The sequence below is a fragment of the Sorex araneus genome, chromosome 2 (genome assembly GCF_027595985.1).
Source record: "Sorex araneus isolate mSorAra2 chromosome 2, mSorAra2.pri, whole genome shotgun sequence".
NCBI lineage: Eukaryota > Metazoa > Chordata > Mammalia > Eulipotyphla > Soricidae > Sorex > Sorex araneus.
In genome coordinates this window covers 177,184,866-177,256,954 of record NC_073303.1, presented here as the reverse complement: position 1 = coordinate 177,256,954, position 72,089 = coordinate 177,184,866, and positions in this window count along the sequence as shown.

The window sequence follows — 72,089 nt, the reverse complement described above, 5'->3', positions numbered from 1 at the left end:
CTCTCTTCATAAAAAATTTTAATTAAGATCTGTTTTTTATTTATAAGGATGTACTCATACCAAGAAGTTAACTAATTGCCAGGAAAACTCTATTTACCTAAGACTATTTATATCTATCAGGGGGTTTGCATCACACCTAAGAGTGCTTAGAAGGTATTCCTACTTCTGTTCTCAGGGGTCACTCCTGGGAGTGCTGAGGGTACTATATGCAGTGCCAGAAACTGAATTAGGACTGACCATATGCAAAGCAAGTAGCTCAAACCCTGTACTATCTTTCTGGTCCTGTGAGACAAATGCTTATCTGCATATCAAGACAATTCCTATTTATATATCCTGTCATTGCATTTTGAAACATGACTCTTCTATCCAGAATACACAAACATCTTTTCTTTTGTTTAGTCTTAGATAGTATATAACATTCAATCATTTGGCATCCTTCTGGAGATTCATTTCTTTGTGAAGCTCTTATGCAAATCCATATAATTAAAACATTGTCTGGCTAATCTGTCTTTTTTATTACAGTTAATTCATAACCTTCCTCAATTTACCCCTCAATTTTCAATTATCAATGTTTATAATAGTATTATCAATAATACACATATTATTAATCAGTAATTTTTAATATTTCCCTTACCTAATAGTGCAAATGAGAAATATTTCAGATTGGTGAGACAGATATAAAAATCAGCATTTTAAATTCTATTTTGTATAACACTTTGGGGCTGGAGTGATAACCAGTGGGTAGGACATTTGCCTTGCATGCAGCCGACCTGGGTTCGATTTCTCCGCCCCTCTCTTCATAAGAGCCCAGCATGCTATCAAGAGTTTCTTGCCCACACAGTAGAGCCTGGCAAGCTACCTGTGGCATATTTGATATGCCAAAAACAGTAACAACAAGTCTCACAATGGAGATGACACTGGTGCCCGCTCAAGCAAATCGATGAGCAATGGGATGACAGTGACAGTGACAGTGATAACACTTTGGGAGGTGGAGTGGGGAAGTTGGATGTCACAGCAGATAGTCTCAGGGCTAATCCCAGCTCTGATAAACATTAGAGAGATGAAACACTACTATGACATTCATCTCCTCTCTTTATTTAGTTCTTGTCACTGAACATCGCAATTTTCTCACAAGCAGATTATCAAATTCAGACTCAGCAATTTTATAGCTTTGTAACTGAGAAATGGATGGTACTTTTCCTCTAATATCTAAAATTGAAGCAATGCTTACAGTGTTGATATCTTTCATGAAAAGATTATGAAAGCAGAAATTATTTCTACAAGTATACTAATTCTCAAAGTAACAATAACTAAATTTTTGAGATAATATACTAAAATATTGAATTCCATTGTATATGACTTTCCCATTGCCTCAGCAACTATCAACAAGTCTTGCAAATGCGGAAACATAATTATATCTTCCTCTTGTACTTGGCTATTCCTGAGTCAGCTGCTTTTGTGATGCAGTCATCTTTTTTCACAACCTAAACATACATGTGCAATTCCCCCTTGAAGAAAAATAGTGTTTGTTGAGAAGACGAAATATGCCCTCTGTCAGTGCAATTTTAGCCATCCACTTCTCATCCAAGGAAGGCTCCACTAGGACAGAGTTTCACACTTGAAGAACCTGTTTTTACCTCTTCCCTCAGTTTGACAAGTCATGAACGAAGCCTTCCTTTGCATAGTCACCTATTTTTCCCATGGAAAAGATATTAATGTTGAGTCCATACAATTTCATCCCTAGCCCAGAGTTCATAGCTCAACTACAATTTTTAATAAAAAATATTTACCAGTGTCTTTTATCACAGAAGCTTCTTCTGAAAGAAGCTCCTTTGTAGCGAGGTACTTCCAGTGGATCATGTAGGAAATGAACACAATTTCTGGATGAGCAATGTACTTTACAACTACTGTGGACAGTCATTCTCATAACATTGTCTTTACACACTAAGACATATATGTCCCAATCTAAGTCCTAAACTTTAAAATATAAAGAGCTGGTACCCGTTTGAGCAAATTGATGGACAACGGGGTGATAGTGTTATAGTGCGTTGATTTTAATATTGGAGCTTTGTTGTTCAATCTACTTTAATTATGAAACAATATCAACAATGGGTTGCTTTGTTCTACATTAAAATAAATTTAAATTTTTTTAAAAAATGATTACATGAAGTTAGAAAATTTACTTAGTGATTGCCAATTGTTCAGTGACATATTCCCATTTCCACAATTTCTACATTTTTCTATTTATATTTTTTTTTAACTCATCTTACATGATAATGAACTAAAATTGGGGTTAAGTTCATTCCCCAGAAATACTCACTGGCCTGGGGATCTCTCCTGAAAATACCTGCTGGCTTGGAAGACCTGGCAGTGCTCGAGCACAAAGCAGTGTCTACTTGGGCCCTGTGGTTTCAAAGGGTTATTTGGTTTATATCTTATAACTCAGGGGCCATTCAGTGACAGGAATTGGACTCAGAATTGGATAGCAAGGTTTATGCTTCAGACCTTTGAGCTTTCTCATGAAACTCAAGAATTTACATTTTTTAAAATGGCTATATCTTATAAGCAATAAATTAAAGAAAGTATCTAAATTTAATTTTATAACAAGTTCACAATGAATAGAGACGAAGTCACATCATAGTCATTTACAATTGGGTTCAAAGAAGTTAAATTAATCTATTAGCGAACAAGAGTAATGTGCAAACAAATGTATATTAATGCACTTGTCAGCATATTATCTTCTATTTAGAACTAAGGTGTAATCAAAAGAAAGGTTACCTTAAACATGGTGGGACATTCATTTTTATAAACAAAATTATTTCAAATTCATTGCAAGAGCCAAAAGATACAGTATAGTACAAAAGTATGGAAAGTATGGGCATAGATGCATATGAATGATAATCCTTTCATAAATATATTAGGAATGGGAAGTGGTTTATACTAATATTACTACGGGGGGATAGAAATACTTTTTAATCTTAGGGCACCACTATTAAAGTATATTCATATATTCAAAATTTATTAAAGCACCTGTGAAAATGATATCAATAATCCACTGGTTTAATTTTACTCTATTCATATATAAGGTTGAATACCAAATATTATTAATAACTCTGGTGATATGATTTTATAAAACATTAGCTTTGACTATTGCTGGGCTTCTTCTCAGAGAAGCTGCTGACCAGAGATTGCTCAAAACAGTTTCAGTGAATATTGTGAGTTAGTACATTCATTAGATATGAGTTCAAGCTCATGCTACTTCAAACCTTCTGACCTATCTGCCTTTTCAGATACATCTGGCTCTAACTCAGTTAAATCCTGAAAAGCACAATGCACACTGGGAAAGACAGAGAATAACTAAACCTCAGCATATCAGAAACAAAACAAAACTTCATTGAATAAAAGTGGGTGTAGATGTTTGCATAAGAATATCACTGTATCACTGTCATCCCATTTCTCATCTGTTTGCTCGAGAGGGCACCAGTAATGTCTCCATTGTGAGACTTGTTACTGTTTTTGGCATATTGGGTACGCCACGGGTAGCTTGCGTATCTTGCCACAGCTCTGCCATGCAGGATACTCTCAGTAGCTTGCTGGGTTCTCTGAGAGGGATGGAGGAATCAAACAAACCCAAGTCAGCCGCGTGAAAGGCAAATGCCCTACCCTCTGTGCTATCATAAGAATAATATAAGAATAAGCAATTCTCTCACACTTAGTCTTAGGAGTGAGGTATGAAAGTTTTGGAACTAAAAAGAGCCATTAGAGCAAATTTAAGGCTCTTGAAAGGAATGAGGGAAGTCAATCCAAAATATATCTTCCTGATACAAGAACTGATTTGATCTAAAGATATTTGAGTTACTGGAATTCCCTTTTTTGGTAAAAGCAGAGAATCCCCAAAGAACTGAGTCATCAGAAATCCCCTCTCCCAGATCAACTGCAATGATCTTTTACTTAAGACTTACCCACACTCAGATAAAAAATATTATCTTTCCACATACTGTCCTTAGGGCCCAATTAAATTTCCAAAAAGTCTTTGTTTTTCCTTTAAGTACCATTCTTTTCATCCCTTCTTTTGATTTACTTATAATATAGATTCCAAATCCAAAAAAATATCTTGAGTTGCTCATCATTTATTTCTCCAAGTACACAAAATAATGAACTCCCATTCCCTCTTCTCTTACTAATCTCTCTTCAGTTGTCTAATTTACAGATCTTATGCACAAAACATGTTATGGAGGGGAAAAGGAGAAAAATATATCCTTTGTAAGACTTTCTATATAGTATCCCCCACCTTGTCTTTGAATTTATTGTCCATGGTTTCCATTCGGTTGCACAAAACTAAAGGTGTCTAAAATAATAAATTCAATAAGATATTTTGAAGGACAGTGAGAAAAACAACACTTAGGTTTTTCTAACATATGTTTTTATAATTTTTAGTTTTAACATTTGCCATTACTGTTACTCTTAATTCACTTGTAAATGAAATGTTATTCTAGATATACATCTATAGGAAAAATATAGTGTATATAAAGGATTTGGTGCTATCTGCAGTTTAAAAGTGCTAGAACATACCCACAGAGATAAGGGGGTAAGAAACAATTTTTAAATGCACCATACATTATCCTTAAATTTGTCCTTCAAAGATACATATTTTACAAAATCACTTTTAGTATTTTAGGGCTGGAGCGATAGCATAGCAGTAGGGCGTTCGCCTTGCACGCAGCCAACCTGGATTCGATAATTCCGCCCCTCTCTGCCCACATGGCAGAGCCTGACAAGCTACCCATGGCATGTTCAACATGCCAAAAACAGTAACAAACAAGTCTCACAATGGAGACGTTACTGGTACCCGCTCGAGCAGAAACAATGAGCAATGGGATGACACTGACAGACTTTTAATGTCTTACTTTTTTATGACTTGTTACTTAAAAACATACTCTTCATTTATGTGTTCTTCATGGAACCATGCATGGAAACATGAAGCCCATGTGTCTCATCAGTGGCTCACACTGAATTATAGTTCATTAACAAATTTCCACATCCACAAGTAGCAGGTAGCAATGCGTGAAATGACTATGCTTCCCTGCACTAAAAAGTTCTGTTTTGCTATTATAAGTACTGGAATTACTTTTTTTCTCTGAAAGAATCAGATCAAATGTTTCAAGTACTAGGAAGTTATTTCAGAGGTCCGAGGCACATGCCTTGCATGGGTCAAGTATCAAGTTCTTTCCCCAGCCCTGAATAAATCCCCAGAATTCCCAGGCATAGTCATGGAGCCCCAGAACCATGCTCACTCTGGCTCAGGCGGTCTTCAGCCTGGCTGACCCCAGCATCACAGCCTCACCAGGCCCTGGCATCTGATGTAGCCAACCTGACTGATATGTCGGAAAAGGAAAGGCCCCAGAGCTCACTGAAAACTGCTCGGAGCCCTCAAAAGTACGAAATTAATTAAAGAAAAGAAAGAGATATAAACACTGTAGCACTGTCGTGTTGTTCACCGATTTGCTCGAGCGGGCACCAGTAATGTCTCCGTTGTGAGACTTGTTGTTACTGTTTTTGGCATATCAGATATGAATACGCCACGGGTAGCTTGCCAGGCTCTGCCATGCAGGTGGGATACTCTCGGTAGCTTGCCAGGCTCTCTGAGAGGGATGGAGGAATCGAATCCGGGTAGGCAGCATGCAAGGTAAATGCCCTACATGTTTTGCTATCGCTCCAGTCCATAAATACTGTACAAGTTAAAAAAGCATCTCTTTAATAAAACTACACAGGTATAATCTCCATTTTTTTTCCTGTTACCTGGGTAAATTATTTTACCTCTTAGCCACTTTCATTTAAAAAATAAAGCTTATGTTGTATCTGCATGTTCCACATAAAGTTTTGTCAAAATTAAGCAGCGAAGGATGGAAAGTTTATCAACCATTGCTAAGTCAGTTATACTAAATGTAACTTTGCACAGAAGCTAACTGTATTGTAGTCACAATTCTGTATTGTAGACCCACTCAGTTTAGCTCCAGTGACAAATGTGAAAAGGACAGAGAGCCAAGATCATGGGTAGCTAGTGCCCTCTTGGGATCAAAGAAAAGAATCAAATGGTTTTCTTTTTGAAAATTTTTTTGAAAAGAATATATAGGAAAGGAAGAAATATGAAATAGTAGGAACACTAATCCCACATAAGTTATATATTATGGACTCCATTGGGAGTGTAGAATGCTTTAGGGACCAGCAAGCCAGTGGATTAAGCAGAAATTTCTTTTTCTGGTCAAAGAAAATAAATTATCTGAATTGGGACTGAATGTGGTTCTTACTGGAGTGAGGAAAATCAATTTGATTTTCACTAAGGAAAGAAAACAAAATTTACAACCATTAAAAAGAGTGAAAAATCCAAAAGTGGCATAAGAAAATCAAGAATTTTTAAATAGTTCATAATTCAACTTCCTTTACATCGTTCAATGCAGCAGAATCTATGACCAACATGACATGTCTGTTGGATATTAATTCTAAATATTTTAGGCTTCATCAGTGAGTTGCCCCTTTTCCTCCCCCCAGAGAAACTTACAGTGCTCTTATGAGCACCCGTATCCTTCTGAGTTTATGTTTAACCTTTCCTTTGTGCCTTACCTCTCATTGTTAACCTCTGCTTTCCCCAGGTCAGTCTTGGTTACTTACAAAGTGAAACCTTCTGGTAGTGAATCTCAGAGAGCCCGGCAAGCTACCAAGAGTATCTCGCCCACACGGCAGAGCCTGGCAAGCTACCCCTGGCATATTCGATATGCCAAAAACAGGAACAACAAGTCTCACAATGGAGACGTTACTGGTGCCCGCTCGAGCAAATCAATGAACAGCGGCATGACAGTGACAGTGCTACAGTGTTATTTGCTTTCTTATTTCCCATATAATCTTTTTCTATTTTACCACAAAACCATTGTTTTTGCTTAAACACAAAAAGGCCATTGATGCTAAGCTCCTAATATATGGGAGTTCATTGACTCTGAAATATATACACTCTTGGGAATTCATCATAATTACTTGACTCAGGCTTTGGTTGCTGTAGTTCCTAACACCCCCAGAAGGAGGTCCTGCCGTGGGACTTGGATGGGCTCATGGTGTGCAGCAAAGGTATTCTGGTATTGAAATGGGACAGTCTAGAAGAGATAAAAACACAGTCTTGATGCAAGCCATTATAGCTTAAGAGAGAGCATCTCTAGGGGGATGAAAAGCTAAATAGGCCTGAAGAACTAGTCTGAGATTTACTGTAAAAGCCTGACTTGCCCTTGGTGTCCATATAATTAAATTTTGGAATCGATATGTCTTACTGTGTTTATTCAAACAACTGCAAGTATTTATGAGAAGTGAACTTAATTGTTTAACACGTATTAGCAGCAAGGGAAAGGGAAAAGCAATATAGATATCCCTAGAAGACAGAGCATCTCCTTGAGATAATCCCCACAAAAGAATGACCACTTTTGAAAAGTTTTACCTCTGTCAGTGATCAACAACACCTACATGTAGTCCTACACCTCCATGTCCCTCAGATGCTCTGTAGGTATGATAACAGCTCTGCAATAAATAGGACATTTTGAGCACTTATTTCCGGGTCCCTGTTTCTTTGTTCCTCTGCTGAAGAGGCCTGAGAAGGTGGTTCCAGGTCACCAAATATGTTGCACGCTTGAACTCACGCACATCTGCCTTTTTCTCTCTCTTTCTCTTCTCTTTCTCTCCTTTCCTCCCTCCCCCTCTCTGTTTTCCTTCCTTCCTTCCTTCCTTCCTTCCTTTCTTCCTTCCTTCCTTCCTTCCTTCCTTCCTTCCTTCCTTCCTTCCTTCCTTCCTTCCTTCCTTCCTTCCTTCCTTCCTTCCTTCCTCCCTTCCTCCCTTCCTCCCTTCCTCCCTTCCTCCCTCCCTCTCTCCCTTCCTTCCTTCCTTCCTTCCTTCCTTCCTTCCTTCCTTCCTTCCTTCCTTCCTTCCTTCCTTCCTTCCTTCCTTCCTTCCTTCCTTCCTTCCTTCATTCCTTCCTTCCTTACTCACTCAGTTACTGTCTCTGTCTCCACCCTTCCCTCACATACACACACATCACTCCTCCATCTTTCTAATTAACTGTCCCCTTCCTTTTGTATTCACTCATTGTTTAATGTTAGAAGCATATACATGATTGATGATGCTACTACGAAAAACCTTTTGTTTATGATCTGATGAGAAATTTCTGTTTATTAATGCTTTTCTGTGAGATGCAGGTGATTTTGTTGTCACTGCATAGTTTTATTTAATCAGATCTCAGTAGACTGTGAGGTAAAATATTTGAAGAAAAACCTTTATTTTCATATGTTGCTGTTTCAAATGGTGTCCACAATTTAAATTATGCTGCTGCCAATTGCTTTTTTATTTTTCCCTATAGGAACTGACTGCTGTCTAATAGAATTATGCAATATTTATACAAGGCAAAGGAGAACAGTGATTTAGTGTATTTACATTGTAATTGTAAGAATGTAACATGACAGACTAAAGTTATTTTTAAAAAAAAATTCTTTTCTTTACTATGGCAATGGCCTAAAGACAGACAGAATATGATAGAAAGCTGAGAAATAAAGAACATATATATTATCAAATTACTTTCAACACGAGCTCCAAGAATACACAATAGGAAAGGAAAAGTCATTTCAAAAAACAATGCTAGAAAAATGTCCACATATAAAAAGAATGAAATTGGCTCTTACACTGTAAAAAAATTGATTCAAAATGGTTTAAAGTTTTAAATATAAGATCTAAAGTTGTAAAACTTAAAACACATAAGTAAAACTTCTTGACATTAACTTTGGCAATTAATGTTTGTATCTGGATATGACACCAGATACAGAAGAAAGCAGAACAACAAAAAAAAATAGACAAACAGTACTGTATCAGATACTGGGGTAGTGAAATGGAGCACCAGGTGAATTTAGTTGGTCAGTTTAAATATTACCAACTAAAAATAGATCCAATCAGAACACATAATGCCATGGTTAGGGAATAAAAGTTGATAAAGGGAAGCCTTCGGAGTCTATCTGTCTCTGTCTCTGTCTCTCTCATCCTCTCTGTCTCTCTCATGCTCTCTCTCTCTCCATCTCTCCCTCCCTCCCTACGTCCCTCTATCTCTCTGTTTCTCCATTCTCTCTGTCTCTCTCTGTCTCTGTCTCCCTCTCTCTCTGTCTCTGTCTCTGTCTCCCCCGCTCTCTCTCCTCTCTTTTTCCCCCTCCTCAGCCATCCCATTTTGTTCCTCTTGACATGTTTCACTTCACACTCTCACGTGTTCCCAGATGGATTCCAGGATCAGGCTGGCTTGCACCCAGAGAGCTGGCCATGTGTAGGTGGTTCTAAGAGACCCAGACAGGGACACAATACAGCCAGGGCTTAGAGACTCAGGAAAGTTCAGGTTCAGGCAGGATTCAGTTGCCCAAGTACTGACAAGGTGCTGTGCACAGGAGTTTCCTGTTGAGCATGTGGCGATGGCCAGAGACAAGGAAAGCTGGGACCACAGGATCTGCCGGGGCACATATGAGAAGCCCAGAGGTAGGTACAGAGAACATGGACCTCACCCACAAACACAAGGGCATAGTCAGAGATTAAGGAAAGGTAAATTATCGGGGAAGCCCAAGAGAGGCCCAGCAACAACATTTTAGAAGTCACACCCTAGACCAGGCACCATGAGACAGAACATGTGACACCCTACATGGGTAAAGAAGAGACCCGGGCATTTGGGGAGGGATCCAGGCCCGTCTATTTAAACTGTACAATAAACTCTATCTTCTTCACCCTCCCAGATTTGTACGCAAATCTTTCCTACAATTCTCAGGAACCCACCAGTGCAAGATAATCCACTTTGGGGCCTGGAACAATAACACAGCGGGTAGGGCGTTTGCCTTGCACATGGCCAACCCGGATTCGATTCCCAGCATCCCATGTGGTCCCCCCAAGCACCGCCAGAAGTGATTTCTGAGTGCAGAGTCAGGAGTAACCTCTGAACATTGTTGGGTGTGACCCAAAAAAAATCCATCTTGTCCTAATATATCAAATTAAAGAGAACAGTGTGACATCCAATCAATGTGAAAAGGCAACCTTACAAATATTTGTAAGTCTTACAGCATATACATATATAGAGCATATATCGTCTTACATTAAGTGATTAATATGCTAAATATATAAGAAACTTACAGGACTTTTTAATAGCAAGCAATAAAAACCTCTTTTACCAAATAGCAAAAGAATTAAATGACATTTTTTTCAGAAGATCTATTTGGAGCCTGGAGTGATAGTACAATCGGTAAGATTCTTGCCTTGTACAAGGTCAACTCAGGTTTTATCTCCTGCACCCCATCACTGTATCACTGTATCACTGTCATCCCGTTGTTGATTTACTCGAGTGGGCACCAGTAATTTCTCTATTCCTCTCAGCCCTGAGATTTTAGCACCTTCTCCTTACTCATCTTTCCCAACAATTGGAGGCTCTTTCAGGGTCAGGGGAATGAGACCTATCGTTACTGTTTTTGGCATATCGAATACACAATGGGTAGCTTGCCAGGCTCTGTTCGTGTGGGCAGGATACTCTCGGTAGCTTTCCAGGCTCTCTGAGAGTTATGTATATGTCTGTTACTATATTTGAAACATGAATATGCCATGGGGAGTTTGCTGGCTCTCCCACACAGGCAATAAACTCTTGGTAGCTTGTCAGGTTCTCCAAGAGGGAGAACTAGGTTATTAGATGGGATCTTGGTTTTATAGTCTCTGGATGTTGGCTGTTCATGGAATTACATGGTGCCGGGGACAGTTTCTGGGTGTGACTTACTCGTTACTGGAAAATGGGGGGGATCTGGGTGGAAGAGGCCCAGTCCCAATCTGAGCAGTCTTGAAGATCTCGGCCCCTGCACCCCATATGTTCCTTCAGTCCCTGCCAGGTTGATCCTTGAGCTAAGAGCCAGAAAATCATTGAATGTGGCCCAAAAAGCTAAGGGGAGAGGTGGTTGGAAGAAATCAAATTCAACGGGCAGGTGCATTATGAAAAGATGCTCATATAGGAAAGCAAAAATATGTCACCCTAAAATATGTCTTTGAATTGTGCTGAATTTTCCAGGAGGAACCCTGAAGATAAAGATTACCTTTCAAAAATATATTTACATGTAGACATCTTCCTTCAGATTATTGAGCATCTAATCACAGAAGAAGGCAGGACTTAATCAGCATACCTATATTATTGGGCCTCTCTGCATACCCATATTTTATGGCCTTCTCTTTCTTCTTTCCAAAGATTTCCTTGTTAGGTAAACTATGAAAGAAGACAACATAGTGAGTTAATCAGTTGTTTCTCTCTCTCTCTCTCTCTCTCTCTCTCTCTCTCTCTCTCTCTCTCTCTCTCTCTCTCTCTCTCCCCCGAGTATACTGAAATGTAAACATGTTATTTATAAGTTCCTCCTAACTTTTTATTCTCATCAATCTGTTACCTACACAGTTGAAATTGCTCTCTCTGATGAAGTGAGAGTGGGAAAAGATGCAGGAGTTTATTTCATAACCCAGCATTCAACATTACCAATCTTCAGACAAATGTAAGTCAAAAATTTTTTGAGATTTTTAATTTTATTTTATTGAATCATCATGAAATAGTTACAAGCTTTCATGTTTGAGTTACAGTCACAAGATGATCAAACACTCATCCCTTCACCAGTGCACATTCCCCACCACCAATATCCCGAGTATACACCCCCATCCCCACCCTCCCCCTGCCTCCATGGCAGACAATTTCCCCCATGCTCTCTCTCTACTTTGGGGCACTATGGTTTTCAACACAGACAATTGGAGGCTATAACTTTTGGTCCTTTGTCTACTTTCAGCACACATCTCCCACTTGAACTGATCCCTCCAACCATCATTTTTTTAGTTATCCCTTCTTTATTCCAGTAAGTAAAATATTAATATGATATTTTGCACATAATAAGATGGTTCTGGTATAAAAAAATACCATACTTGTACAAAAGATAACAAGTATTGGTGTGGTAGTGGTGAATATGAAATCTTATTCATGTTGATAGGGCTTTGATGGGATTCAGTAACTATGGAAAACATTATGAAGTGTCCTCCAAAAATATTAAAACAGAACAGCCTATCCTAAAACAATCTTAACCAAAATAATTTAGGTCTCTATCTCAAATGGATACAACTTCTGTGCTTATTAAATGTTAAGTAAATTTTCTAAGATAATGAAAATATGATAAATGTCCCTTGTAATATGAATAAATGAAAGAAATGTGGTATATGCATACAACAAATTTTATTAAGCTTTAAAATAAAGAAAAACCTGACATATGTGACAACATAGAAAAATCTGGCACACATTTTGTTAAATTAAGTAAACCAGTCACAGCGGGACAACTATTGCATCATTGCTCTTATATGTGGTATTTTAAACAGTCAGACCCATAGAAACAGATGGAAGATTGGTAGTTTTCAGGATCTAGGGAGTGAAAAAAGAAAAGTTTAATGGGAATAAAACTATGATTATAAAAGATGAGTATATCCTAAAGATTTACTGTACAACATAGTGTCTATGGTTAGTGATTTAGTGACATATAAAGTGATTAAGAGAGTAAATTATGTGATGGAGTACATTACATAATTCTAACCACCACAAAGAACAAAAAGGAAAACAAAGACATAAGAGGAAATTAGAGGTAAAAGATATGTTTACCTCTTGTTTATGGTAATGGTTTCAAGGGCATATGCAAATCTCTAAACTCATCAAGTTATAAACTTTAATATGTCAGGATTCTCTTGTATATCAATGATATCTCAATAACACCATTCAAAGGATTTTTAATTAAAAAATTTTGAAGATGCTTTAGAATTATCTGCTTTGTAGAAGAAACTCTTGGTGTTTTAATTCTTCTAATGATCTCCTGGGGCTTGTCTGCTGCCACCTCAAAATGTGTTACATTGGCATGTGGATTATTTTGGGCACAAGGCATCAAGACTCAAGAAATTCAGAAAATGCTTTTATCTCTCTTTCCCTAAAATGAGTTAGTTAGGAGGTCTATACTAAGGTAAAAAAAAATTGTTTTTAATTTCAAAGACATTTCTGTGTGTCAAGGCAAACATTTAATTGCTTAATATTAGCTCATCTTCCCCATCCTGTAAATTGCATTTCTCCCCTTGTAAAATCTCAAGAGCATCTTAACCCATTTTCTTAGCTCAGGGCAGCATCTATTACCTGACTTTGAATCTCTTATCTTTGGGTTCCAGTGTATACTGTTGGGTAAACAATCCCTGATGGAACAAACACAGCAAAAATGCCAGGTCCCTCTAGGTTTTTCAACTGAGTGAGATCTCAAATTGCATCATACTGTTTATGTAAAGAACGAATTTAGGCCCAAGAACCATCTCTAAGTGCCATGTAAGGTCATCTACCAGTCTTGCTCCAGAGACTCATAAATAAATCGTGAAAGATATCAACTAGACACAAAAATCTCTCAGACACCCCAGTTAAATTTTTAACTGGAGTTGGAGTGATAGTACAGTGGGTAGGGCATTTACTTTGCACGTGGCCAACTCAGGTTCGATTCCCAGAATCCCATATGGTCCCCCGAGCAATACCAGAAGTAATTCCGGAGTGCAAAAGCCAGGAGTAACCCCTTAGCATCGCTGGGTGTGACACCCCTTTCCCCCGCAAAAAAAAAAAAAAAAAAAAACTGAGCTGGACTGCCCAGTTAAAAATTCTGGATTTTCTGAAGCACATGACCCCAACATCATCAAACTTGTCAATACTGACAATACAGTATTAGCACACCAGATTGGATGAGAAGTAACATAGTAGCCAAGGAATCTTAACTAACAGAAACATTAACACAGAAGCTTTACTAGTAAAAACATCTTGTAATCCTTCAGACAAGGACGTAATGTCCGCATGATGAAATACAACAATTTTCACTAATTTTCTTCTAATAAAATATATTTTTAATTATCCTGATACCTGTTTTCTGGCAACAAACAATATAGAATAAGTTATTATGAGCGTGCTATGGGGGCAGGGTTGAGGGATGGTTTGGAAAATAGAGACAATGATGGAAAAAGGGTGCCAGTGGTGGTAGGATTCATCATCATCATCATCATCATCATCATCATCATCATCATCATCATCATCATCATTATCCCGTTGATTGTGGAATTTCTCAAGCAGTCTCAGTAACGTCTCCATTCATCCTAGCCCTAAGATTTTAGGATCCTCTCTTTACTCATCCTTCCCAACAATGCCTCATTGGAGGCTCCCTCAGGGTCAGGGGAATGAGACCTAGAATGCTAGGTGGTAGGATTAGAGTTGGAATATCGAATGCCTGTAACAAATTGTCATGAACAACTTTGTAAACCACAGTTTTTAAATAAAATGTGTGTTGGGGAGAATTAAAATAAAAAAAGAAAGTTTATATGACAACTAAATTTTGAAGAGAGGTGATAGAGGACACGGGGCATGGGGAGGGCAAAGAGTAGGGATTTTCACAGTAATGTGAAAGGATGGTTTGATCTTTAGACTGAAAATAGATACGTTAAGTTTGGTTTTCTTTGTTTCTTTGGGATCCACCCAGCATCATTCAGGCATTGCTCCTACTCTGCACTCAGGTATCACTCCTGGCAGCCTCTCGGGACCATATAGAGTAGCAGGGATCAAACCTGGGTCAGCCACATGCAAGGCAACTGTGCTACTTACTGTATTATCTCTCTGGTCCAAGGTGAACTTCCTGATAAAGATAATATGTTCTCTAGAAATTTGACTACTGGATGACACCTCCCAAACTACCTTCTTCTAGGTATGACGTGGGCAGCAGTAATTTAACTAGGAAAAAAACAGAGGATTGAGATGGTACAAGAGTTTCTTCTGGGGCCTTTATAATCTACGTGCTTGAGGCCACAGAGAGGTTTCAAACGGAGGGAACATATACTTAGCAAGCTGCAGCCTGGACTCATCAAGGCAACACATGGTTCCTCAGACACCTTCAGGAATAATTCTTGGGCACCAAGCCAGGTGCAACCCTTGAACGACTACTAGCTGTGACCCCTCAAAACTTCAAAATTTTTTAAATAATAAAATTCTTAATAATATTAAAAACAGAACAATATTTTAAGAATATTAATAATATACAGGAAGTATAGGGGAAATATATACTTAAACAAACATATACATATGAATAACATGCCAATTGCATTTAAAAATTGAAATCAACCCTTAACTAAAAATAAAACGTGTAACATTATAGCTAAACTATATCCCTTAAGATTCTGCACACTAATCATTGAATAGGAGCATGGTTTTAGAAGTGGGGAAGTATGTCAAGCAAACTTTAACAGCACTGGACATGTTTCTCTGCATTTTGCACAATGATAAACTGCATATTTCTATAAAGACCTGTTTAAGATTACTTCTTTTGAATTATATAATTTTCTAAATCAAGCAGAAATACAACTGTGTAATCTTTTTGTTTAAGAATATAGCAAATCAAGGTCTAGAGACTTGAGCCTGTAGCCCATATTGACAAGACACTCATTATCTAGATATATAATTCACAGAGGAACAAAATGTACCTCAAGGAAGTGACCAGAGGCTGGAGGCTTATACATCACCTTAAGCAAAACAAAGAGATACTGTTTTGGTTTCTTTGTTTATTTGTTTAGGGTCACAGATGATAGCTTACTCTGACTCTGTGCTACAAGATAATGAATAGCAGGCCTTGGGTGACCATATGGGATGCTGGAGTTCATATGGATAAGAGCAAATGAAACTCCCTGCCCACTATACTATTGTTCAGACTCGGGATTTGGTCATCTGTATGAAAGAATCTCTGCAGAGATTCTCTTGTCCGCATGCCTGGCTGTCTTCCCCGGGGTCCCTCGGAGGGGTGGGATCCAGCTATCTCTCCCTGCCCCAAACAGAGCTCTCTTAGCCAAAGACCTCCGAAGCCTAGCCACAGCCATGCTCAAGGCCCCTCTCCACACGTTCGGATGAGCCTCATGCATGAAGGTACTGTCAGAGGTGTGTGGGACCCGGGACTGAGATCTCCAAGCCTGCTCGGTTCAAGACTGGGCTTTTTCCGCCCAGATTTCCCATTTTCCAGTAGCTAGGCAGTCACACCCAGGGACTGCCCCCCGGCACCATGTAATGCCACCAACGGCCAACATCCAGAGACTTAAAACCAAGCTCCTGGAAGCACGAGACATCTTATACCCTACTTCTCCCTCTCAGAGAACCTGGAAAACTACCAAGAATTTCCAGCCCACATGGGAGAGCCTCGCAAACTCCCTATGGTGCATTCATATGCCAAAACCAGTAACAAGCTGGGTCTCATTGCCCTGACCCTGAAAGAGCCTCCAATGTGGCATCATTGGGAAGGATGAGTAAAGAGAGGCTTCTAAAATCTCAGGGCTAGGACAAATGGAGACGTTACCGAGACTACTCGAGAAATTTGACGATCAACGAGATGATGATGATGATGATGATGATGATGAAAGAATCAGGTTTGAGATTCTTTAGGAATCAGGAAAAGGGGAGCAGAAAAATCTGTCTCATGAGTGAAAGTTGTCCAGTTATGCAGATACAAATATCTCAAATGAAGAGTCTGAGAGAGGAAATAATATAATGGGCAGACACTAGCCTTACAGGAAGTCTACTTTAGTCTGACGTGAGCATCACCAGGAGTCATTCCTAACTGCAGAGACAGGAATAAGCCCTGAGCACTAGTGGGTGTGGCCTCAAAGCAACTAACTAAACAAATAAAAATCTGAGATGAAAAATATTATCTGATAAGAGCCTCTTCTTGGTAAATAGGCATCTTTACAAATTGAATATATTTTTTTTATGAATTTACATAAGGTTTGCAAAGTGGAAAACTTATCCTTCATTTTCAGGCAATTAAATATTATAAGGTTTTTTTTTAACATTTGCTGGTTTTCAATTGTCAATATAATCTCCATACACAGTCACTCTCACTGTCATCCTGTTGCTCATTGATTTGCTCGAGCGGGCACCAGTAATGTTTTCATTGTGAGAGAGATCTATCTCTCTCTCCATGTGAGACTTGTTGTTACTGTTTCTGGCATATCCAATACACCACAGGTAGCTTGCCAGGCTCTGCCATGTGGGCGAGATACTCTAGGTAGATTACTGGGCTTTCCGAGAAGGATGGAGGAATCGAACCTGGGTCAGTCTCAGCCAAAGCAAACACCCTAGTTCGGAGGCTAAACACTCTACCCAAATGTCACGTTTGTAATCTCCTTTAATGTTTCAAGCCAGAAAATGGAATTTCCCATCGGAAATCTGGAAACAACAGGAGTGCCCCAAAACAGATGACTGGTTAGAGAAACTATGGTAAATCTACACAATGGAATACTACAGAGTTGTTAAGAAAAATGAAGTTAAGTTAAGAAAAATGAAGTTAAGAAATTCAATTATAAATGAATAAACCTAAAGTAAAGTATAAGGTCACTAGAGTACAAAGTGAAAGGAAGATGACATTATAATTTTATTCCTTTTTGGCCTCCCAAAAAGGAATTGGGGGCCAACTTCTAGTGCTATCCCATTTCCCAGGAGAGCAGGTCAGTGTTAGTGTCCAAGTCTCTGATGTCTGGGGGCTACACTCTGTTTCTTCTACATTCAGCAAGATGGTATATAATTGCTAAAAGCAAACTGTGATTATTTCTACTTGTTATTGCGAGAGGATGCACCCAAAATACTACAAAGTCAATAGAGAAATTTTTTTCTCATTTTTTTTCTCTATTGTTCGCAATGTCTGTTCTCATAAGATCCCCCTTATTGCTGGCTATTCTTTCTCTTCCTCCCATCACTCTACCAAGGAACGACCATGTCTGAGTGTCTCTGAGTCGATGAAGGCTAGATACTATCTGGAAGAAGATTACTTAGCTCGTTCTGAATTCTTAGTTCTTTCATGAGTTTAATTTTTTTTTCTCTTTTTTTCTCTTTTTTTCCTTTTTTTCTTTTTTTTCTTTCTTTTTTCTTTTTTTTTCTTTTTTTCTCTTTTTTTCTTTTTTTTCCTTTTCTTTTTTTCTCTTTTTTCTCTTTTTTTCTTCTCTCTCTTTTTTTTTCTACGAGTTTAATTTTTTTTAAAGTGAACCAGACTGTCTGGATTCAATACCTGGGACCACAAAACAATAAATCAAAGTATACACTAACACCCTGCAGCTTCTGGTGATTTAAAAAAACAATCGTGATATAAAAAAAATAAGTCTTTTAAGTGATAGATCAAGCAGACAATTAGGACGGCATATTCCATCACTCATCAAGCTCAGTGATAGATAGCCTGCATATAAGCATGTATTTCAGGGACATGTTTTAGCTAGGTGAGGGAAGGGAGGCCATCAGAGCCCTGGGTCTGAGATCTAAGGGATTCAGCCCAATGGATCATTCTTCTGCCTTTTCTCTTCAGGAAATCAGACTGTTCTTTCTTAAGCAAGCATTCGTGAAGAGATTGTGAAAGCAGGATATAACTGGAAATAGGCCTGAGGGAGAGGCTTCTGGGTTGGATATGTTTGACAGCAAAAACTAGACCAAATCAACTGGTCCCAAGGCAGCTCCTACGCTGTGACCTTCAGGTGGCATTTCTCTCATTTTAATGTGAAAGAAATCAGAGTCAGAGGTAGTGACTTACCATACTAGTGAATTTGTTTCCAGACTTAAGAGGCGGGGGGGGGGGGGGGAGTGAGGCTAGGCGGGGTGTGTGTGAAGGATGACTCACACTATAGGCAATGATCAGCTTAAAAATATGACCCCCTACAAGCCAGGGGTGAGCCGCAATCTCTCCATGTGTACTTCCTTGCCGACCACCTATAGTGAGAATAAAGGATCTTTGTGTGCATTGATAATTCTATGTGCATTTCTTTCCCAATTTCTTCTTGAGAAGGAAATAGGCATCACCCACCAAATGTTCCATTCTGGATTCATGTTCATTACATAAAAGTTGAATGTCAAATTTTAATACATAAGCCATAGTGGCATTCTCACTCTTGTTTAAATAGGGTGTATTGCCAGTAGGGCTCCTCACCTCTCCCTCACCTATCACCACTCCCATTTGAAAGCCTTTCATGTCCAAAGTTGAAGAGACCACACATAATCTTTCCACACTACAACAATAAGAGTCAGAAAAATTCAAACTCTCCTATTTGACTCCAGATTGCACAATTCCATGAACTTCTTGTAACTTATGGACCTTTGTAAGAGTACTTCAAATGCCTAATCCCTTTTTTATACAACTACGCAAACAAGACAACCTCAGAAATATCCCACCATTCAATATTTCTCTATTTATAATTACAGGGTGTTCTGTTTAATTTAGTTAGTTTGTTTTTGGTTTGGGGGTATTCTTTTAGTGCAGTTATGTGTCCTTTGCTTGGCATTAGCATGTGAATTCCACTAACATAGTACTCATAATATTCCTTTTATTTTTAACTCCCAAATGTATAGTTAATCTGTATCCAACAGATAATGACAGCTCAAAGACTAAAAAGTGAACCTTTAAAATAGGAGCTTGTATTTTTTTTATTTTGGTACAGGTTGTCATAAAAATGTAAAGACTTTCAGAGATGAATAAAGGGCATCCTAAAACTAGAAGGAAGCTGTCCAAAAGGAAATTATAAACACAGTTCTTATAATTCTAGGGCTCTTGAATCTTTGTGAATTATGTTCACACATCCCATTCCATCTTTTCCTGGAGGACTTGGTACTCAACTAAATTCCTTCTTGCTTGCTTATTTTTTCCATTATTTACTTTTATTGTATCTCCAATGTGTGTTAGTTACCTTCCATTGGATTTCAGGCAGTCCACTTCATATATAGATATGGTGGACCTGAGATTTTTAATAGTTAATTGATAAGTTTATTTTAATTCTATAGTTATTTCATAAGTTAACAAATGATATCATGCTAAAATGCCTGTAGGAAATTTTCAAAAATAAAGTTTTCTTGATATATAATAACTGATATAATCATGTGAGGACGACTATTTTCATTATCTCATAAAATTTTAACCAAAAATAAATAGCATGCACTGCACAGATACATGTTTACAGTTTTAAGAAATTAATAAAAAGGTAGGTAGAAAAAGGCTAAAGAGGTAGAATGCCATAGTTCAGAGCATAAGATGCTGGTGGTGTTGCACTGAAACTAATTCTCTGTAGTTCCAAGTGAGTTGTTGAATACTTAAGAGTTTAATGAGTTGATTGTAAAACTGCCACTGACACTGGTTAATTGAAATCTACTTTAATGAAATATCTGAACTACAGATATTGTTAAGCGTTACATACTTCTAAGAAAACCTGTTTATAATATTTGGGATTACTTGAGAAGTAATCTCATCTAAGTTAGGTATTATGGGCAAAACTGAATCACTAATCGTGGAAAATACATTTACGCCACCAGGACCTCAATTTCCTAACTGAAACGTGGGTGTGGAGACAACAATGGTATAACTGTTAGTGGGAAAATATCAAAATGAAATTTTCTATTTTAATTTCTTTGAGATCTTATACTGGCATGCATATTTCTGCAAGGTTATAAATTCATTTAGAATATCTCTATCTTCATGAAGGATAATAAAGTTTTTCTTACTGATTGATAACCTCTTACTTGTTGATCACATTTATAATAAGAGTGTTTCAGTTTGAGCAACATTTTAAGGAGTTAATTATTTTTTCTTACTATGAAATCACAGTCAGGACCAATTTGTTTACACAGGAATGTCTTGAATTGTCACTATGACATTTTTATTTTATTAATTTTATTTTAAATTGAATCACCGTGGTATACACAGTTACAAAGTTGGTAATGATTGGGTTTCAGTCACACAATGTTCCAACACCTGTCCCTTTCACTGTGAAAATTTAAAAGCTGGCATGCCATCTAATTGGATAAAAACATCTCCTTTAAAAGTTTAGTGGTACATAACATATTAACTACTTACTAAGCTCCAATAAATGTACTACTACATTTTAAATTAAAATAATATGAAAGAAAATATGAGTTCTATCTTCATGAAGATTTGGTATGTGTAATCATGCTACATGTTATATATTTATAACTGGAAAATCTCCTTATTGGTCTTAGTTTGTCACTACATATTACAACTTGCAAATAAATCCTGGAGTCATTAGCTTTGAACAAATATCTCAGAACTGGAAAGAAAAATAACTGTTATGCTTGAAAAATCTTATCTTGAAAACTGCATTATAGTATATTCCCATAACTATAAATGCAAATCAATATGAAGGCATTTTTATTGTAAAGATTGATAAAAATGTTGAATGTTTTCTTCTATCTCTATTTAAGTAAATACACTAAGCCATTTCAATATATTCATTTAGTCACTTCTCAGTCTAGGTGGACAGGGTCTACATTAAGACTCTTACTGACCTTAAAATTTTAAGATTTTAAATTATGTAACAGAGCAAATATTTATCAGTGTTTGTCATTTTAGCTAGGGTTTATTTTAAGAGAGTGACTGAGAAGTTTGATGGGAGGTTGACTTTGAAAAAATATTTACAAGTAAATGTCTCTCTGTAGGAGTATCTCCCTCACTATGCAGAGAAGACCTACACCCCCTACCTTTCTCTGGACACTGCATATTTTAAATCTGTTTGTCTTTGTTCCTTGGGCTTTTCCTGATAACCTCTGATATGAACCTTCCTTTTTCTATTCCCCAGTTTTTATTTCAGATAGATTTTATAACCAACCTCTAAAGTCATATGGTTGAATTATTAAATCCTGCTCAGTGTCTTCCAGGTATACAGAAGTTATGTCTGTGGTTATTATGGTTATTATCCTTTTAAAATAAGTTTTTCTCTTAACAGTCTGTTTGATGCTTATTTGACTTTTTTTCCCAGCCTTTGAAAAATGCAGACAAGTTTGAGATGATTTCCTTTGCACTCTGACAATTACAAACTGGCAGATCATCAGACTAAAGAATATCAATTTATGAGAAAATTGGAGCTGATATAATTGGTATTTCAGAGTAAATCATGCAGTGTGTCAAATGAATTAAGAGCAAATAATTTCTTTCATATATTTTTTTTTCTGAAACCAATCAAAACTCTCAAAATCCCAGCAGCAAGATATTTATACCCTAAGGGAAAAATCTAAATTCGTGATGGTTAGTTGTTCTAATTAATTATGAAATTTATCTTAATTTACAGGCAAAGACACCCGCTAAGCCAATGCCAATAAATGGTCTTATAATATGAACATATCCCATATTCAGTGAATTTATAAACTTTCTAAAAAATAAAACTGCCTTCTTAATCTTTAAGTAGTTATTTTAATTGAATAACAATTTTGGAAGTGGTGGAGAGCACAGAATCTAGAGTCAGTTCATCAGGTTTAAATCTCTTTCTAGATGTGTAGTCTTAGGGAATGTAACTGATCTGTTTTGTCTCTTAGATTTTTACCTATAGAAAGAGGATTAAAATACCAACACCCAAAGCACAAATATATATGAGCTCATTTATGCAAAAAACTTAATATGTAGAATGTTATTAGTGATACTATTACTATAATAATATGTTGGACTGGAGCAATAGCACAGCAGGTTGGGAGTTTGCCTTGTACTCAGCCGACCCAGGTTCGATTCCTTCGTCCCTCTCGGAGAGCCCGGCAAGCTACCAATAGTATCTCGCCCACATGGCAGAGCCTGGCAAGCTACCATGGTGTATTAGATATGCCAAAAACAGTAACAAGTCTCACAATGGGGACATTACTGGTGCCCACTCGAGCAAATCGATAAGCAATGAGATGACAGTGATGATCATGATAATAAGATATTATCTCGTTGATACTCTCTTCTGTACTTGCCCAAGCTATTCACCATCCCCACTTACCGAAAGCACACATATCTAACACTTCATTTTTCCTGGCTTTATTTTATTGGTTGAATTCAAAGGATTTACTTGGTATATACAGAATATATGCCTGCCTAACATTCTACTGATAATTTGTATATATGACATAATTTAAGCTCCACACTTACGCAGTTTATAAATTATAAATTTGTATATGCAAGCACATTAATGTTTCCGTTCTACAAAATACATAAGCAGGCTCAAAGCTTGCTCCTAATCACAGTGTAATGTATTTAAAGCTGAAATTTGAACCCAAATATTATCATTCAAAAAAATATTGCTCATAGCTAATCATAACTAAGCACTGATAAGAAAATTAGAACAATGGTAATTAACAATATGTCAAGTAAAGTACAGTAAAATTAGAGAATGTCCATCCTTACATGGGCAAGGATGAACAGGAGTAAAAAGAAATATTCCTCTGATTCCTGAGTTCTTAGCTGAAACTCCTATAATGAAAAAAAGAGCAGAAGCAGATTAATATGGGAATAAAAAAATAAGTAACATCTTAAGATGACAGAGAATTTAGGCCTAAACCATCATAATAAAGGGAAGAGGAGTATAGATACATTAGGGGAAAGTAGATGTACACTAGCAAAATGTCTAACACTCAGAAGTATAAGAGGTGTGATAGGTGCAATGAATAGGTAAGAACAGGTGGGATTTTGTGGCAAAGCTTGCTGGTTTCTAGCCACTGGTCCTATAATAAGAATCTATCATTCTCTTTGAAAATTCCGTGAAGAATGTTGTTTTAAAGACAATTAAGGGGTGTTTTGAATGTCTTCCTTTTTAACTCTTTATTCCCATTTGATTGATGTACCTGATTTCCAAACTGGAGTGATAGCACAGGGGGTAGGGCATTTGCCTTGCACATGGCTGACCCGAGTTCAATTCTTCCACCCCTCTCAGAGAGCCCGGCAAGCTATGAAGAGTATCCCGCCTGCAGGGCAGACTCTGGCAAGCTACCCGTGGCATATTTGATATGCCAAAAATAGTAACAACAAGTCTCACCATGGAGATGTTACTTGTGCCCACTTGAGCAAATCGATGGACAACGAGATGACAGTGCTACAGTGCTACCTGATTTCCAATTCTATTAAATATACTTTGGATTCATGCATTGTTTCAGCATTGCACCCGCCACCATAGTGCCTGCCTCCCTCCACCAGTGTCTCAGCCACGTGTCTCATGTCCCAAACCCAGCCAAGATCAGTTCTGCGGTACCAGGGACAACCAGAGTGATGCTTCCAGTGCTTGAAGAGGTCCAGAGTACACTCAAGAATACTCATGGTGCCAGATATCAACCCTAAATCAGGGACAATCAAGATCTATGGCTTACCCTTGTCCCTGGCACCTAAGCTTTTATATTCTTTATGCAGTTTTGTTTATTTATTTAAGAAAGATCTTATTAATGATACAAAACAGTTTTTTTTCTTTACTGCAGCTACACTGGTTTTACAGTTTGCATCCTCTTGTGTACACAAGGGTTTGTCTTTTTCAATATCCATAGCTATTTCTTCTAAATTGACCTCCCAACAGTAGCGAACATATGCTTCATTTACTTTCCTTCCCAATAGTGCCTACTTCTAGGCACTAACAGAAAATGATGTTAGGGGAAGAATGAGAAATAATTTATATTTTTGACTTGCATCTCTTTTAATACAGTGTTAATGAATATTATGTTCAGACTTCATAGAATGCTATGAGGGCAAAAAAAGAATCTTCAATAATTTATGAAGGATATTTTAATTTATTCTTCCTCCCATCACCACAACACTTATACACCAGGGACTGCCTCAATAAGAAAAGAATAGTTCTTTGTATTATCTTGCCTTTACTTATAAAAGAGCAATGCATTAAAGCCCTGTTTTTAAATGGGGGCCTATGTACAGAAAGGTAAATACAGAAGAGTAGTCATTTGAAGCTGTGACTTGTTTTTGTGCAGTGGGAAGATGGTTGTCAGGAAGCAGATGGTCCTGCAGCTCAGAAAGAAATTACAGCATTAGATTGGAACTCGATGCACCTGTAGACTTCTATGCATGGTTTAGAAATCGTAGGATAACAAAAGTAAGTATGGCATTATCTGTAACAACCCCCTTTGCAAAATACATAAATCTTTATCCTCCATGTTAGAAAATATCTAGATTATATTATATCTAGGGAAAAGATTCTGTTTAATTTTGCTCAATACTGTCCATAAAGTTAGTGATTTTTTTTGGAGGTGGTGACGTGTGTGTGTGTGTGTGTGTGTGTGTGTGTGTGTGTTACCAGGTAAACAGAAAACTTTTAAAAAGAATCTATGGGGGGAGAAAAGGACTCTCCAAGGTCATGACTAGAATGACAGTATAGCAGATAAGGTGCTTATTTTGTTTTCAGATAATATGACTTTGATCCCCAGTGCCCAGAATGGTCCCATGAGCCCCGTCAGGAATGATCCCTTAGTACAGAACCAGGAGTAGGACCTGAGTACAACTGGGTGTGGACTCGACGCAAAACAAAGAAACTGCACAGGGTCAGAGAGATAGAATAGTGATTAAACACTGCCTTGCATGCAGCTGATTGTAATTTGATTCCTGAAATCACAACTGATTCCCCAAGCACAGAGCCAGGTATAGCCCCTCAGCAAGGTTGAGTCTGATATCACAACAGAAAATATTCAGAAGACCACACAAAACTAGCTTGCATTGAATGGAATGAATTAACATGGTTGGAATTTAAAGTGCTATATTTTATCCTGAATTTTATTACTTAAAAAGTATTACCTCTGCAAAGTGCTATTTCATATATTTCATATATTCCAGGATTAATAACTTAGGGTTTGACTTATTGCAATGGTTATTTTACCCAGAGGTTTTTAAGTGGTGGAAACAATTAAATCTAGAGTAAAAGATCTTGTGCATTTTTAAAAACTAACAGGACTGATATGGATACTTATAACAGGAGATTTTGGAGTCAGGATACTGTTTTTGAGGTAGATATACCTATGCAGGTCTAGGTGTCAGGGCAGCTAACTTTGAAATGATAATTTTCAAATTATTTAACTATCTCCCTTGTATGAGAAAGCAGTTTCACTTCATGTGCAGTTACTTCCACCTCTTACACTGTAATCCGATTAAACCACTTCTAATTCTTTAGGAAAGCATTATGTGACTGCATATTCTAAAGAAATAGTGGTAAGCAGAATTAAGGAAAGAGAGTACAGGCTACTCTGATCCTGTCTATTCACTAGAAAAATTTAGAAAATCTTCCAGAGTGTATAACCAACAGAAAAGATTGCTGTAACTGACAGTGTGCCTGGAAATATATGGAAGAAACTCAGAAATGAAAATCAGAACACCCTTCCTTATCAAATACACTAGAGAAATACTTTGAAGATAGGAAAATGGTGATGGTAGGGTTATATTTCTAAGTTAATTAATCATATATACAATATATCTATGTTTATAATTTTTGTTCATTAAAAAAGATTTTTATATGAGTACTTTGATTTTAAAATGACAGATTTAAAATACAACTGTTCAAATTTCTGATCTATAATAGGTTAATGTTAAATTTGTTGTAGATAATCAATAGTGAGCAAGTAGCTAGATATTTAGTATATTCAACAGGAATTGGATTCATGCTCTTGTGCTTATTCAAAATATAAAGTGTCAGCATTGCCACCATTTTATTTTTATGACATGTCATCTGACAAGAAAATCACATCCTTTCAACTTGCTGATGAATGAACATTTGAGCCATGTAAATGTATTTTCCATTTGAAGCTCATGTTTCTTTATGTTTCAAATTATTTTGGTTTTGCTGTTCTCAGTCTAGGCTCTATAGATTTCATTCAAGGAAAAAAAGATAAAAAAATTTCATACATCTGTGATCAATTTGTATTTTAAGGAGCCAATAAAGCTCTAAAAGCCTATTATTGTCAAAAAGAAATCGAGTACCTGTTGTGTGGACATTTACTAACTTGCTGGCAATGTAGTTTGGGACACAAAGACAAAAAAAAAAACCTGAGCCTACCCTAAATATATTAATGAAACTTAAAAAAATTCAAATAATTTCTCCCTCTTCTATAATATTTAATGAAGCCTGGTGTTATTTGTAGAACACATTTCTCAAGAAAGCCATGTTATTTCTATGTAATGAGGGAAAAATATGGAGAATTTGTATACAAACAATGACCTGGAAATAAAAGATAATGCGAACTAAGGAATGACTCTAAAAAAATTAAAAAGTAGAAAATTGCTTTGTTATGCTATCTTTGTCATGAATCATGTTAGGAAATCATTCATCTATATCTTGATACAAGAAATAAGCCAAAGGAATACTAGTAATAGCAGCCAATATCTACTGAGCATCATCTATGTACCAAACACTACATTAATACTTTCACTATTTCTTTGACCTTAAAATGCTACAAACTTCTTGCAATTGAAATACAGCCTCTCCACGGAGGTTCTTAATTGCTTTGGGGGCACAAAACTCTAGAAGGAAAGAGGATAATGTACATAGCACATTTCCTTCTCAAAGAATCTAAAGTCTGCCCTGGAGGATGAGAATAGTAAACAAAAAATTAAATTAAAATTATGTTTCCTAAAGTCCTTAAGGACATTTCAAAGCCCTATAGAGGTCAGAGGAATTTATGATGGTTTAAAGGGAATGTCTCAGTGAGGATACAAAATATCATCTGGATTTTGAATGATGGTAAGACTGAAGGGTAGAATCTTGGAGTTTATTTATTTAGTTATTTTTTTGTCCCACACCCTGATGTACTCAGGGATTACTCCTGACTCTGTGCTCAGGATTCAGTTCTGGAGTTCAGGGACAACATAAAATTCTGAGGATTCAACCTGGGTGGGCTGCATGCAAGCCAAGAGCCTTATTGGCTGTACGATCTCTCTGCCACCCTAGGGATTTATTTCAAAGAATAGTAACTACAAAAGTTGAGGGTAGGATGAGAGGTCAAAATTATATAGGGATTTCTTAGTAAGAATTTTGAAGGTAGCCTCTAAATTTATTCTACATTTTCTTCACATATAATCTTTCAATTTATTTTTACTTAAAATGCAAAAGTTTTGATATAATAAGTAGAATATTTAGTCAATATTCCATAATAAATGTCTTTAAAATAGATTAATAAATTTTCAAGCTAATTTATTTTAATCCCAAGGCAGTGGAGGAAATGTCTGTGGGCATTAATTAGGGTGACAAGGCTCTTTCAAGACTGTTGAGTATTCATGATTTAGCACAAAGTTTGCATTTTGTTTAAACTGATTCGATTAAGAACAAGGAAAAATTTGAGTCAGTTAGTAGACACATGTTAATTTGGGGGGGGGGAATTATATACCTACTACTGATACTCATTGAATGTTACATAATCACGGGTGAGCAATGGTTTGTCTACTTTATTAAGACTATGGGGTTATATCTTGGGGAAATGTTGTAAAAGACTGAAGAAGTTTTTAAAATTGGAATATAAGTTTTGTGCCAGAGTGAGAGTTTTTTCTCTATAATTTACTTAATGTAAGTCAATAATTATTTTAATCTTAGCAATTTCCTTCTCTAAGAATACCTGATACTACTAAGTAAAACTGACCAGTTCCATTGCATGACAAAACTAAACTAAACCAGTTTTATCATAGAATCTATATCATTGACCTTGACTTTTGTTTATCATCTCTTCTCATCCAGTGTGGTGAATTTTTCTGTACAGAAGCTATGTATTTAGTTTTCAATAAATGTTCCTAAATTTTAATCATGGAATTCAATCAATTTTTATGTTGGAACCCCAAATAGGCTTTTGCTGGAACATAAACGTCTTTTTTCTTTAAATTTCAAAATTAACATGGCAGGTGTGACTCAATATGGGTTATTGAATGAACCTATGCATACACATAGACATGCTTCCTCATGAGTCTCCTGTAAAAGTACACTGAAAAATGCAAAGATCATACATTAAAGCATTAATGGATGAGAGATTTAAGTACTTATTTTAAAAAAGATTAACCGCTTGAGACAGTATTGATAATGAACACAAGAGAAAATATCTTTTGTGCATAATGTCACAAAAATATAGGAGGGAAGCAAGACCATGCACAGGCAATACTTTCAGAACAAGCGTATTCTAAACAATAGTGTCTGAGTTGCAGAAGTGAAAACTGTAACTGAAAATAGGAATTGTTGAAGGTCTCAATATGGAATGATTTCCTTTGGTCTATCATAATTTTTCAGATGATAGGCATTAATCTATAAGCCCCAAAACATTAGTGTTTATACTAAAACAAATAAAATGTCTGGGTAGAATTCAGTCAGTATGAAACAAAAATTGTCTTTATCTTGCGATTTGGATATTACTCAGAATAATAGGCATCATACTACACTATTTTACAAGAAATTAATAACCTTTGTCCTTTTGCATACATGTCTAACCAAGATTTCTGCTGACCTCATTCATTAATAAATATAAGCAAAAAAACCCCAGATTTTAAAATAAAGCATGCAATATGATTCGGAAATAATCACTGAGAATTCACTAGGAAAGAATTGTTGGCCTATTGTCAGATTTTGGACTTACAAGATGTAATACGTGCAAAGGCCATGAGGTTATCTTCAAAGTTATAAAAGAAAATATTTTTTAGTCTAAAATCTAATATACAGTTAAGCCTTGAGTAAAGAGTAAAGTAGAATCAGTAGATCTTTAAATACTTGTCACAGTCACTGTCACTGTCATCCCATTGTTTATTGATTTGCTCAAGTGGGCACCAAGACCGTCTCCATCATGAGCCAATCTTAGAAAATTTACCACTCTGGACGACTAATCTCAGAAGAGACAACAAACCAAAGAAACTCCTAGGCACACTTGTCTTGGGGCTGAAAACTCTGGGGCTTTCTCGGGACAGGACAGGATCTTTGGCATATATTTTTTGTTTGTTTATTTATTTATTGTTTTGTAGATGACCACAGTAGACCGCCTAAATTCCACAATTCTGAAAGTCATGTAGGAGCACAGCAGAATAGAAGGGAAAGCCCAAAGTCCATTAACTCAATATGAAAAAAAAGAATAATACCAAAGCCTCAACTAACAACAAAATTTCACTAACTTCTTAGACAATGATTTTAACACCACGATTGTGTATGATTTAACATTTTTGGAAATGTTCTTTCACTTAACTACTTTTTGCTAGTTCAATTTGCTAATTTGTTGTAACAAGCAATATAAAATTATGTTGTCTTCTATGGGTCACTTGGGGAAAAGTGGGCCAGCGGGCCAGTGGTGGAGCGAAGGTCACATTGGTGGTGGGGATGGTTATTGGAACACTGAATGCCCCAAACAACGATTACAGTCCACTTTATAAACCACCATGTTTGAATAAAGTTACAATAAAAAAGAAAACTTACTACTCTGCTTGTACAATTAAACAAAATTACTCCACAAATTAAGGTGGCGAAAGATGAGAGAGGAAAATACAAGCTAAAAAACAAACAAACTAACCAGGAGTGCAATAAAGGAAATCCCTTACATTCTGTCTTTACCATCTTCCCTGTTAATCCATATCCTCCTCTGACTATAAATTCTGCTGATCTACAACTACCCTAGTCCCCAAAGAAGATGCACAATCAATGCCTTCCATTGACTTCTCCATTAGTTTACCTTTATGTCCTGACCCTGGGGGCTACTCACCTTGGCCTCCTATATTTCCTTGTGAGGTCCAGCTGACCCACCCAAGCCAGTGTTAGATGAAGGCTATTTAAAAGAGGTTATCTCAAGAGCAGTGTCTCCCATGGGTGCAACTGGTGGCGGGAGAGACACTAAAATAATTCAGAGAGCTTGAAAGTGGGAGAAGTTGGGACACTTTCTGTTTGTTTACTTGAAGAAGGGTAAACTTCCACAGTGGTTCTAACTGTTTTTTTTTCCCCTGAAACGAAAACTACAGGGCAAATGGGTTTAGGAACCTCTACTAAGATGTGGAGTAATGGTGTAATGGGTGAGACAAGAATTCTTTCACTTTGTTTTAAGCCTTTGCATACTTTTTACTTTTCTTAATTAGTGCTAATGTTTTTGAATATCTGCATGAAATAAATGACCCTTAAGGATAGTTTATTAGCACCTAAACTATCGGTCCTGAAACGAACTTTGTAGATATTGCATTCAAAGTAAATCATCAGTAGTGTTATTTACAGGCCCCATCAACACCTGGCAAAAATGTTTCCTTTTTGTTCAGTCATAAATTTGCTGTCATCCTTTTGCTTTCTTACTCAATGTCCTTAAACTGAAGGATATAGTCTTTATTGTCATTTTTATACCAATCTTTCTCAAAATAGCATAAACTCTTTGAATACTGGACAACTGCCAAGGCGTCCCTCCATAATCTGTTTTGTACATGCAAAGAAATCACAAGTTAGAAATAAAAGAAATCAGTAAGAAAGACATTTCAGTGCTACTAAAGGAATTAACCAATAATAAAATCCCATCTTTCATTTTGCTTTGCATATTCCAAAGAAAATGTGTGTACAGAACACAAGGTAAATTTGGATTAGGAAATTGTATCTATGGAATATGCACAGGAGAATATGTTGTTAGAATTTTCTAGAGACAAATATTAAGAGCACTAAAATGCAGAATTCAAAGTCAATCATTCAACATTTGGATGATACAAATAAATAAGCAAGGGTAGTGAGAGCGCAGAAGCAGGATCAATGCTGCAAAAATGCAAAATGAAATCTGCAATAAACCCTGGGGTCTAGTTAGTCCCTTAAACAAATCTGTTGTTCATTTGGCTCCTGGTCAGATAATTCTGGGAGGAGGAAGGGTCTATGAGTCCTAAGAGGGGCAGAGAAGGATTAAGGGTCAGAACCTTTCAAGCCTGGGGGAATTACTCTGTTCCATTTGATGCTCTATTTATAATGTGGAAATGTCAACTTCATGTTTTTAGGGAAAGCTGAATGTATTTATTATATTTACATTCATGGAATACTGACAAGATGCTCTTGGTAGATGGTAGCATCAATTTCATTATAATTCTAAATTCAGAGGAGTAAAGAAGAATGCATACTTTACAAAGGAGAGGCTTTATTTTAAAGCTAAATATTCATGGTATTTTTCAGTTCAGTGTGCATTGTGGACATTGATCTAATATCCAAAGTCTTGCACAAAAACTGAATTCACTGCTGAGAGAACACATTTATCTCTAACACAACACAAAGAATATTCAGCTTCCACTGTTAGTTTTTCCTCATGCATTAATTTTGAGACGCATGTTAAAACAAATTTTTGGCACTTAAACTATGAATCAAATAGTCAAGGTGATTTATTTAAGTTTGTCATTTAATAGATATTTATTGAGATACATGCTAACAACTTTTTTGGAGAAGAAGCTACTCTTAAAGAAGTCAAGATCTACAGAGGTGTAACTCACATCTTTTGGTGCCAGAGCAGTGGAAAAGCAGGTAGGGTGTTTGCCTTGCACACATCCAACTCAGAGTTTTATCCCCTGCCCCACATATGGCCCCCTGAGCCCATCAGGATTTATTGCTGAGTACAGAGTCAGGAGTAAGTCCTGAGTAATCCAAACAGCTAAAACAACAACAAAATTACATCCATTAAAAACTAGATTATAATATCGGTCAACAAACTTTTATGCTATAATTTAAGAACTCAGGGATTGAATCTATGTAACAGAACATACTATGAGGGAGTCTTGGAGAGATAGTACAGTAGGTTGGGCACTTGCCTTGCATGCAGCCATGCTGGATTCAATCCTTGGCACCCTGAGCCTCCACCAAGAGTGATGCCCGAGTTCAGAGCCAGGAATAAACCCTGAAAACTGCCAGGTGTAGTCAAAAACTAAAGATGTGAATGTAAAATAAAAAATGGTTTCCCATAAGCTACCTCTGGCTGGCACCAAATAATCTCATCATCGGCCACCCTCCAGATTCCACGGCTGCTTCTCCCTAAAAGGAGCATAAAACAATGTTCCCATAGCCATGCCACTGGACTCCGAGCCAGGCTGTTTTCAATCAGGGTGCCCTAGAGGGGGGGGGCAGGTGAGAACTCTCCCCACCCCAAGGGACCCAGCCCCAGCAGCTGACCTCCACAACCCAACTGCCATCAAGCTCCAGGCTGCTCCCCACCCGCTCTGGCCAAGCCTCATATGAGTGAACATATTCCTGGACCACGCGGACACATCATTAGACACTCCATACCCATTCTCCATAATCACTGTACCATATTTGATGGGTTCAGACAGTAGGCAACAAATCACAGAGGGAGATGTATATGTGCATTATTTTATTTATTTATTTGTTTTTGCTTTTTGGGTCACATCTGGTGATGCACAGGGGTTACTCTTGGCTCTGCACTCAGGAATCACCCCTGGCGGTGCTCAGGGTACCATATGGGATGCTGGGAATCGAACCCAGGTCAGCCGCGTGCAAGGCAAATGCCCTACCCCCTGTGCTATTGCTCCAGCCCCTATATGTGCATTTATACATATTTTCAGATATACATACCAAAACTCACATCACCTAAACTTTAACAACATGTTAGTTATATCCTATAGAATGTCTTAATGGCTCCTGCCAAATTAGAACAATCTTCACACTGCTTTCTATATGGACACATTTTTGTAAGCATGTTCAGCAGTTCTTCAATAACAGACAATACAAAATATATTCTTTTGGTTGTTTTGGAGCAGGTATTGGGGTTTGGGATGGAAATATCCCGAATTTAATGGTGAGATGTTGTAATGGTGGTGGGATTGGTGTTTGAATATTAAATGTGTGTTTGAATATTAAATATAATCAAATATTGTGAACTAACTTATAAAATAAAAAATAGATATCATTAGGAAATTGAAAATTTTTAATTCATATAATACTAAATGGCAGTATCCTAGATCAAATAATCAAGCTGAAAGATAGAGCAAATATTTTTCCTTAAGAACTGAAAGAAAATATTTGTAACCCCTCTCTCTCTCTCTCTCTCTCTCTCTCTCTCTCTCTTTGCCTTTTTCTGTCTCTGTTTCTGTCTCTGTTTCTCCCTCTCTCTCACTCGGTCTCTCTGTCTCTCTCTCTGTCTCTCTGGCCCTCTCTCTTTCTCGCTCTTTCTTAGTGTGTGTCTGTTTCTCTATCATATATCTGTAATTAACCATCCACCAAATGAGTATAAGTAAGATAAGTACAGACTCAACTCATTCCACTAGGCACAAAATCAATAGAGACAGAAACAAACCAAAACTTTCTGATTCCCACTTACTAAAATACTTTTTTGCTAAGAAAGCATTTATACCCCTGTTCCTACCCCATAACCCCTATTTCTCTAAAGCCCTGGGGCCTCAATAAAAGCTTTTCTGCTCTTGCCCCCATAGCAGGCAGGTCTCTGGGCTTCCCAAGAGTCCAGTGCCGATTTGCATCTCCTCTGCCTTGTAGACAATGAAGTTCAGGCAGAAATTTCCATCTAATTAACCTTAGTGGAACCACTCTTGTCCAGATTCTTACACAGTATGGCACATTTAAAAGGAAAATCATCGCACTTACTTAGGGCTGAGTTTTGAGTGTTCACGTTCATTGTCAATTTCTATACCCATGGTCAAATAAGGTTTTTCACAGTTAAAAACAGAGTTGTTATTAGGCTATTATGTCCAAAGAAGTCTCCAGCATTAGTTATTCCATATGTTAATGAGATTCTATTATATTTTTCCCTTAGGTTTTGGTCTTGATCTCTGTCCATTTGATTATCGGTGCAAATCCTTTTTTAATTTAAAGTAATTTGTTTCAAAAAGTTTACTGAGTTTCCTGAAATCCTAGTTCATGCAAGAGATTTCAATAAACTTTGAACTTAATAATTATAATCTTGATCCCTTACAGTCATACAAACTATTGTATGTTAGGCATTTTTTTCTGTTTCTCCACTATATTTTACACATGCGTGCATGCATGCACGCATGCACACACACACACACACACACACACACACACACACACACACACACACCATAGACCAGCCATACATAAATTTCAAAGACCAGAAAGTGGGCTAATTTATTGATGAAGTCACTGAAGGTTTTTCTAAATAAAATCTCTCATTGTGTTTGATTTAATCAACTAAATATAAATTCAGGAGACCTGTAAATATTTGAAGAAAGCTCAGTTTCTATCTCAGCACAGCATGGTTCTCTGGGCACCTCTAGGAGTGAACCCCCAGAACAAGAACTGAAGTAGGCCATGGGCATCTCTAGAAGTACCTCACAGTGTGACCATAAACCAACAAACAAAAAGATATTTATGCACCATTTTGTCTTGTTTTGTTTTGTTCTTTGATTTGAGGACGTACTTTTCAGTTCTCTGGGCTTACTCCTGGCTTACTCTAAGGGATCTTTTCTGGCAGGGCTAGGGGGACCATATAAGGTGTCAGGAATAGAATCTGGGTTGGCTGCCTACAAGCCAAACATCCTACCCACTGCATTATCTCTCTAGCACCTTGAGTACTGTAGCACTGCACTGTCTTCCCGTTGTTCATAGATTTACTCCAGTAGGCACCAGTAACGGCTTCACTGTGAGACCTGTTGTTACTGTTTTTGGCATATTGAATACACCACGGGTAGCTTGCCAGGCTTTGCTGTGCGGGTGGGATACTCTCAGTAGCTTGCCGGGCTCTCTGAGAGCAATGGAGGAATTAACCCAGGTAGGCTGCATAGAAGGCAAATGCCCTACCCGCTGTACTATCACTCCAGGGCTGGAGAATACTATACATTTTTTTTTAACTTTAATCCAGAAACTTTACTTCTGTTTCTTTGTTTGGGACTGGACACAGCCACTGGTGCTCAGTTCACTCTTGAGCACCTATCATCTAATTATCGTAGTACATTTCCCCTTAAATTATATCATGCTTATCTGTAAGTTTATTTCTAGCTTTTCTTTTTCTTTTTTTTAAAATTAATAGTTTATTTTTAATTAGTGAGTCAACGTGAGGGTACAGTTACAGATTTATACTTTTTTGTGCTCATGTTTCTCCCTTACAAAGTTTGATAACCCATCCCTTCACCAGTGCCCATTCTCCACCACCAGTAAACCCAACATCCCTCCCCCCTCCCCAGTCCCGTCTCCCCCCACCCCACACTGCCACTATGGCAGGGTATTCCCTTTTGTTCTCTCTCTCTGATTAGGTGTTGTGGTTTGCAATAAAGGTGTTGAGTGGCCATTGTGTTCAGTCTCTAATCTATATTCGGCCTGCAACATCTTTCCCCCACATGACCTCCAACCACATTTTACTTGGTGTTCCCTTCTCTGAGTTGCCCAGAATGAGAGACCAGCCTCCAAGCCATGGTGACAACCTCCTGGTACTTATTTCTACTATTCTTGGGTGTTAGTCTTATAGTCTATTATTCTATATTCCACAGATGAGTGCAATCTTTCTATGTCTGTCTCTCTCTTTCTGACTCATTTCACTTAGCATAATACTTTCCATGCTGATCCACTTATATGCAAACATCATGACCTCATTCTTTCTAACAGCTGCATAATATTCCATTGTATAGATGTACCAGAGTTTCTTCAACCAGTCATCTGTTCTAGGGCACTCGGGTTTTTTCCAGATTCTGGCTATTGTAAACAGTGCTGCGATGAACATATAAGTGCAGATGTCATTTCGACTATACTTTTTGGCTTTTCTGGGATATATTCCCAGCAGTGGTATTGCTGGGTCAAATGGGAGCTCAACCTCTAGTTTTTTGAGAATCATCCATATTGTTTTCCAAAAGGGCTGAACTAGCCGACATTCCCACCAGCAGTGTAGAAGGGTCCCTTTCTCCCCACATCCTCTCATTTTTAAATAAAATTAACTTTATTACAATCATAAAACTTGAGATATTGAATTTGTTATTAATTATAATTTTTATGACCAATCCAAAATTGTTTTTTCAAGTATTTGGTAAGTAATAAGTTGAACAATAAAAGTGTAAAGACAGTGGTGAGGTAGAATGCTTGATTTTTCAGGGAAAGAAAGGCCAAAGAGCAGAGAGTATCTTGCCCCCCCCCCCCCGAAGACTTTGAAGATTATATATTAACAAATGGTAGACAAGCTACACCAAGGGAGTATAGTGGGGCTTAATGATCCTTGATAATGTGCTTTTTCCAGGTAGCCAGTTGATGATAATGAGATGTTTGATAATAGGAGCTTCAGTTTGTGCAAGCAGATATTTCAGGTGAGTGTAATTTCCAGTAATCTGTCACTTGCAGGCTAAGGTAGTATCAGGGAACACTGGGTTCCTCTCCACACTAGTAAGTCTTTGGTCGTCATAAGAAAGTTTCAGGACTCTCTTAAGAGCAAAGGCATAGCCCAAGAGAATCCATCTTGGATTGTGTCTAGTCAATAGATAAGTAGAATAAGAAAGTCATTGTGTGTATTCGGGGCTGGGAGTTGGGTGAGAATGCGGAGGGGGAGTGCTACCCAGTGGGTGCTGAGAAGGTGGGGAGCTCATTGTGGGTCCTGGCTATCCTAGTAATTCTGGGCCAACCAGTTCAGTGGATCGATGTGAGGGCCTGAGGGTGAGGTGTGATTTGGGACCTGTGGAGCCAGGGATTATGAAGGATGTCTGGTAGTGGTTGGATGTGGAGACACTTGGGGGATCAAGTGTTATGATGGATGAAGCCGTTTTGCAAGGCATGCTTCTTTATCCCCAAACTATCTCTCTGACCACAACCTGAAAATTCTTATCAAAAGAGAACAATGTCCACCAATGATGCTCAGGATTAAAATTCTTATCCTGAATTTTGTTCCAGATAGGTACACATAACTACGGATACTGAACTAAACTTTCTTCACAAAGCTATTTCTCTCTGCACACTCTTCCCACTGTTTTCAAAAGTACCCTAAGTGCATTATCTATTTTCTCATATTGCTCCTATATCTTATGTATAAGGTGGATTCATCCTTTCTTTTTGGTAATCGTCGTTTAAAAAACTGCCATTTTTCTCTTCTACTCCTCAAAGAAGAAAGGCAGGGTCAAATTCTGCTCCCCTTTAATTTAGGCTAAACTTAGCTGCTTGACTCACAAAAATGTGGTGAGGTTGTTTGTCTGAAATCTTCAAGCCTTGCTCATGAGAAGCTTTCTGCCAATTGCTCTTGAAATATTCTTGTTGAGGAAGCCAGAAATCATAAAAAAATGCTGACTTCAAAAGAAAGGAAAACATGACTTCCATGAAACTGGCAATTTTGTGAGGAAATCTAAGACAGTCAAATAGTTGTCAAGACTAAAAGAGGTCCTTTCCCAAGCCTGCGTTAATGTATTCACATATTATCTATACTGGATCATCATCCTTAAGAGATGCAACCAGGACCAAATCAAATAACCCAACAGTTAGAAACACATGTCATAACATTCAAAAATATATTTTATTTTAATTCAGTTTCATTGAGTGCCTATAACAAATTTAGTGGTTAAAACATAGATAAATTCATAGATAAATGTATGGGCTTACAGTTCTAGAGGACCTAAGATTAAAAGCAGTATCATTGGTCAGTTTGTCCATTCTTTTCACAGGCTTTAGAGGAAAATATATCCCTCAACTCTTTCCATTTTAGATGGTAGCCAGCATTCCTTGGCATCTGTTCAGATGACTCCAACCTCTCACACTGCCCCCATCTTTATACTACCTTCTCTATGTGTCTGCAGGAAATGTCTTTCAACCCTCCTTTTTAGAAACCCATGTGATTACTTTGAGTCCATAAAATAATACAGGATAAATGTCTCATCACAAAATTATTAATTTAGTCATACATTTTGCTATAGAAGTTCATATTAACTCATGTTCCAAGAATTAAGACCTGGTACTTTGAATAATATTTTTGTCTTTTGGTTTTGTGGGCCATAGCCAACAGTACTTAGGGTTGCTCCCAGCAGTATTTGGGAGACCATGCAGTGCTGTGGATTAAACCTGGACCTCTTATACTCAAAGCATGTTTTCAGCCTGTTGAGCTATCACTGTGGCCCCAGTGTGACACATATTGTGTATCTCATCCTTATTTACAGTACTAGTGGAGGGATGGGCACTCGACCATTGTATGACTGAAACGCAAGCACAAAAGTGTCTAAGTCTGTAACTATACCTCACGGCGATTCACTAATAATTTTTTTAAAGTAGGGAAAAGAAATAACCCCCAAATTTAGCCCTTGCTTTTTCCATGTAGCCTAAGCATAATACGTTTCTTTATCTTTCCTGTACATTTTTCATTTCTCTTTTCTTTCACAGTTTCCCTCGCACCCACCATCTTCGGAAACCCACAGGTCATTACAAGTGACTTTTTAAATATATACACTTTAGTATTTTTTCAATCCAGCATTTTATTTTTCCTCTAAAAGAAATATGATTACCAGGGGCCCTGGTACTCAGCCTCCTCTCAAGTGGGCATTGATATTTTTCCTCCCCTAAAACCACAAGGCTTGCAAGAAACATAATAGATTTCTTGTTCCCCTTTGATACTTGTAAACCATTTCGCCTCCATCTTTCTTAAAATGTATCTTTTGATGCATCACATTGTATCATGTAACTAACTTCATTTTTATCATCTGATATTTAATGTTCTTTATTTATCCAATAATATTATGTTAATTCTTTATAAGTAAGGTATCTATATCTATTAACATATATAAAATGTGTCAGCACATTGATTTCTTACTTTTAGAAAACACGTTTTTAACTATTTTACATTTTATAACTATCTTACATTATCTTACATTTCATAACAATCATATATTTATTAATGCCTGTTTAATTAATAACTGAAAACTTTCCATAATAACAATTGAATAAATCCCAGTCTCAACACCATCCCTTCTCTTTGAATTCACTCATTAATACTCTAATGCCAGGAAATGTAAAACCTCCACACCATTAATCTATGTTTATTTATGTTTTCACTGCTATTTACCTTGATGAAACTCATCTCAAGCAGCTTAATATCTTTGGTTTCTCTCTTATATGCTATCCTCTTGATTGATCCTTTCCTATCCCTCACTCTTCCATAGCCAAACTGATTTATCATTTATTTCAGGTCTATGTAAAAAGGTAGCTGCAGAAAAATTCATAACCACTGTGGCTAATATTTTTATAAGTTCAGGATAATGATGATAGAGTGTCTTACATGTATTTAATGCTGTCAAATAGTCAAATACATGATACTATGTCAGTCTCCTATTTCTTCAGCAATTCTTTTATATATCATATTCCCTCTTCCAATCCTAACCTTCTCCTCCTCTATACTTACTGTCACCCGATAACTTTCTGCTTTATATCACTTAGAAAATACAAGGCATCAATATTACTAACACATTTTATAAATGCGTGGACGTGGAGAATATTATGCTGAGTGAAATGAGTTGGAGGGATATGGACAGGCATAGGATAAATTTTTGCACCATTTGTGGGATATAAAAAACATAGCATGAGGGGCTGGAGTGATAGCACACCAGGTAGGGCATTTGCCTTGCACGCGGCTGAACTGGGTTCGATTCCCAGCATCCTATACGGTCCCCTAAGCACTGCCAGGAGTAATTTGTGAGTGCAAAGCCAGGAGTAACCCTTGTGTATTGCCAGGTGTGGCCCCAAAAAAGCAAAAAAAAAACCCACCAAAAAACATAGTATGAGGCTAATACCCAAGAACTGTAGTAGTAAGGGGCAGGAAAAATAGTCCATAGTTGGAAGCTTGCACAAATGTGTGCAAGTGTGTACGGGGGGAGGGGGACAGCATAGAGAATAGACCTCTATGACATTGATAATTGAAAATGATCACTCTGGATAGGAACTAAATGCTGAAAGTAGGTAAAGGGATATACATGATAACCTTTCAGTATCTGTATTGCAAACCATAATGCCCAAAAGAAAAAGAGAGAGTGAGACCAAGAGAAAAGTAAGGGAGAAACACAAAGAAGGCAAGTGCCTGCCATAGAAGCAATCTGGGGGTGTTGGGGAGGAAAACTGGGGACACTGTGGGGACATTAGTGGTGGGAAATTAGTGGTGGAAAATCTGTTAAAACCACCTCTTTTGTTCAATACTGTCATACTACTAACACTGATTTCTTTATTACAAGTACATTTCAAAAACTGGGGACATTGTGGGGACATTAGTTGTGGGAAATTAGTGGTGGAAAAGCTCTTCAAACCACCTTCTTTGTTCAACACTGCTACATTACTAACACTGATTTCTTTTTTACAAGTAAATTTCAAATTCAAGAGTAACTTCTCAATTCTCTTTACTTGTGCCATCTGTAGAATAACTGGAGGCTTCAGACTTACACTTCCCCTCTGATTTAATCAACAGTTTCATATTTCATTCTCAAAGCCATTTTATTTGTATGTTTATTGTATCGGCACCCTTCTTACTATCACATTATATACAGCTGATTGATCTTTTCAACCTCCAAAATACCTGACACTCATTCTTTCCATATACCTACTTTCTTAATAGTAACGATTTTACAGATTCACTCAGTATTTTCTACAATCTCCTGGCAGAGGAGTCTTGAATTTATTACTTGGATTCATTACCTTTCAAATAGGCAACGACTTCTGAAATATTAATTTTACAGAAAATTAAATGTTCAAATATTTTAGACAAATATTTATCACATGAGGGAATCATTTCTCAATGAGAATTTTTACATTGAAAATGAAACCAAAGCAAATGTATTTTTAAAAATATTCCCTAACTAAACATTTCAAGGGTTTTCAAAATTTTTCAAAACTCATGTTTTTTTTTTCCTAGATATCATTGACCCATCTAGTTTCTCATAAAAGTAAATGTTAGTGTATTTACTTTTATATTCAAAAGTAAATGTATTCAATGTTAGTGTGGTTCAAAAAGATATACAGTGTTCAGTGGAAATCACTGTATCACTATATCACTGTCATCCCGTTGATCATCGATTTGCTCGAACGGGTACCAGTAATGCCTCCATTTGTCCTAGCCCTGAGATTTTAGCAGCCTCTCTTTACTCGTTCTTTTTTTTGGTATGTTTCAGCCATACAATGATTGAGTACTCATCCCTGCACCAGTGCCCATTCTCCACCACTAATGATCCCAGTATCCCCAGTATCCCTCCCACTATCCCACCCCATCCCCCCCATCCCACTCTGCCTCTGTGGGCAAAATTATTTTTAAATATTTCAATTTCTTTTATTTAAAAAAATAAAGTAAAATGAATTTGGGTCTATAGCAAAATTATATAAGTAGCTTTCATGAACCTTTATATATTTATATATAATCTATTTCATTGGTTTTTTAAATAGCACCATGATGAGTCTCAATTTTTATACTAAAACTGGATATAAATTTTCCTTGTCATTAAGGCACATACTGAGAAATTTTTTCTTGCCTTGAGGTGTCCTCCAGTTATTCATTTTATGCTCTTATAGTTTTGTTTGTTTGCTTGTTTGGTTGGATGGTTGGTTGCTTTTATTTTTCGCCACACTTGGTAGTTCTCAGGTCTTACACCTGGTTCTGAATGCTCATGGATCACTCATGATAGCAAGGATAGAATCCTGATCATCCCCATTCAAGGCAAGTGACTACCCTCTATATTTTCTCTCCATTTGCTTGTGTTGTTTTACCATTATTTCATTCCTTACTCACTAGTCTGCCACTCCTCATGTTTCTATAATTTCATTTTGCTTTAAAGCTTTTATTTTAGTGTAACAAATATTTAAAAAGGTTCTAGAAAAATGCCCATGCTATTTTTTTTAGTTTTCTCCTGGTAGGCTGTTTATTCAGAAAATGAGCTTATTTATTTATTTGTTTGTTTGTTTTTTTATTGAATCACCATGAGAAAAGTTACAAAGCTTTCAGGTTTAAGTCTCAGTCATACAATGATCAAGCACCCATCCCTTCACCAGTGCAAATGTTTCACCACCAAGAACCCTAGTATACCTCCCATCCCACCCCCTCCCCCTCCACCCCCTGTCTGTGTGGCTGTTGATTTTCACTTTACCCTCTCTTTACTTTGATTACATTCAATATTTCAACAGAAAACTCACTATTATTACTTGGAATTTTCCCCCAGCAATCAGATCTGTCGAAAAGGCATCATTTAATAATTTGTTTTCCGTTGCTGAGACTGAAGAGCATATGAGGTCGCACTGTTGCAATAGTGGTTGTGTGGTTTTGGATTTCTGGCATTTTAGTAATTAAGTCCAGAGAAATTTCTGCCAGAAGTCTCGACAATGCAAGCTCGTACCTTTGTTTAGTGGGCTCTAAAAGATGGTGGTTAACATGCCGCCGCTGCTGACAAAAGGAAAGGCCAAAAGAGATAAACCTTTCTTCTCCCGGGGCAGCATGTGGTCCTAGCTTATTTCACAGTCTAGAGGCATTTCTGCAAGAAGCTGCTGTGTGCCGAATGTAGTTAGTGGGCCTTCGGGATCATGGGCGTTCAGGAACGGAGGAGCTGTTCATGTGGGGCCTCTCAGGGTCTTGTCTGGGCAGAAATCCAGTACAATTATTTTTGACAGGGGTCTCCTAAGTAGTCCTCAGAAGGCCAGGGGGCCAGTCTGGTTCATTCTCAGCCCCCTATGCTCAACATTGAATTCTAAGTCCTAAGGATATGATGCTACTTGGGGCTTACGGTCTTGGTGACTTCAAGGGCCACCCTGACTTTGCTTTGGGGCCTTCAGGGCTTGCTCAATACTGCTTGGGGACCATAGAGTGTAAGGAATTAAACAGGGTCTGGCACACGCAGGCATATGCCTTCGGCCCCGTGCTATCTCATTGCCTTTGGGAGTGTAATTATTAATACTAAATCCCACTACAATTTTTTTCATGTTATAACAAATAAGTAAAAACTTAAAGGGGAAGAAAAATAATTATATATGCATGTGAAATCCAGATTGATGCTTTGAATATTATGTATTCTCTGCAGCCTCACTCTCTCTACTCAGTGCTTTTCATAGCATTAAAAAAAAAGCAGCTAGTAGAACACTGATTGCTCAAATTCTAAAGCAAGATTTCTTTTTTCCCTTCCATTTATTGTGTTAGTGAAAGGCTACGGGAGCCTTTAAGAGCAGCACGTTGGAAAGCAACCCTCAAATATAAATGTAAATTACAACATTCTTACAAATTGCAACATATCATTAACTCTCCTATTCTTTAAAGAAAGAACAACAAGGCTAATAATCATTCAGTTACATATTGCAATAGAATAGTTTTAGGTTTTTTCATTAGACTATTATGTTCAATCATTTATGAATCAAGATGTTTAGAACCTAAATAGCCATTTCTAACCTTTCTGATGGTCTAATGTGAAGGTTGTTTCTCAGTATTGGACAACTCTCTTGTCAATAGGTTATTCCTTGTCTACATCTTTTATAATGCTGTTTTACTGCAAAAAAAAAGTACTGTGTCATTTACTTACTGACTAGAGTCAGCTTCTAGATCCCCAATTCATATGTCAAATAATTTCATCCCCAATTAAAGATGGAAGTATATTCATTCCTTCATTTTTTAATAGCATGTTAAGATACTATGTGGGATTAGCAGCTTTTTACATAAACATATATATTATATAAAATCTTTGACCTTCAGTAGTACTTGATGCTTAGCTTGTCTTTAAAAATATTTCTTTTATTGCGTTCTCATTATTTTTTTCTAGAGTACCTCATTGTTGTACTACTTTTTATTGATACAAAGGAATCTTATATGCAATTTCCATTCCATTAACTGGTTGAAAAAAATAATCCACATTTTAATGGTGTTGAACACTGTAAGTTCTGAGATGCTGTCTGATCTTTTGTTCGCTTTTCTTTGACCCTCTCTGACATGTCAGCCATCTTTTTTCTTCAGAGCTCCTACTATTTGCCTAAAGCGATAAAGGACTAGTCGTGGCTTGCTTGAACGAGGGATAGCTGCTGTGTTTCAAGTTATTTATCGTGAAAACAGTTATTTTTAAATGAAATTGCGGTGAGCAATTTAAGCATTGTGAATGTGCAATATCTGTGCTGATTATTAAATATTTTGATCAAAACATTATAGAGACCATTGAAAATATGGAACCTTTTTTTAAAAAAAAAATAATATCTCAGTTTTTGAATCACAGTTACTAGGTTTATCATTTAGCATTTGAAAATTACACTTGGATGTGTTTGGGCAAACCATCAGTATCTCCAGTTCTTCAGATACCAATGTTTCCTTATATCACAAAGTGTCTATAAGGAAAAAACTGGTTAAGACATGCAGCACTAAAGCCTGGCATGCAGTAGGGATATCCAGTAATATTTATAATTGCTAAAAACCTAGGCCTTAGTATTATCCTTTAGATGTGGAATGTGGACAACATTTCCATTGCTACAAGTATTAGTCTTTGCCGTTAAACTTCCTACTAGAATTTCTTAAAAGATGGTATTGATTTATCCTGGGGTGAATAGCATTGCTCATATGAAAATCCGGCCCACCCAGAGTGATTTTTTAATTGCCCCTGTCTAAATAGGGTTTCTTGGTTTCTGCTACAATTCTCTCCATATGTATTTCTGCCAGTTTTCAAGTGTTAGAACCCTTACATTCACTAGCCAGTGTTCCCCATTCTTCAAAGTAAATTTATGATTTTATTGTCTTCTGCTGACTTAAATACATATTATACTTGACTATCCAAGAATGTTTGTTGCCCTTTAAAAAGTTAAACCAGAAAACTCCGTAATATGGTAGATCTCACCAAGGCATTGCAGTGTTATGCTTATTTATACTACAATCATGGATTATTCTATCTTAGAAACACATTGTCTTTACCTTTTGAAACAGAGGGTGAGTTAAATAAGTCCATTCTGAAGCAAATATCTCTTCTAGGTTTAGATCTCAGATCACCCACTATAAATTAGATTAGCAATAGCAAGTACATTCAAAGTATTTTAGAGAAATAGCTCTTTGTATTGCTGCCAAAATTTCAGTTTGCAGTTCATGACATCACTAACACCTAAAACTGTATGGAACATATGGAGTCAGTATGTGGCTAGAAAGAACAGAAGCAAAATAAACCAATTACAAAGCTATCCTGAGTTCCATTTACATTTGAAAAAAATCCCATCCTTTACTCCCAGACTGCTGAAATTATTGACTGACCTTGTAAAACTGAAGCTTTCAAAAAAGAAAATGTATTGGAATATAGAAAAAGAGGAAACATAAAAGGGAAAAGAGTGAGAGCACTTTTATAGAAGCCTGAGACACAGTGAAAGGCAAGCATAAAATGTGCTTTTAAAAGCCATTTTGAGGTTTAGAAGTTGTCTATAAACAAAGGTAAGATTTAAAAAGGTTAAAACATATTAACTATCTGATTTATTTCATTAAATTTCAAATATATTTGGTGCTAGATGATAAAACTCGAAACCAAAAGCAGAAAACTTTAGATCTAAGAAAAGAATTAAGCAACCCGTCACTTGAGAATCTCAACAAATATTATTAGAACTGAAGTTACATACATAGGCTCTATAAACTATCGGTTCTAAAAGATCTTTAATATACTCTCCATAACTACTTTCAAACAACTAGCCTTGTTGCCAATTAGCAACAATTTCATATTTTCCAGGATTTGGTCCAAAATATTTAGTTATTCAGAAATGACCCATCGGAGATTAATCTGAACTTTCAGAGCGAGCCCATGGTGTATTCAATATGCCAAAAACAGTAACAATAACAGGTCTCAATCCCCTGACCTTGAAACAGCCTCCAATAGTTGGAAAAAAACAGTCAAGAGAGGCTGCTAAAATCTCAGGGTTGGGACAAATGGAGACATTACTGGCGCCTGCTTGAGTAAATTGATGAACCATGGGATGACAGTGATACAGTGATACAGTTCATAGAGTTTAAGTTCTATACATGAAAGAATTTTTTTTTCATGAATTATATCTTAGGGTTGTCATATCCTAAGCTCCTCACTAATAGGAAATAGCCCAGGAGGTATAGAAAGATGAATATTGGGACATAGATGAAGTACAGCTGGGAAGGCATTTGACTTGAATGTGGCACACTTGGGTTCAATCCCCAGAACTACATGGTCCCCTGAGCATCCTCAAGTGAGATCCCCCTGCCCCTCAAAAAAAAAAAAAAAAGATGAACCAAATGTACTGTTTTAATTTGAGGGATTTTGTTTTAGGCCCTGAAAATTGCTATGATTCAAGTCACTTTCAACTTTAAATTTACATATATGAAAGTCCATTATAACCCTTTTGATTTGTGAATCTTTGAATTGAATTTCTGCTACTTGCAACTGAAAATGTACTTACTAAATGTATAGTCTATGAAAGCACCTGCCATAGAGGCAGGCTGGAAATTATGTGTATGTGTGTGTGGGGAGGGGAATTGGGTGGGGTCATGGGAGGAAACCTGGGGACACTGGTGATGAGAAATTAACACTGGTGGAGGGATGGGTATTGGAATATTGTATGACTGAACTGAAACCTAATCATGAACAACTTTGTAAGGATCTATCTCACAGTGATTCATTTAAAAAGTAAATTTGAAAAAAATGCATATCTATGATATTGAAGAACATTCTGAAGTATTTGCATTTGTTTGTGTGTTGACTCTGTGCATCAGACATATGTAAATCACTGAATAGATTACTATTGACTCTAGTTTTAAGAATGCATTCATGCCAGCTTATATTAAAAAGATAAATTTTTGACACCAAGTTGAAAACTTTATAAAAATAAAACAGTTCTATTAATACTCTTTCCTTCACTCGTAATTATGCAACATCTTGGTCAACATGATGTGATTGTGTGGGCTAGCATTTCTAGCAAATTGATACATTTAAAAGCAGTCTTATACATGTTGGCTTTTAAAATATTTTGCTGATAAATTTTCTCTCATTTTAGAGATTTAGCCTTCACAGCAAGGATGGAAGAAATATAGCAAAGGAGGTAAGGTGTTTGCTTTGGATCTTTCTGACTTCTATTCAGTCTCCTGCACTTCATCTGTTTTTTTGAGCACCAATGGGATTTATCCCTAAGCACAGAGCAAGGAGTAAACCCTGAGCATCACTGGTTCTGACCCACTCCTTCCACCTTCAAATAAAACAAAGCACAGGTGGTTTTATACAGACAATGCAACATATACATATATAATATATACACATGCTTCTTACCCACTGTACTATCTCTCCAGCAAAATTCTCATATTTCTTAGCATGATTTTCCTCCAGAGCTGTGTTGAGCAATAATATAAAGGTAGAGAGGGATGCAAATGTTTATCCAAATAAACTCTCTTTATTGCTTATTTGAAAACGGTTTAACCATTTTTATAATTCTAAAATAATCCACATATAATCAGCTGCTCGTCCAAATTAACTAGAGATATGGGTGGTTTTATTAAACAAATCATAAATGGAGAGCAGTTTATCTCGCATGTAAAAGGTACTGCAAATTGCTTGTACACTATGAAAGATTTTATAATCTGAGAGAATGTGAGGCAGGTTTCAGTGAAAGAAAGATCATTTGTGGCAGATACTTTTTTTTTTAAGAGAAAGCAAGGGGAGCCCAATTAATTTTGGTATTGGTATTATGAGTGCATATCTGAAGGCACTTATGGTTAGTACTCCAAAGTGATGGTTGGGACTTGGGTCCATATAATATCTTAAGTTAAATAAAGGAAAAGGGGGTTGGGAAAGAAGTAGTAAATTGTAAGATGACAAAAGGAAAAACATACCAAAGAAGAATAGCTATTTAAAGATTTTTATTTGCATGAATTTTAGTTGCTACCTTCTTTACTGATGAATTAAGAGTCTCCTCATACAGGTATAAGAGAGGGAGAAAGTTTTATAAATAGCAATCTCATTGCTCATAGATTTGTTCAAGCGGGCACCAGAGACTTATTGTTACTGTTTTAGGCATATCCAATACGCACGGGTAGCTTGCCAGGCTCTGCCATGTGGGCGCGATACTCTCGGTAGCTTGCCGGGCTCTCCAAGAGGGGCGGAGGAATTGAACACGGGTCGGCCACGTGAAAGGCAAAAGCCCAACCGCTGTACTATTGTTCCAGCTACTCTTGATAAATGTCCATTTATAAAAAGGAAAAAACTGGCCCAATTGTTACCATTTTTCCTGCAACTGATGATTCTCAGTGGCTTTAAGCTTATGATGTATAAGTTTGAATGTGTTATCATTGTTGAACCTGCAAATGTATTTTTTAGCAACTGGAAGACTAGTTTTAATTGCATCTAACCCAGCCCTACACCATATCTATTAGCAGTTTAAATGATCTAGAATATTAGTGTTTTGGGGAGTGGAGGGGGGACTTTTTTCTAGTTAAAGGAAACAGCATGGACTATAAGTACTGCATGTTTTTAATCAAGATAAACGAAAGAGGGGCCAGAGTGATAGCACAGCTGGTAGGGTGTTTGCCTTGCACGTGGCCGACCCGGGTTCGATCCCCGGCATCCCATATGGTTCCCCAAGCACCGCCAGGAGTAATTCCTGAGTGCAAAGCCAGGAGTAACCCCTGAGCATCGCTGGTTGTGACCCAAAAAGCAAAAAAAAAAAAAAAAAAGATAAATGAAACACCAGTGGACTGAAAATTCAAGATTTTTTTACATTTCATGCTAAAACTTGTCTTTTTCTGAAATTTGATTCTATTTTCTCTGTCATTTATTTAAGTCATGTTTTACTGACATAAATTAAAAGAATATGTCACTATGAAAATTTGACCTCTGAGAAGATATTTTGTTTAAAATTGAGTCTATAACAGAAAAAATGTATTACTTGCCTTCTTTGAACTGATCCAAATATCTTTGGATTAGGCAAATATCAAGTATTTTAAGAAATCTTTAAGCAAATAATTATTTAAGAAATCATCTGGATAATGGTAACTGATGATCATGGGCTTTAGGTTGGCGAACAGTCATTTCCCTTTTCATCCTTCCTAGAGAGCCTGGCAAGCTACGGAGAGTATCCTGCCCACACGGCAGAGCCTGGCAATCTACCCATGGTGTATTCGATATGCCAAAAACAGTAATGATAGGTCTCATTCCCTTGACCCTGAAAGAGCCTACAATCGTTGGGAAAGACAAGTAAAGAGAGGCTACTAAAATCTCAGGGCTGAGTGTAATAGAGACGTTACTGTGCCCTCTCGAGTAAATCGACAAACAATGGGATGACAGTGATACATTGATACAGTTATCCTTCCTAGAGATTAGTCAATCATATTTAGATACATAGGTAGAGAGGTTGATAAAGCCCAGAATAGCTAATTTTGTGAAAACTAATCAACTATTTGACTTTTTTATTCATATTAAAATTATTTCTCTCATTAAAAAAATTCCAATTTCCTTCATTCTTGGGCATTACTTAGATCTCCTACCTAGATCTGCATAGATAGATTCTTTTATCCCTAATAAACACTCTCCACTGTGTCCTTAATTTTGGAGTTAATAAAAGATCACGATCACGAAATCCCGTTAATCATTGATTTCTCGAGTGGGCTCAATAATCTCTCCATTCGTCCTTTCCCTGAGATCTTCGAAGTCTCTCTCTACTCGGCCCTCCCAAGGATGTGGCACTGGAGACTCTTTCAGGGTCAGGGGAATGAGATCCAGCTTGTTACTGGATTTTGCATATGAATACACCATGGGAAGCTTGCAAGGCTGTCCCATGTAGGCAGGAAACTCTCAGAAGCTTTCCAATTTTTCCCAGAGGGAGAAGTAGGCTACAAGATAACACGTGGCCATGAAGTGGCCTCTCGCTTCTAGGAGCTCGCTTTTAAGTCTCTGGATGTTAGTCGTTGATGGGATTACACACACCTGGGCTCCTCTGCTAGTACCTTCATGCATGAGGCTCGTCTGAACGTGTGAAGAGGGGCCTCCAGCATGGCTGTAGCTAGGTTCCGGTGGTCTTCGGCCGCCGGGAGCTCTGCTTGGGAAGGGGAGGGAAGCTGGAGGCCATCCCCTCTGAGGGGCCCCGGGGAAGACAGCCAGGCGTTCAGGCAAGAGACTCTTAAATTAAATAATTAAGTAATTAGATAATTAATTAAATAAAAGATAAGAACCAAATTTTAGGTGTCTCTTCTGAGCTGAAATTTATCATTCAGAAGGTATAGCCAATTATTTCATTGTTAAATTTGTAGTTTTAACATTTATGAACATTAAAATACTTGTACAATTTATATACATATATTGGTTGATAGAGTTTAATTCATTATTTTTAAAAATCGAAAAATCCTGGTCCAGATGGGTACACTGGTTAGTTCCATTGAACCTTCAGAGAATATTTACTGCATTTACACTGAGCTTTTCCAAAATACTGGAGATGCAGGAATCCTTTTGAATACATTCTATCAAGCTATTATTATGATAATATCCAGAAGAGAGTCACTTCCAGAAAAAATATATTTCAGACTAATCTCCCTAATGAACATTGATGTAAAAATTCTTAAAATCTTAGCTAATTGAATCCAACAACATATAAAAAATAAAATCATACACTATGATCAAGTGTGGTTCATTTCAGAACATAAGGTAGTTTCAAATGTGCAGATCAATAAGCAAAATATAGTCAAAGTAAGTATAAAAATCATATGACCAGATAAATCAACGCAGAGAATGATTTTGACAAGATTCAACATCCTTTCATGATAAAAACCCACAATAGGGGCTGGAGCAATAGCACAGTGGGTAGCGCATTTGCCTTGCATGTGGCCGACCTAGGTTCAATTCCCAGCATCCCATATGTCCCCTGAGCACCACAAGGGTGATTCCTGAGTGCAGAGATCCTGTGCATCTCCAGGTGTGGCCCAAAAAGAAAAAAAGACACAATAAAGTAGGGGTAGAAGGAACCTTCTTCAAAATAGTATCTATAACAAGTCCACGGACAGTATCTTTTTTCTTTTTTCTTTTTGGTTCTTAAGCCATACCTGACCGTGATCAGGGCTTACTCATGGCTCTAAACTTAGGGATCACATCTGGCAGTCTTAGGGGATCACATAAGTTATTGGGAATTGAACCCAGGTCTGCTGTATGCGAGGCAAACACCCTGCCCACTGTATTATTACTCTGACCCCACCAGTATCATTCTTAATAGTGAAAAAATGGAAGCATCTTCCCTCTGAGATCAGGTTCAAGGCAAGGATGCTCAATGTCTCCACTTTCATTCAATATAGTATTAGAATAGTACTAGAAGTGACTATAGCAATGATGTGATCCCTGAGTATAGAGGAAGAAGTAAGCACTAAGCACAGTAGGGCATAGCCCCAAACAAATTAAAATTCTGCAAGCACAATGCTATTGTATGATGTGATAAATGATTACAAATAACAACGACTGGACATTGTCATACCTTAGTAAAGCTATGGTTTGTAACAGGGAACAAAATTTTTACTTTGCAGTCACTAAAAACCATTGAACTTATTAAGAATTTGAGCTGCTTCCTAAATCAATGTGTGGTTTATGCTCAGCCAATAATTCAATTTTTAGTTCTTAAGTGGATGCTTCTCTTAATTGAGAAAGTTAATATATTGGTCATTGGCATTTTAAATAATGTCATTATTAATTCTCTTCCATAGATAGCTTCCCTGGCATTATTTTTTCTAGATCAGACTTAAAATAAGTTTTATTTGAAAGAATAATTATTTCTGTCTACATACTTAGTCTTTTTTTTTTTTTGCTTCTTGGGTCACACTTGGTGATGTATAGGGGTCATTCCTGGCTCTGCACTCAGGAATTACCCCTGGCGGAGCTCAGGGGACCATATGGGATGCTGGGAATCAAACCCAGGTCAGCCAAGTTCAAGGCAAATGCCCTACCCGCTGTGCTATCGCTCCAACCCCCATACTTAGTCTTTAAATGCACATTCAGTTTAATTATTCCATTCAAATTCTAATAAAATATTGCTTTTTTGGTTTCAGTTTAACCTATAGAGTAATAGCAGTGGTTGAGTACGAAATTCATATTTTTAAGTTTTCTTCTACCATTGCTTTTCAGGGGAGGCTGTGGGAGACCGGGACACCCTTGATGGTGCACAAGGATTAAGTCTGGCTATTGATTCAGGGTGGGGCTAGAGCAATAGCACAGCCACAGCTGGTAAGGCTTTTGCCTTACACGAGGCCTACCCGGTTCGATTCCTCTGTCCCTCTCAGCCGGGCAAACTACCGAGAGTATCCCACCCACACAGCAGAGCCTGGCAAGCTAACCATGATGTATTCAATATGCCAAAAACAGTAACAGTGGAGATGTTACTGGTGCCCACTAGAGCAAATCAATGAACAACAGGACGACAGTGCTACAGTGCTACATTGATTCAGGGATAGTTCCTAGTGGGGTTCTGGGGACCGTATGGTGTACAGTATAACTGGACCTGCATCAGTCACATGCAAGGCAAGTGTCCGGCACTTGTACTATCACACAGTTCATTTCTACCAATGATAACTAATCAGAACTGAGAGAAGTTAAGAGAGAAGGTTAATTTTACTGTTCCTGAAATATTGTCAACAAGATACATATAAACTTCTTATAATTCTAAATCAAAAGTTAGGAAAATATCCTTTAGCTATAATTCACTTAAAAATAGAGTTGAGAATTACACTATCATATCTATAGCAGCTAATCTAAATATTTCTTTGGGCAGAAGAGATGGAATAAAGCTCAAGGCTTTTGCATGGAAGATCCACCAGGTATGTCTCAAAGCCCCTTCCAAAATAGGTAATTTTGAACTTCTACAAAATTGAAATCAATATTTCTCACAAACGTTTCAGATACCTTCTATGTCTGCCCCTCTCTTTCTGACTTAGCATGATACTCTCCATATCTATCCATTTATAAGCAAATTTCATGACTTCACTGAACTCATTTGTGGAGTATAGAATAACATCACATGAGGCTGACACCCAAGGACAGTAGATACAAGGGCCAGGGGGATTGCCCCATAGCTGGAAGACTGCTTCATGAGCGGAGGGGAAAAGGCAGATGGAATAGAGAAGGGATCACTAAGAAAATGATGGCTGGAGGAATCAGCCAGGATTGGAGATGTGTGCCAAAAGTAGATAATGACCAAACATGAACATGATGGCCTCTCAGTGTCTGTCTCTCCGCCACTCCCATCCCCACACCCGTCTGAAAAGAGAGAGATTTAAAGCTCTAGTGTAAACAAAACAAAGAGTAATGATAGGCAAGGACAAAGATTAGGGCAGTCTATCCCCAGTTTACTTTCTCCAAAAGTTTAACCCAGTTTTTAAGTTTGTAAATTAGTGTGCTTCAGCATCCGGTTCAGGATAATATTTTACTGTGCATTCTGGCGCCAACTGGTCTGCAGCCCATCCTGTCTTCCCTGTTTCTTCCCTTTAAATACTCTTGTGTAACTATGCAGACAAGGTGGTTGTTTTGAGGACCTGAGTTGGCTGTCCTCCAAACTGCCAGTATGTGCCAATTAAATTCTTGGATCTATCTTTGTGCCTCTCATCTGCTGGCCCTCTAACAGCCACAGAATGGATTTCATAGTGACAAGATAATATTATGAGATATTTTTATTATGCAATTGTTTAGTGTTAGAAATCATATTATCTACAAAATTCAGAAATCCCCCAAGACAACAGCAACAACAAAAACAACAAAAATAAATGAACAGTAAATTCCCAAGCAGAATCAAAGATAAAACTCTGTTGATGCAAGCCTACAAATTTCAAAACTTCCAACAATCTAGGGGCACTACCAAAAAAAGCACAGCTGGTAAGGCGTTTGCCTTGCATCAGCTGATCCCCATCATCGAAGTGCAAAGCCAGGAATAACCCCTGAGCATTGCCAATGATTGCCCCTCCCCACTGCCCCAACCCCCCACCCAAATCTCCAAGTCTAGTTTAGAAACATGCACACTTCATTTAATCTCAGAGACTGTGCTTGATTTGAGAATGAGTCAACAGATTCAATCATAAATTAGTTCCATGAAATAAATTAGTCTTTTATTTTAAATAGTTACCCCAGTTTTGTGCTTAAAATAAAGTGAAGCAAGACAAGTAGAGAGATTCATTCGGAGTTATAGAAACAACCCCAAAGAGAACATATTGCCAGGAAAACATTGATAGTAGTGATATTTAAATATATATATGTATATATATATATAAATAAATTTGTATAAAAATAAAGAAAATAAAGACAATAATATCTTCTTATATATTGCATGTTCAACATGATTAAAGTTATTTTAGGATGAAGAAAGTTCATGTTACTTGGGCGAAATGAAGACTCTTTTCTTATTCTAGACAGAGCTAATGATTGAATAACCATTACCTGAAGTATATGGAGGACAAGGGGTAGCAAATATAAAGGAGAATATAACTGAGTATCAGAAATATTACATTTGAAGTATTTTTCAAAAAAGTTATTGAACAGATATCTAGATACACAATACTAAATTAGATAGGTTCAGGTTAGAAACACAAATTTGGGGATCAAGCTTCCAGTATGTAAGTAATAAATAATTTCAAGTCAAAATGAGGACTTCTGACCTATAAGGAGTCTTAGGAGCAGAGGAAATTATCCTGAATCCATTTTTTTTTTCAGAGACTAAATAGTTAAACAAGCATCAGAATCAAAATTGCTAAGAAAAAAAATATAAAACAAGAAGTTTATTCATAACATTTACACTTCTCTCTCTTAAAAAAATTAAAAAAACACCAAACAAAGCTGATTAACCCATCCACTTGACTTCAGAGGTCATCAATAAATAAGCTTGGCAGAAGCTGAAGGTGTTGGGAAGAAGGTCAGTTAGAGAGGTCATGAGAGAAAACGATTATATGCAGATTTAAATTACGCTTTCTCCATTGAAAAAAAAGTTATTTCTAGGTGCAGTAATAGACATATTACTTAAAAGGTGAACTGGCATGTAAATATCATTTCCAAAACCGTGTACATTCTCATTTCATAGCTCTGCCCATGAGATTAATCTTTTATCAAAGATATATTCTGAGATGGAAGACTCTTTTCTTATTCTAGACAGAGCTAGGGAAACCAACGGTCAGATTCTTAAACCTTGGAGGGAAAGTGGGATCAATTACAGTCAATACTGCAGGCCAAATAAAAATGGAGACTTGAGACAAAGCCATTGGAATTAGGCATGTGGGGGGAAAACAAGATGGACTTTATAAATATTTTATTAGATTGCAAGGGGATGATAAAATCTTATAGGAATCATAGCTAAGGAAAATTGAGACAAATATTTCAAAAACTTTTACTGAACATAGAGAATTTTGGCAGTACCGGAGGAAAATGGAAAGCGCAGAGATTGTTTCATATAAAACTATACTTCATAGAGTATTTCTATGTTGAAATGATTATTATAAAGAAAAAAATGAGTAAAAATATCCCTTGGAAAGGAGGCAACTTCTATGACCCCAACCTTGATTATACAGAGAAGAGGGAGTTTATTGAGTTTATCAGATTTCTCTTTGTTAGGAAAATACAAAATTCAACTGTAGTAGGAGGAAAAAGGCTTTGGTATGTTAACTTGAATAAGAATACTTTATATATGTCTGGGAAATTTGTATAAAAGCTTCTAATTATATTTTTGCTATGAAACAGGATGTAAAAGAATTAGCTGAACTAAGAATGGGTTGGTGGCAGGAAGTGGTTAAAAATTTTAAAAGAATTCAAAATATCTAAAATTGTCCTAGAAGACGGAGTTGATGAAGATATATTGGGAATCTCTATAAGCCTACTTGAGATCAGTGAAAATGAATGACAGTGGAACATATACCATGTATGTGTGTTTTTTGTCAGCCACATTTATGTGATTAGATGTAGAAAAGAATATAGACAGTAACTTGAAGTCGTGTTTTTAAGACATGTATACTTAAGCATAAGAAATTAAAATAGCTGAGAATATATACAAGTAAGAATTAATAATAATAATAATAAGAATATCCCATAATTAAAAGTTGGGCAAGATGCAAATAAGTGAGGTTATGAGCGTAAAGGAAAAACAAAAAGATTACAAAATCAATTTATTTTGGGAATACAAACATTCTATAATATATATACATATAAAAAGGAGTTGAAACTAAAAATCAGATTTCATTTAAGTACCAATTATTATAAAGTTTGATATATGGTTGTGAGATGAAAGAGGTGGAGAACAAAATGAATGCAAACAAGATAGAAAAGACTTGATGGTACAGAATATTACAAGAATCAGCAATGAAAATATTATTATTCCTGTGGATCTCAAAGAGCTAATGCAGCAATGAGCATTGAAGTGGGAAGGAAGACTATTTTCATGAGTCTGTAAATGCCAAAGGCCATTTCCGCTCGTCTATTAATATGAAACGATAGAGAAGATGTAGTTCTTGAGCTTTAGCACTTGCCAATAATTATGTGGAGGTGAAAGAAGGGATGACTCAAATGAGTTCATAAAATCAAAAGTAAAATGGTGAGTCAGGAACCAAGTTACTCAGCACAAGAGAATATTAGAACTAACTCCCCAATAACTAAAAAAATAAAAAGCAAACAATTTTCTAGCAACTCTAAATTTTTTATTCAGTATATAGGTCACATACTTCAGAGTTTGACAGTCTTCAATATTACACATGGCAGCGCTGACAGATTGGGAAGAAGGGGTAGCATTTTTAAAATTAAGTGATGTAAAACCCAGGTCAGCTGTGTGCAAGGCAAATGCCCTACCCACTGTGCTATCGCTCCAGTCCTTAGCTGACCTGGGTTCTATTCTTCTGCCCCTCTTGGAAAGCCTGGCAAGCTACCAAGAGTATCCCGCTCTCATGGCAGAGCCTCGCAAGCTACCCGTGGTGTAACAGATATGTCCAAAACAGTAGCAACAAGTCCCACATGGAGATGTTATTGGTGCCCGCTCGAGCAAATCGGTGAGCAACAGGATGATAGTGATACAGTGATACTGTGATTATATAAAACAGACATGTGTTCTACCACTTGAAATGTCTTCAAGGCCCCAAATCTGAATGATTAATGTGGTGAAGGAGACATATACAATTAATGAACAGAATATAAGCTTAATGAAGGTAGTGGCTTTTACTAATTTGGTCAGTGATTCACCCTATAACATTTGAACGATGCCTATCACTTAGTAGCCAACAGGCTATAAATACTTAACAAATTATCCCATAACACAATCAAAATAACTATAAAAAATAGGGTTCAGGGAAGTGGAATAGTAATAGCAAACATGATTCACATATGAGAAGTCTTTGTTGTGCAAAACCACACAAACCGAGCAACAATAAACAATAACATCAATAAATAAAGTTTGAGAAGTCATGCATGTTTGAAAGAACATGCAAAACTTTTTAAATGAAAACAAAATTATAAAAATCTAAAATTTCTTTTTAAATACTAATAAAATGATTGAACAAATATTTTAAGAAATTTGAATAAGAATAATTTTAAGTTGTTGAGAAGTCTGGGGAAATGCAAAAGTGCTAGCACATACGGATAGATAGATGAGAAATGTAAAAATAAATCTGAGAGGCAAGAAAATAAAATTTCCAAATCATTTAAAATAGACATTTAAAAAGAAACATGGAATGTATGCATATTAAAATATTGTAGTATAGGAAAACTGGAAGCAACCTAAATATCTACTAACAAAAGACTAGAACAATTATATGCAATTATTTGTCAATATTCATGCCATAGAGACCATATAGGCATTATAGGTGGATAAGGCATTTATTTTGCATGAAACTGACTGCAGTCTAATTGTTGCCGCTGCATATAATGTCCCAGAACACTGCCAAAAATAGCCCCTGAGCAAAGAAGCAGAAGGAAACCCTAGCATTTCTTTTAAAAAAATTAAAAGGAAAAAATTTTATACCTATATATCATTACATATACATTTGTGCAATAAAATTGCATATGATAGTTAGAGTACCAACTAGAGATACATGAATAAAACTTGAAAATTCAAAAGTATTAATGCATATATATTGCCATATGATTGGCATAAAGTATTAAGACATATAAAAAACATAGTTTCCCAAATATACACAGTATGAAATGCATTCTTATGTTAAGAGTAAAAGAACATTTATAGGAATGGTTTTAAATAAAAACTATTTGAGAAAATGAGAAGGAAGAAACAGGAATGCACATAGGTATTTTCAGTCTAAAGATTTTGCTGAGGGAGTAGAATCAAAAGCAAGCACGCATACGCTCAGTCAGAAATATACTGGTGAATGGTATTGTTGGTTTTTTATGATATTTTACTTTGTTAGTGCTTATACAAAGCAATCTTTACCTAAATTTAAAACAAAATAAATATTATGTCACAAGCATTTTAGTGAATGATATGTAAAATGATATGTAAAATGATATGTGGTTAAGAGGACGAAGAACCTATGGCTCCAGGCACATCTTTTCAATTCCACCGTTCTTCCTTCCTCCACTAACATACACCTGGGCCCTATGAAAATAGGATGAGAATGCTATTCGGGTATCCCAAAGAGGAATCAAAAGAGCTATGCTTGTAATACCACGCTTCACTCAAGTGAGAAAAAGAATCTGGAGTTCTGACCTCTGTCGATGATCAAGAATCAGGGACACTGTCTTGTTTGCCAAGGTGCAAAAATCAGATGGGCCGCCCACATAAAGTGATTTAGACATGACTGCTGGACTAGAGCTTTACAGAACGGATTCCACGGGGTGTCAAAAGAATGAGTGGCCACCCATCTATGAGATGGTCAGATTTCTTCGTCAAAACCCTAAACAAACGGTTTGAGGCTCTTCGTGTTCCTGGGGCAAGCAGATACCATTGGGCTACAGGAATGGGCCAGGGATCCAACAGGGAGGAATGGGGACATTACTGTTACCTACTTGAGCAAATCAAAGATAATTGGGATGACAAGTGATACAAGTGAGAATATTTTTATTATTTATCTATTTATTTATTTATTTATTTTTATTGAATCACCTTGAGATACAGTTACAATGCTTTCATCTTTGAGTTTCCATCACACAATGATTGAACACCCATCATTCTACCAGTGCACATTTTCCACCACCAATATTCCCAGTATCTCCCCCTTCCCAATCCTCCCCTGCCTCTATGGCAGAGAATTTCCCCCCTATTCTCTCTCTACTCTGAGGCATTATGGTTTGCAACATAGGTACTTAAAATAGATAGATAAAGGACATTTGGTCCTTTATCTATTTTCCGCACGTATCTCCCATCCCAAACTATTCTTGCAACTATCACTGAAATACCTATTTCTTCTCTATTCCAGCTGCCTTCTCCACCGGCTCATGAGGCAGGCTTCCAACCATGGACTAGCCCTTTTGTTCTGTTGTCAGTCTCATATTATGCTATTTTATATTCCACAAATGAATGCATGTCTTCTATGTCTGTCCCTCTCTTTCTGACTCATTTCACTTACCATGATACTCTTCATGACCATACACTTACAAGCAAATTTCAGGACTTCATCTTTCCTAACAGCTGCATAGTATTCCATTGTGTAGATGTACCAAAACTTCCTTAACCAATCATCTGTTCTTGGGCACTCAGGTTGTTTCCAGATTCTGACTATTATGAACAGTGCTGCAATGAACAGACAGGTGCAGATGTCATTTCTACTGTTTTTTTTTTGCACCCTCAGAATATATTCCCAGAGGTGGTATGTGAGGTCCTGTGGAAGCTCAATTTCTTATTTTTGAAGGACTGTCCATATTGTTTTCCAAAATGGTTGGACCAGTCAGTATTTCCATGAACAGTGAAGAAGCCTCCCTTCCCACACCCATGCCAACACTGGTTGCTTTTGTTCTTTTGAATGTGTGATAGTCTCTGTGATGTGAGATGATATCTCATTGTTGTTTTGATTTGCATCTCCCTGATGATTAGTGATGTAGAGCATTTTTTATATACCTTTTGGCCATTTGTATTTCTTTTTTGAGAGAGCTTCTGTTAATTTATTCTACCCACATTTTGATGTGTTTATTTTTTCTTGTACAATTCTGATCATGGTGTCTCCCCTGCCAGGGTTGGAGCGATAGCACAGCAGTTGGGCTTTTGCCTTTCAGGCGGCCGACCTGAGTTCGATTCCTCTGCCCCTCAGAGAGCCCGGCAAGCTACCGAGAGTATCGAGCCAGCGCGGCAGAGCCTGGAAAGCTACCCATTGTGTATTGGATATGCCAAAAACAGTAACAATAAGTCTCTCAATGAGAGATGTTACTGAGGCCTGCTTGAACAAATCAATGAGCAACGGGATGACAGTGACAGTGACAGTATAATTCTACTAGTGTCTTATGCATCTTGGATATTAATCCCTTATCAGATGGGTCATCATCCTATTGATCATCAAATTTCTCGAGCGGTCTAAGTAATGTCTCCATTTGTCCTAGCCCTGAGATTTTAGAAGCTTCTCTTTACTTGTCCTTCCCAATGATGCTGCATTGGAGGCTCTTTCAGGGTCAGGAGAATGAGACCCAGCTTGCTACTGATTTTGGCATATTAATACACCATGGGGACCTTACAAGTCTCTCCCATGTGGGCAGGAAACTCCTGATAGTTTGCCAGGTTCTCCCAGAGGAGAAGTAGGCTATATGATACCATGTGGCCGATTTGCTGGAGCCCATCCCCTCCAAGGGGCAGAGAGTTTCTTGCCCCAGCACCTGGCCATCTTCCCCAGGAACCTTCGGAGGGGACGGGCTCCAGCTTCCCTCCCTGCCCCGAGTAGAGCTCTTGGCAGCCGAAGACCTCCGGAATCTAGCTACAGCCATGCTCAAGGCCCCTCTCCACATATTTGAACGAGCCTCACACATGAAGGTACTGGCAAAGGAACCCAGGTGTGTGGGACCAGGGGCTAAAACCTGCAAGCCTGCTCGGATAGGGACTAGGCCTCCTCCCCCAGATTTCCCACTTCCCAGTAGCTAGGAATTCACACCCAGGGACTGCCCCCAATGCCGTGTAGTCCTATCCATAGCCAGCATACAGAGACTTAAAAGCAAGCTCCCAGAAGAGAGTGATGCAGAGAGTCTCTTGCCTGCGCGCCTCACTATCCGATGGGTATTGGATAAATATACTTTCCCATTCTGTGAGCTCTCTCTGTATTTTGGTCACTGTCTCTGTTGAGATGCAGAAGCTTCTTAGTTTAATGCAGTCCCATTTGTTTATGTTTGTTTCCATTTGCTTGCTCAGTGGTGTTTCGTCCTAAAAGATGTTTTTAGTTTCAATGTCCTGGAGGGTTCCGCCTACATTTCCTCTGTGTAACTTATGGATTCAGGTCTGATATTGAGGTCTTTAATCCACTTAAGCAAAGTTTTTTAAAAAGTGTTTAAGATCAGAGCTTTAAGATCCCAGGTAGATGGAAACTCTCTATGACCACTATCAAAAGATGATTGTCAAGACAATTAAGAGGATGGCAATGAATAATGAATTAGCTATGGGGCTGGAGTAATAGCACAGCGGGTAGGGCGTTTCCGACCCGGGTTCGAATCCCAGCATCCCATATGGTCCCCTGAGCACCGCCAGGGGTGATTCCTGAGTGCATGAGCCAGGAGTGACCCCTGTGCATCGCCGGGTGTGACCCAAAAAGCAAAAAAAAAAAAAAAAAAAAAAGAATTAGCTATATTTTTAAAGTGACAGTTAAAATGTGCTTCCCAGGAAAATTTTCTTATATCTAAGTCTGAATTTCACTATTTGGTTACTTAAAAACCTCCTGTTTTTTAATGTTGCTCTATCAACAATTTATAGATAGAACAGAATGGTATTTATTATTTTTCTTCAATTAATTTCCAATCAATTTTCATTGACCCCCCCCAAAAAAAAGAAAGAGATTGTTCAAAGGGTTGAGCATGTGATAGGAGGTCTGAATTTAATCTAATAGTTTTATAATACAACACATTACATAAGTAAAATGAATTCTTGTCTCTTCCTGCCACATGGATGGGAATGGAAGGGATTCGGTAAAGTACAATAAGTGAGAAAAAAAAAGACAAACACCAATAATCTCAATCACATGAAATAAAGGATTAAAGTTAGGAAATAATGATCAATGAAAAGTCATAAAAAATAAAATTGGGTGAAAGTTGTTGAAGATTGTTATGAGTTATTCAAAAGTCAAGAATATTTTATTTATTTATTTATTTAGTTAGTTAGTTAGTTAGTTAGTTAATTGAATCACCATGTGGAAAATTACAATGCTTTCTGGCTTAAATCTCAGTTATACAATGCTGAAACAACCATCCCTTCACCAGTGCACATATTCCACCACCAAAATAACCCCAGTATACTTCCCATCACCCCCACCTCTGTAACTGATAAATTTCACTTTACTTTCTCTTTACTTTGATTACATTCAATATTACAACAAAAAACTCACTATGCAGCCACTGGGACCACATCTTGGCAGAGAACAGCAGAATATTTTTAGATATATCAAGTCACCAAAACCTTTCATCTCCACTTGCAACTCATACAGGTATTAAAGCAGCTTTAAAAAAATTGCTTTTGTGATTATCCAAGATAACTCCAAAGCTAATGATTGCCTGTTCTCAAAATGAGTAGATATTGTTCATAGGAAGTCAAGAATTGCATATTTGCTTGAGTACAATCAAATTTATGTAAATGTATCTAATGGCTATTGTCCAAAAAGATTCTAATGTAATGTGTAATTTTGACAAGGGCATTGAGTTTGTTTTCAACATTCTATCATGGATTTCCAGATATAGCAAAGTTACTTCTACTAATTTCAGTATGTTCATAGGCAGGTAAATTAAGATGACAGCATTTATATGTAATTACAAATATGTGTCTGTAGCATGTTCTTTTTGAAGAGAAATGAAATTTATAGAGAACTTAATCTTGTAGCAATACATGATTCGAACAATAAAATGTATCTGTAATTGTTTCCTACACTTAAAAAACTTTGCTCTATTTTTCCCCCAACTTAATTTATAAATGAAAAGAATTATTGGCCCATTTAATAAATGAAATGTCATCACTTTTCATTTTAAGTAATTATCATAAAATAATTCACTGATTCTTTATTCAAAAACAGTACTTCTACATTTAGCTTATGTAATTCCAAACAATCAATTTCCATATGAGTTCAAATGAATAAGAAATATAAAAATAAAATTTATTTAAAAAATTTTTGCTATAGTCTGGGTATGTCACATTTACTACTTTTTTTTATTGGTTTCACATCTGAAATCATGTAAATGCTCTTTGTAAAGAGTATCAGAGATTTTACTGTCCTGTAAGATTTGCATTGTTAGGAATATATAGCATAAAAGGGCCCAAATGCTATTAAGGTTTTTAAGCTGTCAACTGAATTGTGCATACTACACTTATTCTGTTCCCATTTGCTACCAAGGAAAAGTGCAAAGTCAAACATGTTCTTACAAAAAGCACCATAAGCTGCATGTAAATGAGCCCACTTTTCCTGAGGGTTTATCTTCAATTTGATAGTGCAGTTAAGTGCTTGTTTCACTTAGAATGGACTGAAATATACAAATAGAAATTGAGAGCAGTGAAAATGCCATTTATCTAAGATTTTCCCCAGGAATAAAAGAATCAAAACAGATTATGCTGTCTCTTTAAAGCAGCTACTTGATTAATTAAGCAATTACTTTCTATCAAGAAATGCAAACATTAAATGTGAAACAAATGCTGCAGTCAATAACTGACCAGAAGCAAGTACTAAATTGACAATTCTGTTGAATAATTCGGCTATTATGTATTGAATGTCTTTATTTTCTTTATTTTCCTATTTTTATTTCTTGGTGTTATACAATACTGATATCTGCCAATAGATTGAACTTATAGCTTCTTACTATAAATTTTTAGTTGTACAAATACTAGGAACTCTGTGGATACGTAGCCCTATTCATTGAGACAAAAACACTCTACTCATACTTTTCTAGTCATTAGATTGTAGTTTCAGCATAAGAGAGCAAATAAGTTATTATGATATATATTATAAAAATCTATATTCATTTAATCAATATCACATATTCTTCCCCATAGTTTTTTTTTAATTAGAAATGCATCCCCTTAGAACAAGAGTAACTTTGATATGCATGGTTATATAGTGTATAAAAGCATGTCTTTTCAATCCTGAGACTTGCTTTCAGGAAGAAGACCAGTAAGAGTTAGTCAGCAAAATCTGTAAGTATTGTTTCCTCCTATACACAATGTATATGTAACACCATCTGTTGGATAATGCGGGTTGCCTTTGCTGCTCCCACAGGGAGCTTAAGGTTTACTGAGCCACTCCCACAACAGTATAATTGAGGCATACCCAATTCCATCAGTCACTAATAATTCTACATTGCTTTTCTCTTTCCTTTATGTCATTTGTATAATTTTTTTAACAATATCATTTTTGTATAGACACAGGAAGACAGTTGATGCTATGCTATGTAACATGGGAGTTAATTGACTCCAAAATAATGTTTACTCCTGGGCATCCATATTTACTTGACTTAAGCCTCATTTTCCCTTAATTCCTAGCACTCCAAGAACTGGGTCCTGATGAGGGACTGGATGGACCCAGGGCAAGCTGTGAGCTACCCTGGTATCGAAATAGGCCAGGCCAAGCACCATAATACTTAACTATAAGTTAAGAGCAAGGTCATGAACAAGTTCTGTCATGATTCAAAAAGATGTAACTAAATAAGTACCCTGCTGGGGTTAGGAAGACCAACTTGGCCTGAGGACTATGGTCTGGAATATATAACTAGATGTTCCCAGGAAGAGCCAACTATTAAGATTAATATATCTCTTACTGTGTTCATATAAAATTACATTGCTAGGAATATTATAAGAAGTAATTTTATTATGACTGCTTAAATGGATTACTTGGTGAGGAAAGGAGAAAACAATACACCCTGCATGGAATCCTGCTCTTGGGCAGATCTCCTAGTAATCTGGAGTGCTGAATCCTGAGATGAGATTTTGTCCTTGAGTTAATCTCCTGAAAGAGTGGCCTTACCTATCTTTAGTGTTATGGTAATGTTCAACCCCGCCTTTGTACTTTGTATCCCCACCTTTCCTGATATCTACATAACTGTGCTGTAGTAGAAAAAGAGCAGAAAACAAAAGAACAAAACAGAACAGAAGACCAGAACACAACAGAAGAGATCATTAGACCTTGGGGAAGGAAAACAGAACTACTCTGGAACGAAAGTCTGGGACTGGACTCTGGAAAGGAGATGCTGAGAGGGAGATGAAGACTAGATGCTGAAGACTAGATGCTGAAGACTAAATGCTGGGGACTAGAGAGTGGACGATGAGATGTTGAGACGAGGAAGAGACAATAAAGGAGAAGACTTTGAGGTCTGTGAGGAGACTGGGATGATAGAACTCTGATGACTGGGACTACGGCCAAAATGATAACTACGACTGCACTGTAGAGAGAGAGATCAGACTAGGATGGCGAGGAGAGAAAAATAAACCGACTGCCCAGAGTGATGTAGTAATGATAATATAGTCTAGGGCCCGATTCCAGTTTCTCCGTTCCTCTGCCTGTCTGGTGTCCATCGTTAGGCCTGAGGAGGCAGCTCTCAGCTACTGAACGCTCTCGAGTCCTGCATGTCCTGTGTGTTCAGACCCATTGCAACCCTTTTCTTCTGTTATTATTTAAAAACTTACAACTACCTAAGAATATTATACATTTGTTAAATAGTCAGCATGCTCAAACCATAATAGGTGGTAGCTCTTATTATTTTAACAGGCCTTAACTGTGTAGAACATTAAGTAATACTTGAAAAGGTAACAATAGATGTAATAAAAATTCTTTAGTATAAAACAGTATAGGTAACTTGGTGTGCATTTCAGTAAACATGCTGGTTACAAAGATTTGTTCATCTTTTTTTTCTGTGGGAGAAAAAATACCCTTTCACTTCAACGAATTTGGTTTTGGGTCACCAGAATCCTTAGACCCAAGAACATAAACTAAAAAATGACCACTTTCCCACAGAAATTTGAAGAGGTGACAAAGTTATGACATGCTCTTCTGAGATTCTTTTCAGATGTGAGAACTAACAACTCCCATATATTGCCTGATCTGAGCATGTAGCACTGTAGCACTGTCGTCCCGTTCATCAATTTGCTCAAGCGGGCACCAGTAAGTCTCCATTGTGAGACTTGTTGTTACTTGTTTTTGGCATATTGAATATGCCATGGGTAGCTTGCAAGACTCTCCCTTGCAAGCGACATACTCTCGGAAGCTTGCCGAGCTCTTCAAGAGGGACGGAGGAATTGAACCCAGGTCAGCCGCATACAAGGTGAACGCCCTACTGCTGTGCTATCGCTCCAGTCCGAACTGAGCATAGCTGAGACAAAATCAGCAGCAATCTAAGTACTATAATTTGTGCTATAATTAATGTAAATGAAAAATACATACTTACATTATAAGTCGCCATGATGAGTGGATTAGTTGTTCTCTCAAGACAAATGGCTACTACAAAAATTGATACCTAACATGTAAGGGACATAACAAAACTCTGAACATGTTACTCTGCTTTGGGATATGTGCATTGACTTTTGTAATCTGAAAGAAATGTTAACTTGTTATATATAATGGCACGTTATATATTACAATATATATTATAATATAATGTTAACTTATATAATGGCACTAGGGGTAGAAAATGATACATGTAGTCAATCTACGAGGAGTTTGCCAAATTTAACATTGCTAATATTTTTTGGTTGCCATTTTCTTTATTTTACAAAGTGTTTGAAGAAGAAAAAAAATGTGTTCATAAGCAATCCCTTATTTTCCATGAAGAAGCAAACTAAAAGAAAGAGAATATAGGTATTTCATCACCATTTGAAAGATGAAAAATTCATTTTTTGAACAATAGGGCTGCTTTAGATTCAGTTATTGGGTTAAGACTAAATCAAGCTTAAATTTTAAAGACTATGTTAAAGCTTTGGATTAAACTACGTGGGTTCTCCTGTAAATATTCTCAGTTGGAATATTTGATTAAAAAGGAGAAAAAGGAGGCAGAGTCCTGCCAAAACTCCAAAATTATGAAATACATGTAATTAACTTTGGAAGAAAGAATTTGCTAAAGAGGTTATGGATTGACCACTGGTGCATGAAACTGACAAACACCACACAGATAACATGAATAGAACCAAAAGAGGGATTGTTTGAAAATATGAAATATGCATTCCTTTCCAATTTCCCCAGGCAAGTTGCAGCCTGAGACAATTACTCATCCTTCAAAATACACTTCCATAATGTGGCCAAGAGGAACATTATCAGAAACTGCTATACGGTAACAAACAAGTGAAGATCAATGAAATAGGGACCGTGCACTCTTTACCAATTAGAGAAGCAAACCTATTCCTGGAATATTGCACATTGCCAGATTTCTAATAGGACTTTTAATCATTACTAATAATCAAGCCCCGCCCCTCGTGATACACTTTTTCTAGATGAGATGGAATCTTGATAAACTAGTGTCATATTGTTTCACTACTGAATGTGAAAGGTTGGAATTGGCGAAGGAAAATAATCAACTTTGGGGTATCCTGGAATCTACCTCATGGCACCTAAGAAAGAGAATACTATGTGATTCTAGGACTAGAGCTTGATACTGTAATTGAATGAGGCTTTGGTGAGTTCTTCTAAGGGGATAATGTGAGTGTATTTTGAATACAGAATGGAGAAATACATTGGTAACGAAGAAGAGATTATAATTTTACATAGCCAGCAGTACCGTCATTATCATATGAGGTGACTTTCCGGGCCTTGTCAATTTATACTTGGACATGAGAAGTACGTAAGCCAATAAAATGAGCAGACATGAGCCAGTGCATTAGAGTTTTACATCAAGATCTATACTAAAACCTTAAGGAATAAAGTTGGGTTTAGAAGTAAAATATATGGAGCACAGTTGGAGTTATACTCAAGTCTAGAAAATTGGGCTTCAATTTTCGACATACAGGAGGTGAGAACACCATTATTTTTCCATTAAAAAATATTATAATGCACTGTTACTTCAAACACACACACACATGATTTGGAGTCCTTTGGTCCCAAAGCAAGCAAATGCAGTTTGTCCTTTAAGAACACACAATTGCTTCTAATTTTAGAATTCTGGTTTTCTTTTTCCAAAGGAAAGAACAACGTTTGATGTTCTCTCTTCCCCAACAAAGAATAATCTTATTTCCAAAGCTAAATTTGTAAGGGACCCACCCACAGAGTGGGCAGGTGAGAATACTAGCTTACTCACAAAACACAAATGCCTAGTCATAAATATTTCAGATCCAGTTTCAGAAAACATTGAATACCTATATAGGTTAGGGGCACACACACACACACACACACATGTATATATAAACTTCTAATCATCCAAACAATGATAGCTTCTCAGGCTCCCAGTTTCCTGAATACCTTATATTTGACTTTTTTTAGATTTCTAGGAAATTTATCAAAACACCGCCGCCATGTTGCTTTAAATTGACCAGATTTGATACTAGTCTAGGAATTCCAAAGCTCTCTGTTCCAAATCCTACTAGAGCCATGAGCTCTAGTTCTGTCTATGTATCTCTGTCTACACTCTTCCTTAACCTCCACGTGTAGACCCTCCAAGCACGCTGTATAATTCTGCCAGAATGTGTCACTAATGCATTTTTCTGTTTCTGTTTCTCTTGTGGTCTGCTGTTGAATCAGTTTATTGTATGTTACCTTGTATTTAACTTAACTAACACAAATTCAATAAAATCATAAAGCAAATCCAGCAAAAAGGGGGGCTAGAAATTTATTGTAGTCTTTTCTCATTTTAACAGTCAATGATAAAATAATATGCTACAATGATTCACATATTTATTACCTTGTGACATATCAGGGGAAAAATCACTTTAAAGGTCCTATCTTGGATAATTTATTTCTTTATTTCTAAACCTTGCATAATTACAGAGAAATTCAAGTCAGTTGATGTAATTTAGTCTTCATTATTGGGTGAGTCAATAAAGGATTTATGAAATGAAATGAAGTTTTTATAAAGTAAGATTTTGACAGTCTGATGTTTTTACCTAAGATATGACCTATAATGGATATAGAGTGTATGAGTAATTGGCTTACATATAATTTATATCCTTATAAAAGCAAAAATGTATTCCCACTTTATTTATCAAAAAAATCCAAACATCTCACATGACCTACAAATTCTACATTATCTCGAAATTTCTCTCTCTCCAATCCAACTATTACAAATTTTTCATACTTTTCTGAAGAAAGACACATTTAGATTGATGGAATATTCTTCAACCCACTGAACTCATTCTCACTTCAGGCTTCTACTTCAGCATATAGTCTTTCCCTCTGAAATCTCTGCCTGCACACCCCACCCCAAAAGAAAACCGTTTATATTTCTAAGTCAAGGTTAAAGTCTTGAACTCAAATGTTCAAACATCATTCATTTCAGGGTGTTAGCAAAATTTCCCCAATAGCCTTGCTAGCCATTTTGATATAGTTCTTTGTAGTACCTTATAGTTGCTATCTATGTTATTGGTTTGCCTCTACAAAACTGAATGGACTCTTTGGACTGGAGCGATAGTACAGTGGGTAGGGCATTTGCCTTGCACAAGGCCGACCCGGGTTCGATTCCCAGCATCCCATATGGTCCCCTGAGCACCTCAGGAGTAATTCCTGAGTGCATGAGCCAGGAGTAACCCCTGTGCAATGGCCGGTGTGACCCAAAAAGAAAAATAAAATAAAATAACTTAATGGATTCTATGGAATAAAAGAGTCTGTATTACTCACTTTCATAGTAAGTGTTTAGTGCCTAAAAGAGTGCATGATACATGATATACTTAAATATGTGTGATAACAATTCTTCATCTCAAGTACATTCATTCTTCATTAAATTAAAATTTCCCTGAATGAAAATAATGAGGAAAATTACTTATCCCCTAAACATAAGTGTATTAATCCGTTGACATAGTATTCATAGAACTGCTAGCTTTTAATACAGTTGCTGGGAAACAGGGTAACCAAAAAAAAACAATGCTATGAAAGTGAATTTCGATACAAAGCGTCGAGTCTGACATACTAGCTGTTCCATTAGTTCGAAATTTCAACTAGTATTCAACAAGAAACTGAGGGATTAAAATATATGAACAATTTTTATTTTATTTTATTTATGAAAATAGATTATATGTTTTCCTCCGTTCCTCTCAGTCAGCACAGCAAGCTACTGAGAGTATCCTGCCCACACGGCAGATCCTGGCAAGCTACCCGTGGCGCATTCAATATGCCAAAAACAGTAACAAGAAGTCTCACAATGGAGACATTACTGGTGCCTGCTCGAGCAAATCAATGAACAACGAGACAACAGTGCAGTGCTACAGACTATATCTTTGAATGCAATTTTATTTTATTTTAATAAAACAGAAAAACAGAAAAAGTATGCTAATGTGCCTAAAATGTTAATGGATAACTTTATAATAGTTCTTAAAATATGCAACCCTTAAGAGATAAAGGCAAGTTACAGATAGAAGACATACTTGGCAAAAACATAAAATATAATTACCTGAAATTCCAAATAATACATTGAATAGAGTTGGGATGGAAGGATAGCGCAGGAGGTAGGGCATTCGCTTTGCATGCAGCCGACCCGGGTTCAATTCCTCTGTCCTTCTTGGAGAACCCAGCAAGCTACCGAGAGTATCTCGCCTGCACGGCAGAGCCTGGCAAGCCACCTGTGGCGTATTTGATATGCCAAAAACAGTAACAACAAGTCTCACAATGGAGACGTTACTGGTGCCTGCTTGAGCAAAACGATGAACAATGGGATGACAGTCACAGTGACAGTGATGCACTGAATAGAAATTATAATGAAATACTTAATATATGATTTAATACACAACACTTAAGTATGACGTCATTAGAATTTTATAAGGATTAATCTATTAATCTCTTTGAAAAAAAGCAAATTTTAATTAAAGTTCCTGCATTTAATATTTTTAAAAGATACAGACATTTGATAATTTCTAAGAAAATAATTATTATGAAATTATTCTTTACTTTCAGATCCAAAATTTAGAATTGCAAAGCACCAAGCATATACATTTTTTGCATATACAGTAGCTATTCAATTAATAGTTACTAGATGAAGTTAAATACACAATGAATTTTATGAAAGCTTGAACCTTCTGTTAGCTATTTGAACTCCCTAGTTCAAAAAGCTCCCTAGTTCAAATAGCTAACAGAATAGTTTGAACTGAATAGTTAGCAAAAGGGGTTTTTGCTTTAA